Source organism: Hoplias malabaricus, chromosome 12 (genome assembly GCF_029633855.1).
Source record: "Hoplias malabaricus isolate fHopMal1 chromosome 12, fHopMal1.hap1, whole genome shotgun sequence".
Lineage (NCBI taxonomy): Eukaryota > Metazoa > Chordata > Actinopteri > Characiformes > Erythrinidae > Hoplias > Hoplias malabaricus.
The window spans coordinates 12,811,493-12,883,581 of record NC_089811.1 but is presented as its reverse complement, the minus strand read 5'-3'; positions in this window follow the sequence as shown (position 1 = coordinate 12,883,581).

The window sequence follows — 72,089 nt, the reverse complement described above, 5'->3', positions numbered from 1 at the left end:
TGATCCACACATACCAATGCAACACACACTAACACACCACCATCAGTGTCACTGCAGTGCTGCGAAAGATCCACCACCCGAACCAGCTCTGTGGGGGTTTTATGGATTTCAACAGAGCTGAAGAACTAGAGATGCATGAGATGTGTCATATTTTACAATCCATTCATCTCTAAATGAATGACGTACAGCTTTTCAAGCACACGGGTCAACAAATTATCTCCTGCTGTTATGTCACTGTTGTCAAGGAAACAAAAAGGAAGGTTTAAGACAGGACCATGAGAGATGATATAGTTTGTGCTCCCTTTTCGCAAGGAGAGTTTTTTCACTTCATTTATTTTGCTCTTGGTCCATAATAAACTGCTATACAATTTGGACCCAAACTGGAGTCCACCCAGAGTCCCACTGGGATAGAGGGCTGTATTTGTGAGTTACTCAGTACTTATGTGGTTTTATATGTAGCCACCTTTGTACTTTAATTCCTGCTCTTTTTGGGAAGCCACTTTCTGTCCAGTCTTTTTTTTTTTACCCAAAACTCAATACTTTAACTTCACCCTCAACATCTGCCAGTTGAACAGAGACTAGGCACTGGCCATGAAGAATGCAGCTGTTTAGGGAAGAAGGCTTGAAGACGTATTATTATAAAAGTGTCTGGTCTTTTTATATAACAACCCACAATCCACCAGCCCACTTAATCACAGTCTTCAATATGATTAATTCCCAACTTCTTTCACCCCCGAGCTCAGGAATGCAACAGGCCTTGCATGGATGATTTCTTACCTAATTACCTCCATTACCTTAGAGAGTGAGGTGAGGAAAAAAAAATACACTCCTCCTTGTGGGACATTTCAGAAAACGTTCAGAAACGTAACTGCGCCGAAATCCTCTTTATATTAATTAGAGTTGAAAGATTGCACAAGAGGTGTTTTTCTCTGCATTAAAGATGCAGTAAGTCATTTTCTCCATTTTTATATTATGAAACAGTCCAAGAGCAAGAGGCCCTGACATATTAAAGTTTCAGGTACTTAATTTTACCCTCCTGCAATAGTTTGACAATCGACAGAAGCTCTATTCTCTCTATTACAACCCAGTGACGCATCACATTAATTTTGAAGCTGTAATTTTAAGGTAAAAATATAATGTATTGTTCCTTTAAAACGTACTTTTACACTTAATAAATATGACCACCCCCCATATTGGGGACCCAACTTATGCAGCATAGTTCTGATTGGTTCAACAGGCTACAAAGTCATTCATTCCACAAAGCAACTCATGATTGCTATTTTTTGATAACATGAAACAAAAGACTTACTGCACCTTTAAAGGACAGCTCGTTTCTTGGAGAGGCATGACAAGAGTGGAGACAGTATGATCCTGTGAGACGACAGTCTTTAACTGTATTCTGAAATTTGAGGCTATTTATGATGTACACTACTGTCCTGAATAGATTAGCACTAGCATTTTCAGGTGGAAAAATATTAAGGAAAATGTTTCCAAAGTTTCTCTGGCTTTCCGAGGGACTTCGTGTAAAGGTTTCTTGTACAATTATTCGGGTCGTGCCACCATAAATTGTGTGGCGGCGGAATGCTGAATTAATTGGATAAAGATAATGTGCATTTGAACAAATTGCATTACCGTCAGTCTTGATTACAACAGCATAATGGATATTAGAGCTGCAGTGGGATCCCCGGGGGCATTGTTTTTTTTTTAATGTTCCTTGTCAGTTGTCATGACAGCATGACAAGATCAGTCCACCCCCTCACAAGCATACACGAGCAATTCACATACAAACACACACACACACACACACACACACACACACACACACACACACTCATACTCGCCCATATACTATACAGTACTTTGTAAAACTCAGAGACCACTCTCTTTTTTAAATTATTTTTTTTAGTGAACCTCTACACAAAATGTGCATTAAAAGACCCACTTCCACAAAAGGTGGAACAATAATCTTGTTAGCATGTTTATGTGGTGTTGTTTGATATGCTACATGATGTATCATGCACAAAATAAGCAGTCAATGCCCTGAACATTTCAGTTTTGTACCTGCACTTTACAGGTGGATTCAAACATGCATGATTTCTGACACCATAAACCCAAATAAACCATTCCATCAAATTCTGGGCAGGCTCAGTTTTTCAAGTTCACTCTTAGAAGTTTGCATCTCTTGATCCAAGTCCCTTCCTTGAGAAAAGCAGCAGGTTATTTATCTTTTTGGCCAATTTCTTTTTGTCAGTGACATCACCTGACCGTGCCACATTCTTTCAGACCAAGTTTTGGAAGAAGGAACTGAAACACGTGTTATGTCTGGATCTGAAGCAAGACTTGTGCTTGATTTCCAAATCTTCAAAGTTGAAGGTGGCAATTTTGGTCTAGCATGCCTTGCATGGTTGTTAGGTTTGACTTTTTTGCCACTCTTGCATTAGGCATGTAGAGAGGCACTAGAAAACTGAGATCTAGCATGTTACTGTGTGTGTGTGTGTGTGTGTGTGTCTCTGTGTGTGTGTGTATATATATACAACGAGATACCAAAGCTCATAATAAAAGGCATTTTTTTCCAGGGCAGATTCCCATGTGGTGGAAGAAAGTGGCTGTTGATTCTGCTGCCTCCTGCTCTGTAGCTCTATAGCCCCAGTGCTATAGCCCTCTGGGGAAACCTCCAGCAGCTACCCTCACACATGCTGTAATTGCTTGCCACAGGCACAGTTTAACACAACTAGCTGCCAGTGAACGAGTGGGTGGGTGGTATTTGTGTGTGTGTGTGTGTGTAAGGGGGGAAGCCTCAAAGCTCCAGAGTTCACATTAGACCCTGGAGTGTGGCAATTCAGCCTCTCAGAGAGGAGCTGATATGGCCTGACAATCGCTCTCTAGGGACCCAGCTGGATGAGGCGACTATTAGCTGATCCGGAGGCGCAAGGTACACTACACTTCTCACTAATGTTGGGGGTGGTCAAACCCTTGCTGAGTCATGAACTAAGGAGGGGAATAATGGAGATGATACATAATATTTACCTGTTCTCAGAAAGCACAGCGTACACTTACAACATTTAATTTACAATGTAGGCTAATGCAGTGTTACGAGTCTTGGCCATGGAGTATTGGTAATGTGGTCCTGCCTGAGCTGGAAATTGAACCCAAGCCTTCCATGTGGGAGAGAGGAAGTGGTATTAGCTACCACTACAGCGTTAAATGTCGTCCTGTAAAATAACTAGCAACAAAGTGTATTCCAGTATTTTAAGAGGTTTATTTATTTATATATTTAATGTGTTTTATGCATTAATGCTTTTCCTGACAATGCTATTATGCTAGAATGCTATTAAACTACATTCTGTCCAGGGTTTATGGCCTATTAGGTGAGATCAGGATGTGTTAGGGACTTTTAAATGTTCTTCAAGAAGTAGCTTGTGTTTGGAGTGGCCAAGGCAGCCATTTTGATGCAGAGTCAGTGACACTTTCCTAATTGGATTGCCCTGCAGTGCGAACACCAGTCCATCTGCATGGATTATTACCATTGTTTAGATTTACCACCAACATTACCGCATCTTTATTAGTCTTCAATCTCCACTTTCATCTAAGGAGTTTCTAGCTAGATGCTTCCCTCCGTTGCAACCCTTAGTTGCTGGACTGAGTTTGTTACTGGATTGTGTTTTCTGCTGGACAAAGATAGTTGCTTGACTTTTTAGTGCTGGACTGTTTATTTGTTTGTTTGTTATTGGAGTGTGTTATGTTACTTCATTGTATTTACTGATGAACTGTTTGGTTTTGGTTTGTTTTTGTTGTGGGACCATATTGTTTTCTTTACCTTTTTTGTTGCTGGACCATGTGTTAATGAAGTGTGTTTATTTGCTGTCGGATTGTGTTTACATCTGTCTGTTTGTTGTTGGATTGTCTTTTATTTATTTATTTATTTATTTATTTATTTACAACTTTTTTATAATAAGCAATGTTTGATGTTAAACTTTTTTTTTTTTTAGCTGTCAGACTAAAGTTGTTACTTGAATTTTTCTCTTCACTTTGTTGGCTTAATAATGCATGTTTGATTTGGACGTTTTGTTGCTGACCCATATTTTTTTTTCAAGAATTTTCAAAAGTTATCATTTTGCTATTGAACTATGTTGACATGCTGCTGGACTATTGGTGTTTCTGAATCATATTTTTACTGGACTTTGTTGTACTGTATGTCTGGCTGTTTATGACCTTGAGCCCAATTTAAAAATCATACTCGAATACCATGTTTGAGGGAACTATTCCATTTGAATGCATATGGATTTAGAATGTATTTTCAAACAAAAAAATAGTTGATAAAATGTATATAGCAATAGTAGATGACCTTTGATTATATATATATATATATATATATATATATATATATATATATATATATATATATATATATATATATATATATATATAGCACACACAAATGAATCTGTGCACTTTCCTGAATCTGTCGAATTTGCCCTTTCCATTCCATCTCATTTCAAAGTCATAAGTCACATATGACTCACATCCTGGGTTATGAAGCAACAAAAAGGTGTTAAGCTACATGAGATACACGTAATCTGCTTCTCACTGTGTGTAATGTGAATATTCAATGTTGGAATGAAAGTCACCAATGGGTCCTATAAGGGTATGTTTCCACAAGGAATGTAAAGATTTCCTAGTAACATATTTTAACTGTTCATCATTTGAGTGGAATCATCACTTTTCTCAGTGTTCTGGCTCAAACAAGATCTCATTACAGAGAGAGCTGAGACTGTACTGAACAGTGTGATATGAAACATATGGAGATAAAGTGCATTTAAAGATGAGTTTAAGAAATGTGCAGAATTCAAGGAAATACCCTAATAACCCAAGTTCCCAGAGTGTTAAACTTGAAATTCATCCCATGGCTTAAACCACACATCTATAATGTGCTTTTGATGCATTGAGACATGTTTTGGATGACTGAAGCATGACAGAGAAATCAAATAAGGTTCTTTTAATCTGTGCTTCAGTTTACAGAAGCAATAGATATGGGTTTGCCATTTTTGGAAATTCTCAATCTACAAAACACGCTCTTTAAACCCACTGGAATATGAGAGAGCTCTAGTGCACTGGGGCCTGACACTTGCACCCTGGATCAAGCACTTTCCAATAAATAGAGCTCCATGGAGGATTTATACTTCTGTGTCAAACCTACATTGCAGGCAATGCATTGATGTGCACTTCTCCAGAAATGTAACTGTACTTTGTGTTGATGCAAAGTAGTAAAGGAAAATGAACACATCTCCCCCACACACAGAGACCACAGACAGAAGCATATTCATAGTGATAGATTTCCTCAGACATGATGTGGACGTCATGGATTAATCAAAATGTATAACATATGTAAAGTATGGAGGGTTTTTTGTGACACAATTATATAATTAACTGAATAAAGAAAATAATTAAAAGAGAATGAATTAATTAAATGTCTCATTAAATAATTACAATTTTAAATAAAAGCTTAAAAAAATTTGATTTATCTAATCCTTACTTAAATATGCATTTTAAAGATTTTTAAATTGTTATTATTGTTATAATTGTTATTATTTAAATCATTTATTTAATTATTTAACTATTTATTGATTTATTTATTGCACCTTGCAGCCTTGCACCATGAAATAAGTAAATCTCTCAGCATTATCCATCATCCGTCAGTGGACAGGCCTAACTCCGATCCAGTCATATTGATTGGCTAGATTGCACATTAAGGCAAGACAGATCAGGTTCCAACCCCAGCACCCGACAGTTAGTTAGCGCGAGCTAGGTAGAAAATAATCCTATCGTTAGCCATGTAATGGCCGTGTAATTGCAGAGCGAGGCAGACACCAACACAGAAGTATAAACACTGGCAACTGCGTAGGGCTCCTGTGTAACGTGCCATATATAAAAAACTGCTTTTACCTTCGGCTGCTCCTCATTTAAAGAAAACCTAGGTAGTATTTTTCCCTTAACATTACAGCTTCATAGACATTGTGTTGTTTCACTGACCTGTAATAGGGAGAATAGAGCACTGACATTGCTACTCTGGGCTCAGCAATGCAGAAACTGCACTATATAACTTTGGGAGGAAGGTAGGCTGAATTTCTTTGAAATATTTAATATATTCCATTACTCTGGTAAAACTGCAAAAACTAAACTGAACCAGACTGACAGTGTAAACTGATTAAGTTTTGGAATGATGCTGGGGCATTATGGGAAATGTAGTGAATTTGCATGGCCTGTCGTGTAGCTCTGCTTAGAAATCCAGGATCAAATTGACTTTTTATCTTAGTGATTTTAGTGGGGCACATCAACATTTTACTAGGGCACATGCCTCAGTAAATTGGGTCTAATGATGCCCCTGCTGCTGTTTCACATTATCTGAAGTTAATCTCCATGGAAACTACAAAATGACTACAAGTTCTTAACTGGCGACCAATCAATAGGCTCATAACAAATCATCTGATGCTTGTGTTTAGCAACAATATTTTTCATCTAGAGTTCAACACAGGACAATCCAGTCCAGTGCATCTGCATGCCAGACACATACAAGCCCCCCGCCCAAAGCTAGGCTTAAAAATGATGCCAGGTTTGCTGCTAGGACCAATGTGAAGGACCTACTTCAATGGAAATCATCATATTTTACAGGCTTGTGGAGTATCTCTGAAGTGGATCCAGATGTATAATTGTGACATGCAAATGTGATACTGTCCCTTACCTACCAAGCAGTTTGTAAGCTGTTGGACAGTGATCTTTTATTTTTTTTCTTTCTTTTTTTCTCTCTGCCAGGCCCCTGCTGAAGCCATCTTTCAAGGACTCATTTCTTTCAGCTGTTGAGGGACATAGCCACAACTTCTAATTTGGAGTACTTTTATTTTGGTAGGAGCCATGGGCATAAGGTGAATACTGGAAATTAACATTTACTTGTTGGTTCAGTGGTTTGTATGGTATAGAACATTAATTTAGATGAGCTTACATTCCCTAAAAAATTTTTGAGATGCTAATGCAAAGGTGGAAGACAATTTTACAATTTTTCCCAGTTTATTCTTTTTCAAGTTGAACCATTTGAAACCAAGCTGGGAATCTGAGGCACAACACCAGATGTCTCATATATCTCTTCAAAGATCTGTACACTTTAACATAATCAGAGCTCAACAGGCTTGGAGGAGAACGCTAACTGCCAGTTCTGTTATATTATGGTGATTTTCCACCAAATGGTACCTCTCTTCCTTTCATGGTATCTGGTATGTAGTTACTTCTCTCACCTGAAATGTTGATGTCACAAAACACCATCACTAACAGAAATGGCAGTCTTGAGAAATATCAAAAACAGCTTAATGTTAAGTGTTGTTTATTCATTGTGAATTTTTTTTTTGTGACTGAACAGCTTAGCTGTGTATCAGCTCAGAGAGAACAGTATAGATTTTTGCTGGACTGCCTACTGGGCTGGCCTACAAGAGGCATATTCGTTTACTGACTAATGCATTATGTTATAATGTTGAATCATGCATGAGCAAATAGGAATGTTATTTCACATTCTGTTGTTAGTTTAGCCATATTTCACAAAGTGCTTTTCCACCAATGAGGAAATGGGATGAACCATGGTTTTGTCTGTGGGCATGTAAAGATTCAGTAATTCAAGAAAGAGCTCAGAGCTTCACACACAGTGCTTTTCCTTGAAAAGAACTCCCGCTCCTCATTCTAGGAACCTTAGCTCTTTCCAGTGAACCGACCTGCATTTCTAAACGTTTAGAGGGTAACCAGCAATACGTCATCAGCGGGGGACATCTCTATGGCTGAATATAGGGCCAGAGCCACAGATAAACAGTTAGAGGTCATGATAGGGTCATTGTTTATTCTTTGTTTACCATGGAGTCAGACCAGAGTGACATATAATACTGTGTAAAAGTTGCTGAGTTCCGAGCTGTCCTGCTGAGTAACACCAGAAACATACAAATGCAGAGCATGTTCCTGTTTCATTTCCTATTATTCATTTTTATGTAATATAAAATTACCCAGTCCAGCTCCACTGCGCGATAACACTTGTATTTGAAGCTCTGATCTCTTTCTTGAGTTACTGAACCTCGACACACCCACAGACAACGTCATGGTTTGTGCTGAAAGATCAACTCTTCTTTGGTTCCAGCTGGGAATTAACTTTTCTGAAGTTTGTGATGGTGGAAAAGTGCCGAACGGCTCCAACTGGAACTGTTCTGGTTCCTCATTGGTGGAAAAGCACTAACAGCATTATCACCCAGTGGAGCTGGACAAGGTCATTTACAAAGTTTCATATAAATAAATGATAGGAAAAAAAACACAAAAACACATTCCGTTTGTGTGTGTTTCTGGGACTGTGTTTGGCCCTGTGTTAGTTATGTTACTCCACTGTTCACAATCTCAGCAACATTTACACATGTATTATATTTCACAGAGAGAGGCAGACTGCTGAATTTGTCTTATTTAACGTGAGCATGTGTCTTTGTGGTTGGGAGACATTTTTTCTGGCGTTAGTGTGTTTATAAAACTTCATATAGCTGCGTACAGCCACATTAAACTTCACCTGTTTTACTGTTACATTGAATAAATAAGTAATTATAATTCTTAAAATCAACATAATTTTCTCTGTCTTTGTTCTTTGGAGGTGGATCACCTAGTATTTATTTTTAAATAAATTAACAGGAAAAGCACTGGTGTTATATATTATGAAAAAACCAAAGCTTCTCCAGACCTTGCAATCACAAGGATATGTATTTTGGGCTTTCCTGTTTTTTAAATGCCAGAAACACCTCTGTGAAAATGGCTATATGGCTTGCCTAGTTTCTCTTTGCTCTTGTTTTCCTTCCTTGTTTCAACATCCCACTCTCACTGGACCAATCCAAGAAACATTTGTACCTCTTCTAAAGCTTGAAAAAAAAAAAACAATTTCAAGCTGTTTTGTTGTGGATTTATATTTGTTGTGGGTTTGCCTTGTGTTTCCTCTTTTCTTCTGTATCCTTGAGCTCACAGGTGCATCCTACTGTGTCCTGTCCATGTAGTACTGGGTTGTTGTTCATGTATTGTGTATGTCTTGTTTACCCTTGTTGTCTCTGCTTACGTCTCTTTCTAGTTTAGTGTTCTTTGTTGTTTGTTTTATATATTTATTTTTTTGGTTTATTAATCTTTATTTACTCACCTCAGCATATGCTTCTGCCTTCTAGCTCCCCTCATCTCCACATGACAATAGGCCCACAAGCTTGATGACGCATCTTCTAATTGGTGATATTATACTAAGGTGCCCCGTTGTGGACACTAACTAATCTCTATAGTAAAGCTTTGACCAATAGAATGGGATGCCCTGAAGAATGTGTACAATGACCCCAAGTACTGTGCTGTGGCACCATCTAACACCTTTGCAGTACTCTGTATGTTCTGTTATTTAACTGAGATTCCATCCATCCATTATCTGCCGATTATCTGGGTCTGGGTCGCCGGGGAAGAAGTCGGAGCAAAGAAACCCAGACCTCCCTCTCCCCAGCCACCACCTCCAGCTCCTCCGGGGGTATACCGAGGCATTCCCAGACCAGTCGAGACATGTAGTCTCTCCAGCGTGTTCTTGGTCTGCCCCGGGGCCTCCTCCCCGTTGGACATGCCGGAACACCTCACCAGGAAGGTGTCCAGGAGGCATCCGGACCAGATGCCCGAACCACCTCAACTGGCTCCTCTCGACGTGGAGGAGCAGCGGCTCTCTTGCGGATGTCCGAGCTCCTAACCTTGTCTCTAAGGGAGAGTCTAGACACCCTGCATAGAAAACTAATTTTAGCCGCTTGTACCGGCGATCTCGTTCTTTCGTTCACTACCCAAAGCTCGTGACCATAGGTGAGGGTTGGGATGTAGATTGAACGGTAAATCGAGAGCTTTGCTTTTCTGCTCAGCTCTCTCTTCACCACAACCCACCGGTACAGAGCCCGCATTACTGCTGACGCTGCACCGGTCCGCCTGTCAATCTCACGCTCCATCTTTCCCTCACTCGTGAACAAGACCCCGAGGTATTTAAACTCCTCCACTTGAGGCAGGATCTCACTTCCAACCTGGAGAGAGCACTCCACCCTTTTCCGACTGAGTACCATGGACTCGGACTTGGAGGTGCTGATCCTCATCCCTACCGCTTCACACTGGGCTGCAAACTGGCCCAGCAAGAGCTGGAGGTCCCGGATCGATGAAGCCAACAAGACCACATCATCTGCAAAAAGCAGACATGGAATCCTGAGACCACCAAACCGGACACCCTCCGCCACTTGGCTACGCCGAGAAATTCTGTCCATAAAAATTATGAACAGAACCGGTGACAACGGGCAACCCTGACGGAAACCAGTCTGACTTACTGCCAGCCATACGAACCAGACTCCTCCTCTGTTTGTACATGGACTGGATAGCTCGTAACAAAGAGCCCAGTACCCCATACTCCCTGAGCACCCCCCACATAATACCCCGAGGGACACGGTCGAATGCCTTCTCTAGATCCATGAAACACATGTAGACTGGTTGAGCAAACTCCCATGCACCCTCCAGGATCCTAGCGAGGGTAAAGACCTGGTCCTGTGTTCCACGACCGGGGCGGAATCCGCATTGTTCCTCCTGGATCCGAGGTTCAACTATCAGTCGGACTCTCTTCTCCAGTACCCCCGCATAGACCTTACCGGGGAGGCTGAGGAGTGTGATCCCCCTATAGTTGGAACACACCCTCCGATCCCCCTTTTTAAAAAGGGGAACCACCACCCCAGTCTGCCAGTCCAGAGGCACTGCCCCTGATGTCCACGCGATGTTGCAAAGACGTGTCAACAAGGACAGCCCCACAACATCCAGAGCCTTGAGGAACCCAGGGTGAACCTCATCCACCCCCGGGGCCCTACCGCCAAGGAGTTTCCCTACCACCTTGGCCACTTCAGCCCCAGTGATAGACGAGACAGGCACCGACAACCTTGCAGCCACAGCTCCGTTCAGCCGCCTCAACAATGGAGGTCCGGAACATGGCCCACTCAGACTCAATGTCACCAGCCTCCCCCGGGATGCAGTCGAAGCTCTGCCGGATGTGGGAGTTGAAGTTAACTGAGATTTTCCTCACAAATCTGATGGGTCAGTTTGTCATATCACATAACTATTTTATATCCAACACATCATAGTGTATACAGTAGCAACACAATATCTACAGTCAGATTTAAGGTATCCTGTGTTAAAAAAGCTAATAATTTAATGTTCCAGTCACAATGCTATAATATTGTTGAGATTATTATCATACAAACCTCATCTGGTTGACCCCAATAATGGCATTGCCTCACTACACGTGTGATCTTTCTCTCATGCTAAAGATTAATATCTAAATTATCGGACCGTGGCCAGTGGACTACATTTCCCATGCTCCTTAGGGAGGCCTCTCTGACGATGATGGATTGGAGAAGAGGGATGTTGAGTTGAGAGGACTAGACAGGGCTTCAAGGCTCCCTGCAGGTCAGACAGAGGCTAAATGTAATGAATATTCATGAATCTGCTGTCCAGTCCTGCCAAGGCTGGGACTCCAGAGCTTGGAATATGCAAAACATGGAATCCTGAGGAGGCATGAAACTGATAGACGTAGGCACTTCCTCTGAATATTAAGATACTCTATAAAGGTGAGGTGAGGATTTGAAGGCATTTATATCTACACTGGGTGAACTGTTCGGGAATCTGAAAGAGTTTATCATCTCTCAATGTCAGGCAATTATATCCAGTTGGATTAAGGATTGTTTAGCAGGTTCAATTCTTATACATACCCTGTTGGTCCACCTTGTAGATGTAAAGTTGGAGACAATAGATTCTGTTGTGTTGGTCATCCTTAAGTCCTTAATCAGTGGTCACTGGACAGTGTTTGCTGGATTTGTTTGTTGGTGGACTATACTCAGTCCAGCAATTACTCTTACTATCACAACGGAAATGAACACACCACCTACTGTGGGGGAAGAATGAAACCGTGGCCTAACAGGTCTCCCCACTTCCTCCCACAATTTGTGTCTAATGTTGAGCACCATATTATTTACTTTCCTGTTTCCTGCTATGATTTCTTGGGATGTGAACTATAAATCTGATGAATGAATAGTGTGGGAAATGTCATGAAAAAAGTTCATATCTTTCTACAAAACCACCAAGTGTGTTATTGTTGTTGTTATTAATATTATGTTATATATTTTTTAAATGTTACAATTAGATGCTTTGAAACACAAAAAAAAAAAATATTATTTTATAAAAAAATTTTGGATAAAGTTTACAAAGCAATTCATTTTTCTACCTGAATTTGTAAATCATACACAAGGTAACAGTTAGTAGTATTAAAAATTATAACTTTTACTGTCATTTTATGAAAAAAAAGAATAAATAAATAAAAAAGCCCTAAGTATTCATACACTATGTTCACGATTGCTGACCTTAAAAATCAGAATCTTTAATTTGTCTGAACCAAAACTCACATGTACTTTTGGATACAATGCAATTCTGTGCTTTTTCCTTGAAGGCACTCATAATGAATACAGTGATGTATACATTTTTCTCACTTGCCATTTCCAAACTATTTCATTTTTATTTATTTTCTGGTTATATAAATTGACAATTGTGATTTTTGGTACAAACAACAGTTATAATAATGGCAAACGGGGGAGAGAATGTTTGAATTTTGAATTACAGTTCTACATTACAAAAAATGTATTTGTTCATCTTATATATTAGATTAATATTATTAAAGAAACAAGGGCATAAATGCTAATTGATGTAAAGCACAATAACACCCTCTTGTATATTGGTCTTTAAGCCTGTGTCTGAAACTAAATCACAAATACTGTGTGCTAAGTAAATGTTCTGAGTAATGAAGATGCAGAGTCATGTTGGAAGTGAATGCTTGCATAAAATGCTAACTGCCTTTTGCGCCAATGTCACCACGCTGTAATTAATCTTGTGAATATTAGTATATCTGTGTCCTAGCAATGTAATGATATATTGTTGCCTTGGAAGTGTGTCTCTAACTCAATTCATTTACAGTTTTCTTTGTGTCTTCTGTTTGACAGATCCAGAATTTGATAATGTGAGAAATAGCACTCAGTGTGGTGAGGTAGGGTATATTTCAGTTGAAGGACCGCAGGGGAAAGGGCACCTGCATTATCTTAGCTCTAGCTTACAATTACAAATCCAATAGTGGCACTGGCAATGGCATTCTCATAAATGTGATGAATGCACATATTGACACAACACAACATGCCACTGTATCTGTGCCATTAAGTGCCTCTGTAGTCACACTGCTTTGTCCTTGTCACTGATTGGTTGTCGCTACCAAAAGCAATCTGTGCCTTTCATCATTTTGTAGGAGCGCTCTCCAAGGACTTCACAAAGCTAGTCAACTTCGCTCATTAAAGTAGATACTTCACAAGAAATGAAGAATTAATGACTGAGATATAATTATCACAGGTACAGTAGTGGAAAAGGAGAGCAATTACTGTATATTATGTATGCTAACCGATAATTTCATTAAGTGCTTAAATGTGTAGCTGCCATTTCCACATACACTGGGGAGTTTGTCAGGCTTTCAGTGATTAAAACTATCGCTATGTTTTGAAGCAAGGTAATGTCAGACCAGTGGCAGAACTGAGTGCTGTGTGACAACTACATTTGTCAAGGATTATTTCAAAAGCTGGGGAAAATGGCTTTTTAGCGCAGCGATAAAAATAGAATCGTCCATCTTGCTACTGCTTGGTGTTTAAAGGCTTTTTAGTTTCTGAACATTGGTCAAAGGTGTACTGTGTGTTTTGATGCAGTCTTTAGTAGTCAGATGCTGTTTACCTATTGGTACTTTAATGATGGAGGTTTTAATTATATCTCAGCCTAATTATGGTTTGATTATGATTATGCACATATGCTATGTTCATAATTTATGATACATCATACTAAGGCAAATTTTAAAACTAAGACTGAGCATTTATGTATTTGTGGTTTCAAAGTATTTAACCAGCATTGTGTCTTTTATATTTCAATTAAGGTTATTATAACTGAGACGTACGTTATATGCTAATAGGACACTTTGGAACAACTGCGCATGACATTTATCATGAACTGTGCCTTGTGTTGGATAAAAAGTTGAAAAGACCCTCAATAGTAGACTATACTATGAAGAATTCCATTCTGTATTTCTGGGCATAAGTGGGGTGGATTATGTAATTCAACATCAGTAGTTGACCGCTGTAATATTCTCAATGAGATCAATGCAGCAGTATTTTGGAATCTAGTGTAAAACTTTCACAAAAAAGTAGAAAGATGTTACTGTACCAAAGTGGGACAAACTCCCTGTTGATATTACTGAAGTCAGAAAAAAAAATGGATGTGAAGATTATATTGGATTATTTGGACATTAATTTGTTGGGTAGGTGTTCGGTTTTTAATTTTGAGATTATTTATATATTTACACAAATTTTTATTTATTTCTTTTGAGAGTCTTAATCTCAGGATTAAGTCAGGATTCTGCCAGCTGCATTCTGATATGCTGTGTCTACATTCACGAATTTGCATTTCTGTGTATTGCTTTGTACTGGCTCTGGTACTGGTCTGACATGAATCAAAAGACTGCCCCCTTCTACACGTCATGCCACAATAGCAGACTTGAGATTGGTCGTGTCAGTCAAATTTCGTTTCCTGCTGTAGTCGGCACTTCTTGGCCACTTTAGTTGGCAAAGGGTACTAGACTCTCCATAGAGAACCTGATGATGTGAGGCTACATCTATATTTTTAATTAGCTAAAAACAGTCAAACCCTCCACTCCATTTTAATTGTCTCTTTAATATAAAAGTCCTTGTATGAATGAATCTAACCAGTCTATTAAACCTTTTTTGTTTCCTCAGTGTGTGGCAGTGCTATAATTAAGTTTGTTCAGTTTGTACCTCAAGTTTCGCATCCAGGAAAGCACTCGTAAATCCATGTGTTCTTAAAGGCAAAATAGATATTTCTGGAGAACTACTGTTCCCACAGCAAAACTCCCTTATACTTTGCACTCTTTCAGGAGCTCTGTATCTCTGTATCTGTTTGTGGGACAGCTCTAATTATTGGATACCTTTGCTGATCCATGCTACCTTTTTTTAGGAGTATTTGTCCAGAACCCAAATATTATCTGGCCAATATCTTAGTTAGAAACTGGCCAGGGATAAATATGGGTGTAACAATAAATAAAATATAGATTGTAATTTTGCAACTACAGTTGTGGGAAAAAGCAGTGGTCGTAGCATTGGCACTATTATCAGAAGATAACTGGTTGGGTCCCTGATGATGACACAGCTATCCAAGGTTGGAAGTTCAAGACAAGACAGTGGTCCTCATTTTTCTAGTTAAGTATATAGCCTTCCTCTACCCCGATGCTCTCTAAAGCACATATCTAGGCAGTTAGAATTCTCCTCCAAGCGTGTTGAGCTGTCTAGTGGTACAAACATTTTTGTTGATTTAATGTCTCCATGGAAGCTGTTGCTAGCATTCACTATCGCAGGTGGATGGCACTGTGTTTAATTTGGGGAGTGTTAGCTAGCGAGTAAATTTGGTGAGTACTAATTTGGGAAGATAATATGGTAAAAAAAAATATATTAGCAAGACCTTTCAAAGTTCCACATGCAGTTGCATTGCCAGATAGGAATTCATCATCTCCCTGTCTCGTGTCTGGAGTTTTTTCCTGGGTGCGTGGTGGATTGACAGGACAGCTCGCTGTCATATGAGCACCACAACAGAAGGAGTGTCAGTCAAGGCTAGATGCCGCCGTGGCAACTGAAGGTCTCCTGCTGGCAGATGGTCAATAAAGCCATCATATGGCCTGTCATGTTGCACAACAAGAGAGAGAGGAATTTCAATCTGAGCCGAGTGACGGAGAGCAGCTTCTGCAGCGTCTCCACTTGGGATCAAACCCACAAAACCCACCACAATCAGAACTGCTCTAGGCTTCTCTGTGTGGGTTGAAGAGCTGGAGTTTTCTGTGGGAAGTTTCCATACAAGTTTGGTAGCTCTTCCTATGAATCCTATAGTATGAAGTTTTAGAAAAGCATTTATAGTGTGTTATATGACATATACGTATTACAATGCCTGGCACAACACTCAAATACTTAATAAAGCTATAGAGTTTATAAATAGATAAAGCCATGCAACATAATGCATTATAATGTGCTAACATTGTATACTTCTTATCAGCAGATGTTGAAGTGTACTTTGTTATGAACCGTGACATTCTAAATAACTGGTGAGCACCGAATGCTATCAAGTAAGCACCAGATCCTGACAGTATGAAATCATTCGCCTGGAACTGGAAGGTTTGGGGAAAAAAAAAATAGCTGCAAAATTAGAAGCTGAATTCTGTTTCATATCACAGAAGAGTTAGGAGTGAGTGATGATATAGGATTGTGTGCGAATTGCATATGACCCCTATTAATTTGACCTAAACGTACTGAATGTTTTAACCACTACACCATGTGACTCAGTTCTGAGGATGACACTCGAAAACAAGGGGCAGGGATAAAAATAAGAAAAGTGGTTCCTCTTTAACCCATAAGAGCCCAGACTCATGTTACCATAAAGCCAAATTATGTGAAATATAAAACAGACCAAAGGAACAAAAATTGTAATGGAAAGAAAAATTCACAATTTTTGCTATATTCTGCAATTACTCTTGACAATGTAAAATAAACACAACCTTGCACATCCAAATATAATGTGGCCCCACCACGTCGATTCCTGTGGGAGCTTCTGTCCAGGCAGCTATATTTGTAGACTCAGCAATGTGAATGTGAAAGTGGCAATCGCTAATAAAACTGATGAAGTGGTGGTGGTGTGGTGGATGGAGTGGTTCTGCTCATCACATGACACAGAGATTCAACCCCTATGCTGTCAAGGGAAAAAAATGGTATTGTACATGACATTATTGCCAGTAAGTTGCAAACAGTGTAAATATACTGTTAAAGGTGCAAAAGCGGTTATAAGGTCTAGTTGTGTTCCCTAAAGGTACATGACATCCTCTTGTGTAGAAGGAGATATATCTGTAAGCTTTCATTATAGTACTGTGCAAAATAAAATAATTAGTTATAAGTTCTGGAGATAAAACAGGGCGCTTTAATCAATACAACTTAAATATCTAAAATTAATATAGAATACGGTGCAATTATTTTTACTAAATAAAAATACTGAATGTGTTTCTTGAGGGTACCACAACAGTGACAGTTTTTCTGAGACTCACAAATCTGGTTGCAGTCTTGCAATTAGTGACACTGACACTGGAGAATCATAGTTTGTGACTACAATCTCAGTGACTTTGCTTTGATGAGTCTTCTAATGTATGACTACACTTTCCACATTACTTTACATCCTTTACTGGCACAAAAACATGACATCAACACTTTTGTCCAAGTTGCTAAATGTGTGTATTCCACCCTTTAGGCATGATGCCATGTTAATATACGCTACATTCATGTATGACTATGAGTATTTTGCTTATCCATGTTATGAGCTCTTTAACATTTCCAGCTAATTGGATATTCATAACATACTTGCGCATTAAAAGAGGGTTATTAACCAACAGGTGGCTGTGGTTTTTAATCTTAACTGGGTTTCTGCTTCACCTGTAGCTACTAATCTCAGTCCTGGGGCCACACACTCTGCACGGTTTGATGTTTGGGCTAATCGAACACACCTGGTTCAGCTAATGAGAGAATTACTCAGCCCTTCAGCTGTGATGGAGAACCGCTGTGCTGTGAACATGAGGCACATGACCGAGATTTACGCACCATCATTCACTAAGGAAGGGCTTGCATGACTGTTTATTTTCAACTGTAGGAGTGTAACTTCCAACTTACAATGTGCAATGCTACGTGTCGACTAGATGGGTATAAAGTACACGGGATATAAAGCACATACCACCCCCCCCCCCCCCCCCCACCAGCACTGGGCTGTGAAGCAGAACATTATTCCTTGGAGTCATGTAATTCCTTTAGGATGAATTGTAGTGTTTTCACAGCTGAATGCCATTGAATCCTCACAGCTATGTTCCAACATCTGTAAAATTCGCAGAAGTGTAGAAGGAGGAGTTGTTATAGCAGCAAAGGACAAACTCATATTTAATAGCCTTCATTGTTTTTGTTGTTTTTTGTTTGTTTTCTGTAGGGTCTTCCCTTCATCTGTTTTCTTCTCTCCTCATTTCATCTCTTCACATTGTTCACTCTTCTCTTTTTGTCTCATTTTTCTGCTCATCTCCATTCTTTTCTCTCTTCTTAGTCTCTTCTTGTCTCATGTTTCATCACCTCCCATCATCTCTTCTCCTCTATCTCACCATTTGGAGTCTCTTCTCTTTGACTCTTCTCTTGATGTATTGTCTCATCCTGACAAGTCCCTTTTCCTTGTCTCCGAGTCTCTTTTTGTTGACTCTTCTCTCCTTGTCTTGACATGTCTTCTTGTGTATTTTCTCTTTATCTCATATTGTCTCCACACATTTCAACAAGTCTTATTTCTACATCTCTTATGCCCCTTCTCTTCTCTCTTTGTCTTGTCCCATCCTGTCCCATCTCCCTTCGCTTCATTTTTTGTCTACTATTTCTCTTTCTCTCTTATTGTATCATCACATGTCTCCTCTTCTCCGCTCATCTTCTCACATCTCTAATCTTCTCTTTTCTCCTCTCAGGTCACTTTTTCACTTTATTGTATTATCTCTTCATTGTTTCTTCTCTCTTTGTCTCATCACCCCTCTCATCTTCTCCACTTTGTCTCATCATGTCTCATTGTGTTCTCCCCTGGTCTCCTCTCAGGTCCCGTCATTTTATCTTGCCTCCACTATAGTCTATTCTCCACTCCTCAAATACAATGGTGCCATGGACTGAAAGGTGTGAGTCTTTGACATAGATCCTCCCCTAATTTAAAACTAGAAAAAGCAGAAGATGAAGTTACTATCCAGAGTGCAAAAAACTCTTTCAAGGTGAGAGCCTAAGACCCATGATATTATTTGTGATTATATATTAGAATTCATTCCAGGTGAACAAAAAAGGAAATAAGCTAAGGACATCGAGATTAGGAATCTCAGTCATCCTCAGTCCAAAGTGCCGTCTTGTTTTGACGGACCCCCTCCTAGGAAATGGACCCGAGAAATGAAAATGCAGAAATGTAATTTTGCCTGTTCTCTGTTGTCTTCGGGGGCCACTACTGATGGTCAGTTTTTTTTTTCCCCTCCTGGGCAAGGACACAGAGGAGACGTGAGCTCTTGTTTGATGACATCTCTGCCACTGTTTGGCATCTCATCTTTTATTTTTTTCAAAGGCAGTGAGAAAGTAAAATTATTTGGGAGGAAAATGAGAGATTCAAAGTTTTGGTATCTTCAATTGAATTCTGATTTGAAGTGCTCCACTAATCTTGCTCTCTGATGTATTGCACGGTAGGTTCCCATTCTCTGGGAGATTTGTCATAATACAGGGCCTCAGGGTGGATCCATTTCCCTCCTGTCGGGGGCCTTTTGTCTTGATCTTACCTCTTTCTCCTTTTGCACCACGTCGCTTCATTTCCATAATTGCCCACAATGAAAGCATTTTTTTCCTCCCTCAGATGCATGACCAAACGTCTTATTACTCCGCTGCTGTAACAGACTAATCTGGACAGGCAGCCAAAAAAAAAAGAAATATCCACAGTGCCTTCAGACACTATTAGGGGTTTAATTGGTTGGTCACCTGAACGATGTGCAATCCAAGCACTTAGGATTTCCATACAAATGTTTGGACACGCATTGAGGTCTAATCACACAATTGGGATTGGGTGCATTAATAATGGATCTGTGTTTCTTACCCTCTCAATAGGACTATGTAGTCACTCTTACATCCCTTTGGAAGACAAAGTTTGGTATTATACAAAAAAAATAAAAATATCATTATACTTAATTATGCCAAACATAGGAAACCCAAAGCAGAAAGCAGCAGTCCTTAAAAATTGCTAAGATACTTTCATTAGACCTATTAGAGGACAGTGTAAGTGTGGCCTTGATATTTTAATGAACATGCATGACTGATAGCCCGGCCAACAATGTTTAGTTCACATTATCATGGCAACACACAGAGAAGCTTTAACCTGTGGGTATGATTTCACAAATCTTTAGGTTTTACTGAGGGTTTGGTTCCTGTAATGGAGTTACCAACCCATTTATAGATGCACAACTTAACAGTGCATTCAGGGAGATATAGAATGTGCACTTGGTTTACTTGGTGTGAGGCTTGAGTTGAGCATTGGCTTTACTCAGTGTGAAGTTCAGGATAAACACAGTGTTTCTATGTGTGAGGCTTGAATTGAGCACTGGCTTTACTCAGTGTGAGGCTCAGAATGAGTGCTCTGTTTATTTTGTGTGACGTTCAAAACTATGGCTGGATTTACTCTGCGTGATGTTTCTAACTAACTCTGTCAGGGTAACAATTATGTAAGCTTTACCCATTTTAGGGCTGCCAATTCTACTCTAAGAGGGAGCAATAACAATGAAATAAAGCAGACATTTAAGCTAGGAATTGGGTTCCCAGGGGTTTCAAAATATAGTAATATAACACCAGCACCCTAGCAGGCTATGGGTTCAATTCCAAGTTCATTTTTTTGATGTATCAGTATTGGTCAATCACTTATAAAATGTAATGGATATCACCAATGACCCCCCACATAGCAGACCAGGGGTTCGATTCCCAGTTTGGGCAGGAATACGCAAAGTGCCTTATCAACTGAATGACATATAGTCAAAGGCTTTGTGATTTTCATGATTGAAGACACGGATACTTGACCACACACAAACACTTTGTTTCCAGCCGATCACACCATTGTTTTTTTTAATGTAATTTCTGTCCAATGAAAAATATGTTTCTCCAAATATGTAATTTTACAGGAGAAGGGCAATGGAGTCTTCATAACTTTTAATGAATGTCAATGTAAAATCAAATTTGTTCAAATGATTATGATGTTCATAGAATTGTAACAGCATTTTTCATTCATTCCTAAAGTAAATGAATAGTGGGAATATTGTTCTGGGTTTTACTTCCCATCCTAGGTGGGATCCTAGACAATACAGCACCAATACTAACCCTTGGGCCAGGCTCCTAATGCTGTATTTGCTTACATGTAAGACGTGATTCAAAAAGTGTATTTTAAGCAGAAGGCTTTAAAGCTTCCCAGCACTGGTGTGTAGAGCAGTGTTCTCTAGAGTGATGGAGATCTATTTAATACCTTTGGGATGAGTTAGATTGGCTTTTGTGATCCTAAACTAATCATCCAACATTAGCACCAGACTACACTAATGTCCCTATGACTCAATCCAATCAAACCTTCACGGAAATGCTCCATCTAGTGAGAAACCCAGGGTGTGTTCCTGCCTTGGTGGGCGATGGGACCCACCACAGAACTGATAGGTGGAATGCATGGACTGATTGTTTGCAGAGTTTACAGCACATCCTATTCTCAATCACAAGGAAAAAAAAAAATGTAAGGTACCTTTACTGTAAGGTAATGAAAATTCATGCAGAAGTCGCTAAACTGCACTGGAAATAAATTAATCTGAGTGGACAGAAATGTAGCATAATTGAATCTGTGATAACAACAACAACAAAAAATGTACAGTGTTACAAGAATGTGTCTAATTAAAATGAATCTGTATTCCTTCAAAACATAAGATATTTGCATTCTTTTTTTTTAAAGTAACTCCAACCAAGATTTTCTGCTACACCCACACAACACACAATAGTCTTCTTGAATTTACTTTGCAATAATATTGTGAAGTAGGTGAAATCATAGGAAGTAATGAACAAAATTCGGGGATTGCCAACCATCTCAGAATGGACACTGACAGAGGATAGCAATAAAGTTAGTGAAGTTGGTTAGATTCTACTGCCTTTCTAGCTTTATGTTGTAGAAATAAACCCAGACACTTTTTGTGTAATCTGAAGATGAGATAAATTTAGCAAGTTACCACCTTTGTTAATAAACCAGGCAAATATCGCAGCTCATGTTCTTACAGTTACTGCTAATAAGGGGGTGAGAGAATTCAGTGTGAGGTTGCTCAAAACAAATTCTTATGAGCACAGAAAGGATTTAGTTCATTATGGTAAAAGATGCTGCAGATTGGTGAAAAGGGATAAGATCTCAATATAACACTTTTGTCACACTGTTACAGTTTTTAAGGGACATCCTTCTAAAACTTCAGACAATACAGCAAATTTTAATTTAACAGTATTTACATTATTGTTGTCATAATGTAAAATACATGCACGTAGTATGCATATTACTCAAATCCACAAGGAAATATTTAAAGAGAGCCACATAAATAATTTTGATTACCCTCCCAGATAATGAAAAACTCAGTTCTGGCCTAATTTTCTATTTTACATAAAAATTTTCATTCATTCATTATCTGCATTATCTAACCGCTTATCCAATTTAGGGTCGCGGGGGGTCCAGAGCCTACCTGGAATCATCGGGCGCAAGGCAGGAATACACCCTGGAGGGGACGCCAGTCCTTCACAGGGCAACACAGACACACACACATTCACTCACACCTACGGACACTTTCGAGTCGCCAATCCACCTGCAACGTGTGTTTTTGGACTGTGGGAGGAAACCGGAGCACCCGGAGGAAACCCACGCGGACACGGGGAGAACACACCAACTCCTCACAGACAGTCACCCAGAACCCACAACCTCCAGGCCCCTGGAGCTGTGTGACTGCGACACTACCTGCTGCGCCACCGTGCCGCCACATAAAAATTTTGCATTAAAATAAGTAGAAAGAGTAATAAGAAAATAAATAAGATAAAAAAACACTCCCATCCAGGTTTTGAATTGTAAACATATTGCACTCACCTCATTAGAAGGCTTGTAACAGTGGGAAAACTAGAATTCTTGTTCCCAACAAAAGAAGCCTGATTTATGGTATCAGATCCAATTAAAACAAATAATCACAAGCAGGATAAACAACTTCATTTGGAGGAAGAAAACACCTTGTGAACAGTGTTCTCACACATGTGTAAAAACATTTCACACAAATAAAAACCCACCTGCTCCAAGGAAACTATTATTGTCGCATGCCAAGCTCATCGCCCTCTGCTTCCCTGCACATGAGGCAAGTTTCAGTACTCGACTTCTGACAGGGGTTTGCTTTCCCTGATCATGTGTCATGCAATAAATGCACCTATGTTTATGGCCAGTGAACATGAGACTAATCCCAAACAAAGAACAAGAGACTATTACATATGTAATTAATATATATTTTAATATGAATGTACCATATTATATTCATGTTTAAATTTTCATGTTAATTTCCAATTCATTTAGTGTAATGCGCCTGATATTATTAAGCAAAAATATATTGCAAAACAAATTGGGATGGTTTTATCACCCAGCACTAGAAAAGAAGAGGAAAAATATTTTATTGTTTGTGCATTCATTATGGAAATCTAGGCAATAAAGTGCCATGATAGCTCACACTGCCACGGTGCAAGCATTGTTTCATTTTGATGGGGAAAATAAGTGGCATAGCTGTGTGTGTATTTGCTTAATGTTAGCATGTACCAGGTTATAGCTAGATTAAAATAACATTAGAAGGGGCTTATAACTAGATTAAAATAACATTATCTCAGAGTTTGCTCTTTTTTCTGTATGTGGAAAAAAATAATTTGCCTGGACTGAAGTACTTAAATTAGGTTGCTTCTGCTTGAATTTATTTATTGAACCAATAAAGCCAAACTGATTTATATTGCACCTTTCATGCACTGTGGTAATTCAAAGTGCTTTACAAATGACAAAATGCGTATGTGAGAGAATTGAAATAAAAACAAAAAATATGATTAAAACAAATGGACAAACATGATTAAAACTGATTCAAACTAAGTAAAAATATTAAAAAAAAAAATCAATTGAGCTCTTTTGCCTCACAAGGGCTTTTGCAAGGATAATTACAACTTTGTGAGAATCAAAAGTTTAAATTAAATTAAAAACTAAGAAATGAAACTAAAAAAGGAAAGATTTAATAGTGAAGTACAGTCAAATTTGGTAAAAACATAAAAGGATATTAAAATATACATAAAAGTGCAGTTAGGGTAGATTGCAAGTTTAAGAGCTTAATCATAAGCACATGAGAATAGAAAAATTTTGAACCTGAATTCAGATCTTCTGGTGATCTGTTCCAGTTATATGTAGCAAAATGTCTAAATGCTGCTTCGCCTTGTTTAATTTGGACTCTGGGCTCAACTAGCTGTTCTGAGTCTATGGATATAAGAGATCTACTTGGTTTATATCTTTTACTCATGACTAAGATTTTTTTTTCCAGGCCGAGACCACAAAATCATGTATAAAATAGTAGCAGCACCTTAAACTGCATTCTGTAACTAACTGGAAGCCAGTGTAAACATTTAAAACTGGTGTAATGTGCTCTGTTCTCTTAGTTCTTAGATAAAAACTCTAGCAAAATCTTGTTTGACCTACATAATAATCTGATGCAAAACGTTGTTACCTTATTATTGTTATTAATATTATTATTAACTTTAAGTAGAGCAAGCGCTATATTTTAGCAGCCTTTATATTTGGAAAAATTTGCACTTTTTAACCTGTTAAATTGCTTCTATTACAATTTCAAGTAGATCATATCTAACTGGGACCATGGTGTATTACTTAATGAATAGTTCTAGGACATCATTCAGCCATCCATTTTCTGGTCAGGGGCTAGAAGAACATAAGCAGAGGATATTTTTAGAAGTTTAAAAAGGCTACAGGGTTTTTAGTAGAAGTCAGAAACACATTCTCTGGACAGATGAATGGAGCAGGAGACAGAAGATCAGTACAAGAATCAAACGTCCTCCCACTCACTTTTACAACAGCAACCGCAGCAGTGGTCATAAAACTGTGACTGTCTGGCTGCTTAGCCCTCGTCAGCCATTGTCCGTTCCCATGATGGAGATTCTGGGATTCTGCAGGGGAAGAAAATGACTGCAGTGTTCTAACTGAGGGTGCCTACAGCTGCAGATTTCACTGTTTAGTGGCCAAAAGTGGACAAGACAGAATCACTGCTCATATCCCTTAAGAACTCTGAAACAGGAGCTCAGGAAAACAATGGCTCAGATATTAACAAAGGCTGCTGAGAGCTTGGTTAGGAGCTCACGCTGAGCTGCTCTATGCATGGAGTTTGATGTTAGCAGTGTTAATGAACTTGTAATTTGTTTTATTAATTTATTTTTTAATCTTTGACATATTAATTTTTCTCAGTTAGTTTCAGCCAAGAAAATTGAAATAGGTGGTGAAGTGACAAAGCTGAGAAAAAATTTAAAGTTTAGAGCTGTGAAACAGTGCGGGTCAGTTGCTTCTACTTCTTCTTCTTCTTCCACAGCAGGTGGTGTCGCAGTCACACAGCTCCAGGGACCTGGAGGTTGTGGGTTCGATTCCCGCTCCGAGTGACTGTCTGTGAGGAGTTTGGTGTGTTCTCCCCGTGTCTGCGTGGGTTTCCTCCCATGGTCCAAAAACACACGTTGATAGGTGGATTGGCGACTCAAAAGTGTCCATAGGTGTGAGTGAATGTGTGAGTGTGTGTGTGTAATGCCCTGTGAAGGATTGGCGCCCCCTCCAGGATGTATTCCCGCCTTTTCAACAGGGATTAAATTTGGTGGGTAGGTTTGACATTGTGAGACCTACGATTGATTTAAGTTTCAAGCTTGGCTGCACATGTACATTCATATTTTTCATGGACTTTATTGTGGTACCAGACTGACTATATAAAGATGTCAAATTGTGCGTTCTTTTCTTTCTAACTCATGCTGTTGTGTTGGTACACACAAGAAAGCCTGCTTTGGCAAAGAGTTTGAAAGAAAATTGTGCATTCTTTCCTTTCTAACTCATACTGTTCTGTTGGTTTGCACCAGAAAGTCTGCCTCAGGAAAGAGTTTGAAAGCAATTCAAGCTGTTGGAAGTGTTCGAGAGGGGTCACATTGTGGATCTTATCAAACTATTGCCATACCTGTCATGCAGATATTAGCACGCAGTTTGCGGCAGTGGATAGAAAATGGCAGACACCAGCAGCATGAAGGATCTGGAAGACCTACATGAACCTTGAGAAGGAGAATAGACAGGTTACCCGACGTATGCAGAGTGACCCAACAGCCATGGTTGTGGACATTCAGTAAGCAGTGATGCCCTCAATGAATCATCCTGATAATGCTAGCGCCATTGGCAGATGGCTGCTCAATGCAGACCAATAAGACAACTGCCCTTAACATCACATCAATGTGACCCAAGACTGTGTAGTGCCAGATTGTCATGGAGTTGTTCAGAATGGCCGCATTTCATCTTTAGCTTTGTCTTGGTGAGACGACCAAAATTGATGGTGTGTTGTCACTCATCACACACCCAAAAGGCCTGGTGTCCTGTTGTGGAGTGCAATTTCAGATGATACCAGATCATATCTGGTGTTCATTACAGGCATGGGATGGATTATCACAGGACATGATTTGGAACCTCGTCAGCTCCATATCAAGATGGGCAATACACACACACACACACACACACATATATATATATATATATATATATATATATATATATATATATATATATATATATATATATATATATATATCCGTGAATGTATTTAATTGCAATTTTCACAGCACAGAGATATACGATAAGATAATATAATATATATAAGATATACTTACATACATACTTATTGGCTTGCATACTTACAAAATTGCTCTTAAACTCTCAGCTTTTTTTCTGCCCCCAAAATCAATAATATTTATGACATGAAGAGTTTCCACTTCTACTTCTCTTGCAAGGCTTTGCACTAGATGCTCGAATATTGCTGTGAGGATCTGGTGGCATTCAACCACTAGAGCTTTAGTAAGGTCAAGTTTGAATAATGGTTGATTAGTTCTTGATCAAAGTTCCACTACAGCATAATATACAGTATCAATGCCTGGGGGCTTTTTACCCCTCTGGTCAATAATTGGCATTTGTTATGGTGATAAGTCTTATGTGTGGGAATTTATGAAATCAATTCCACTTAAAATCCTATAACCAAAATAAAATATGGTACAATTATGCTCCCCAAATTAAGGAATTTAGACATAACATTCAGGGTCTCACAACCATGAGAGTTTATCCGAGAGTGTTTGAAAAACAATGAAATCATAACCATAAACAAGTTCTGGCAGAAACAAAACAGGATATTATATTTAATAAGACTTTTTTTATATACTTGCCTTTTGAAAGTCTTATTTGTCACAGGCTTAACCACAGCAAGGTACAACAGCACATTTACTGTAATAACTCTCCACTTTGTGAGGGCTAGTGCGTAAAATCCCTCCCATGTATCGTTTGAATGAATGTTATTTTGCCTCTGCTGTGGATTGAGGGGTGTCAGTTACGTGGGTTATATTTGAACATGGATGTGGACTCGGTGGAAAAGGTGTTTAATTTCAGAGCCAGTACCACTTTACACGTTTGCCCTTGCATGTGAAGGGCTCGCTTATTGAAAGATCATCATGACAGTCATTACGTTACTGAACAGCTTCCTGGAGTGTGCCGGGGCCGGGAGGAAGCCTGAATTACTTTTACACAGAACTCTGTAAACACTAACACCTCCCTGAATCTGTAATTTAATGCCATTAACGCTTCCAACACTCCTGCCCTGTGTTTATGGCACTAAGAATTGAAAGCACTTATTGTTATAATGGTTCCAGGCCTTTGGGCTGAGGTTGATGTGTACAAGCTGTTATTGCCACAGTAATATTAGTTCTTTCATTCCTTTGTTTCTTTCTTCATTCCTTCCTTCCTTAATTCATTAAGTCCTTGGTTCATTCATTTATTTAATCATCTTCTGTAGCAGCGAGAACAGTTGTGATGTGTCTTTATGTATGTTCTGTCTGCTCAGACTTAAAAAAAAAACAAAAACAAATGTCAGAATCATCAAAATATATCTAAACCTACTGCTAAACCTAACCATAAACCTCACTGTAGGTTCCAAAATGTTGGAAATGGCAGTGTTTGGATACTGTGAATCCCTTCCAAAAACAGATTACAGCACTGTTTTTGTATCTGTTCTTCAGGTACATAACAGATTTTGAATGGATTTCGTGAAATAGTCCAGAAGTGGACAGGAGTTTGTTTAGTGAATGTAAAATATTAATTCATTCATTAATTATCCGTAACCGCTTATCCAATTCAGGGTCGCGGTGGGTCCAGAGCCTACATGGAATCATTGGGCAAGTTATAATGAGTAATAATGTAGCCATTTTCAGAGGAAACCAACAAAGACACAGAAAGAACACACCACACTCCTTTAGGACCCCAAAGACCCTGGAGCTTTATGATAGCAACATTAAATTTGAAGTCAAATTAGTCGATGCACTCTCACATCAGTAATACAACTGAATTTCTCTGCAATTAACTGCTTGCAATTCATTCAAATTCTTTACTGTTAGTTAGATATTAGATTGTGCGCCATTATTTTCAGAGGCTACCACTTCCAGTAATACTTCAAGAGTTACATAGTGCAGTTTCTGCAGTGCTGAGCCTGTAGTAGCAATGACAGATATACTATTCTTCCTATTACAGTTCAGTGGAGCATCACAATGATTTTGAAGCTGTACTTTTAAGTTATGAATAATACACTTTTCTTTAATATAAAGCAACTGTGTTCTTGAAAAAGGCTATACAAATAAAATGTATTATTATTATTATTAATAAAATTGACATGGTAGACAAATTCTCTTAAAACTGGGCTATACGTGGGCACTGTGGCAATTGGGTGACTTTACTTAACATTTGTCCAATTACAAGATGAAAAGGAGCGTATGAAATAAACACAATTTGAAAATCCACAATTGTAATAGAACAAATGTACAGTTGTTCCCTTTTTAAACGTACTGAAAATGTACCCCTGGGGCTACCACCACAGTGACAGCTTTTCTGAGCACAGTACACATACTCAGTAATGGGTTAACACAAATACCCTGTAAAGGGCCAGTACTGATACAAATAATAACACAGTACTGATACCCAGTTATAAGGCAATGTTTATATCCAGCCGTATAAATATACTGACAACAAGTAATAAGACAGTACAGATATCTAACAATAAGACAGTGCTGATATACAGGAATGGGAAAAAATGGATACCCAATAATAGGACAATAGGGATACCCAGTAATGGGATGATACTGATACCCAGCATCAGGACAGTACTAATACTCTGTATCAGGCTGACACTATTACCCAATAGTGGGCCAATAGGGATACGAAGTAATGGGCCAGTACTACCAGTGAATATCAGTACCAGATTAATGCCATTTGTATTTACTACAGTGTTCCAAGAAAGAAACAATAAGGAATCACTGGCCATGCTGTGTAAAACTTAATTCCTTTAGACCCCCAAGTAGTGCTATACCTTGCATGGATGAGCAATTTGTTAATGGATTGTGAAAACACTAGATTAGCTCTTTGACTGGCAGTATTGGATCTTCTCAACGGAATTAACTGCTGTGTCTGTCTAGATAAAGACTGAGTAGCTGGGTGGCCCTCTTGGTGAATGCAGATTTTGGGCCCCTTTCAAGACTTTATCAGTGCTGTTCCATCCAATCACTTGTGACTGGTTGAAACAACAGTTTGTGCTAATACTGAGTGAAGGTTAATGGACAGAAGCTAGCGCAATATCAAATTTGGCAGCCGCCCTATTATAATTTAAGACCTATTGGACCATGTATAGTTTCAGGTGCAACTCCACTGGAATCCAATAGAAAAAGGGAGGGTTGGTCCAAGCTTGAAGTGCAAATTTTGTCTTTTTACTACTAATTTTACTACTAATGCAGAATTAGCTGTGTATTCATATCCTTTAATTCAGTTCATACCTGCCCAATTCCAAAAGTTACATTTTGCAGTGCTGAGCCCAGAGTACCAATGACAGAGGCTCTGTTCGTCTTGTTACAGGTCAGTGGATCACCTCAATGATTTTGAAGAAGTAATTTCCAGGGAATATTTTACCTAGCGTTGCTTAAATGTTTCTCAAATCAAGAAGAAACGATCTTGAGTGGCCCATTCACCAGAAGATCACGGATGAAGTTTATATTTTTTGAGGGGAGAATAATGACACTTTATTTCTTTATGACCACAGTTGATTGTTTAGACCTTTATAATGAATTCCTGTATATAGCTATACACAAATACTCTGCAGAGTGTAGATGAAGAGAAAACTATATGTTGCAATTTTATGGGTACTGGTTCTGATACTACATGAGGTAACCAGAAAAATAAAACTGTTCTGTATTTCATGTCAGTATTATACTAGATTCCTGATTATATTGTATCTTGTATTGTAGTGTGCCAGGTGGTCTCACAAAAACATATTTATGATACTACACTAAGTATATAAATCCAGCCAGAAACTGAGCAAATATTTTCAATGAGAACCATATTTATTTGTGGTTTTTGGCTGAAATTATGCACTTTATTTTAGTAATAAATATTTATTTTTGTAAGATGATTGTCTGATATTTTTTTTTTCTTTTTTTTCTTTTTAGTATGCAGGCACTAATAATCTTATTTACATTTACATTTATGCATTTGGCAGACGCTTTTATCCAAAGCGACTTACCAAAGAGGATCTAACATTCAAACTACAGCACAATTTATACAAAATACCTTACATTGGATGCAATATGCCAGGAAGTAATAAGTGCATTAAAGAAAGACTTTCAGTGCAAAAGATACTCTCGGAAGAGCTGGGTTTTCAAGAATTTCTTGAATGCGGAGAGGGTTTCTGTTGCTCTGATAGTGCTTGGAAGCTCGTTCCACCAGCGTGGTACCAGAGATGAGAATAGCCTCGACTGACCTGTACGGGGGGTTGGCCGTGTTAGTTGGCGCTCCTTTGAGGAACGGAGAGGGCACCCTTCATTTGCATCCTTTGTTTGTTTGTTTTATTTTAGCTTCATGCACCAGCAGTACTTCACAGTCAATATAATTATATATATACAATTATTTTGTTTGTTTGTTTGTTTACTCATCTTTGTAGCTCTATATTTATCCGTTGAACCAGTCACTTTACCTATGATCACAACCATTGCCCCCTCTTAGATTTGGCAAGAGCTGTCCCTGTTGAATGATGTGAAAGATCTTGGCAGTTTGCATTCAGTTTGCATTAAGCTGTTTGGTGACATTGCATTAGCAGGAGTTAGAAAAGAACTGATGAGCTGACCTTTGGTCACTGGTGGCATTGTTTTAACAAATAATTGCAATTACAATTTTGTGTGTATGTGTGCAAAGAAACACAACATGGCTCCAGAAAATAGACAGAGATATTAATTTGTGGCTGTGTTCTCTCTCTCTCTCGCTCCTCTGTCTCTCTCTCTCTCTCTCTCTCTCTCTCTCTCTATCTCTCTCTCTCTTTCTCTCTCTCTCACACTCTCACACTCTCTCTCTCTATGCCTCTTTTTTAAAGGCATTTTTTTTCTCCTGAAATTGTTTCCACAGGGAGCTTCCCTCGAGTGTTTATGATGAATTAGCTCAACATGTTTCGCTTCACTAAAGGCTGCAGTTGGCAAGATCCATGTTACAAATGAGGTTAATTTGCTGTTTTCACTGGACACAACTTCCACCTTAAATAACCACTAGGATTCATTCCTTTTTTGTTTTTTGTTTTTATTTATACATTTCTGGGAATGGATCAATACCTGAAAGCCCCCTTGTGAACCAAATGGGGTTTGTGGAAAGAAACGGCTTTGAACCATTATCAGGACTGTTCTTGGTCTCTGTTATTACCAGCGTGAGTAATCTGGAGGATCGGGGTATTCCCGTTGGGCCACTAATGTTTTGAGTTGATTACTGTGAGCTAACAACATTACGTTTATAAATTTGTATCCCACACATGTACCATAAATATGTGAACACATTTCCAAACTGTAAAAATGTCACCATTGAGTCTATTACAGAAATTTATGTGATCAAATTTTTTACCCAACTCTCACACACCCACACACCTTACTCAAATTGGCCAGTCCTGGTTTGTTAAACAGAATTTGGCAGCTGTTTCATTTTGTGTTTTACTCTACATAAAAAAATGTGGGGATAATAAATCCCAAATCCCCCAACTCCCGAACCAAAGACACAACTCGCATTCCCTAGAGAGACTGATAAACATGGGCATACAACAACTTGCTTCATTTATTGTGTGCACTATTTGTGTAGATATATATTAAAAAAAAAAAAAAAGTAAAAATGTCTTTGAGTGGTGGATGGGAAAACATGGTCAGTATGGTCTCTACATCTCTAAATATTTGAATAGGCAGAATAGCACATACTCCAGGCTACAATACACCTTAAATGATTCCTGATGTGCAGCAATAGCAGGCTCCAGTGTAGCTGCTGTGTTACTCAGAAAGAAAACATAGAACGTATTTAGAGTAAAGCAATAATTAATTATGTGGCCCTTCATGTTATGCATCTAACATTATGTCTTGTTTGCCATGGTTTGACTGTTTAATCCGTCCCTCCAAGGTAGAGCCACATGGGCATGTTGCTGATTTCCTGTATACTAGCTGTGTTTATTTCTGTGCTGTGTTTTCATTGGCTATTGAAGGGACTCTTTCAGATCTGAGCTGGTGAAGAGCTTACACTACACGTCCAAAGCTGTGTTGGAAAAATTCAAACATATGATATGTTGTGAGATATGGTCTGAAATATGATCTGGAGACAAGAGTCTGAGACCCTTGAATACCCCATGGTTTTCCCATCAGCTGACTACCCAAACAATATTTCTTAAATAAGTGCTACAACAAAAACAAACCCACAGAGAACAATGTGCTGTTTGAGGATGTCTTATATGGTCTAGCCACTATATCTTGTTTCCTAATATAGTGTTCTTGTTAGATATAGCTGCTAAAGGAGTCCACTATTGTGTAGTTAAAGAAGCAGTTTAAAAGAAAGGGCCTTAAGTATTGTCTGAATTTTAATGCATACTAATAGTCATTTTAAAAAAGTTTTATACAGAAAACCTATAGAACATACAACTTGACTGGGGGTTTTAACACTAATACTGTTAAGTGTAAAGCTCTTTTATAATCCCCTTTGTTAATAGGCACTTGAAACATCCCCTGTTAGTATGCACCAAACAAAGGGGTGGAGTCTCTTAAATGTAGGAGGAGCTTGTTCTGCAGATTCCATTAAGGCTGCTCCATTCCATTCTGCAGCAGCATCAAACTACAGACAGGTAAATAAGTAGAAGACCATAATCGTAATTGCTTCTTGGATCCAGACAAATGCACAGTTGTGCAATAAGAGCAGCTGCTTATTTAACGGTGCGTTATTGTCAGCAGTGGTGTAAACAGCATTAATTTTTATGAGACAAGTGCCCTGTTGTGTCTGGGATGAGCATAATGGTGTCAGAGGAATAATTCCGACTGCATTCCGATTTTTTTTTTTATTTTTTTTTGGGCTGAAGAACATGAAAGAGCAACCCAGCAGAACACCGGAGCAGAGTCCAGGCCAAAGAACAGGAAAGGATTAACTATTCATAGAAGGAATGCTTCAGTGGTTCATTAAATTAAGCAATGTTCAGCGTTCCAGAGTGTTCCGATAACTTTTAGCGCTCCAGTTCAATACCCAAATCTGTTGTCATTAAAATGAGTCACATTAATTACTTCGAGGAAAAGGAAGGAGGGGAGTGGTAGGATGCCCCTTGCTTCTTCTTGGTTTCCTCTTGGTTTTTGTATGCAATACGATGGACTTTGGCTTAATTACTTTGGCTAAGCAAAACCTTAACTGTACATTCAAGGCTCTGTGAGTTTCTTCGACTTTTTTTTTTTTTTTTTTTTTTTTTTTTTTTTTAGGAGAGCAAAAGTGCATAAAAGAGACTTGGAAAAAGTCTAATGCCTCACACTAATTAGCTTTTGAGTTTCTGAAGGACTTGGAATGGGTTGTTCATTCGCTTGTGGCCCACTCTCGCCTCTGGAGACATGCCAATGGCACAGAGGATAGACAAAAGTCTGGAATTGTTTAAAAACTGCAAGTTTAATAGAATAGGGAGGATTTGGAGACAAGCAAGGGATTGTGTTTGATTATACATTCTTAAGAAACCACTACTTTTTGCACACTCCCTAACTGCTTAACCCAATACGTGTATATAATCACCAAATAGTTGTGGCTAAATCTGCTAATTAGTCAATCCCTATTAATATCTTTGATATCTGACAAAATGTTGGATGAGCAGGTGTACACAAATCGTATGGACCTATGACTGAAATAACTTTAGTGTTCATGGCTGTAGGAATGACTTTGGCGTCCAGAAATAAATTGGCATCCAAGCCCTAGCCGTGAAAACCAGTCACACAGTGTCAACGTGACAGGTTTTTCTCATTAATTAAGCACTAAGTGCTCAGAGAATGCCAGAAATGTCACAAGGAAATCAAAGTTAAATTAAGGTGCTTATTTTCCCAACTCTTGCCTCTGCATAGATACTGGAGGCTGACATGCCATCAGAAAAATAAAAATTGAATAGATTAACCAATGTCCACCTTTTTAATTAATTAGAGGCTATTTTCATCAACTTAAAATAAAGTGCTTGTTCAAAAAACTAATCAGAACTCATTTTTCTGTGACTAGATCTTGCTTGTGTTTCTGCAGAAGAACAAGAAGTCAGATTTGGCCTTTGGTCTTAGTCAAACTGCTTTAGAAAGTTTACAAAGAGACTGGATGTGTGTAGCTTTGTGTGTAGCTTAGCATCCTACTTTGATGGACAAGAGCCATTAGACACAGCCGTTATGGTCTTTGTTTGATATGTGCAGGCAAGCAAATTGTGATCATGTGCTGTAACAAAAACACACCCACAGAGAAGTGCAGTTCTCAGCAAACGTGCAAGGATATCAGGTTTTGTGTTGTCTACTAACTATCTTTTGCAACTATTATCTGATGCAAATTGTCAATCAGATTTTGAAAGATGCCCACTTTTGGCATATGGCCTAGTGACCTTAGGCTTAGTCTCACAAGTAGATAGAGCGTCTGCTACTTTCAGTGTGTTGAGAATGTCAGGATTCTGCCAGTTGCCTTCTGATTGGCTATCTGCCGCCTCCTACACATCATGTGAAAATAGCAGGCTTTTGGTTGGTCCTTTAGTGTGCCAGACAAATATCTTTCCCTGTAGTAGCAGGCAGTGATAAAAGTTACCAGACTTTCCTTAGAGAGCCACGTAATGCAAGACTACCTTAGACTTATGTGCTGCTGTTCCAGAACATGTCACACTATATGAAATGTTTGTCTAGGGGCATTATATAAGCTGTGTGTTTGCAGCTGAGCACCGGTCAACCATTGGTCCACCATAACCATTACAATTTAGTTACAATTAATGGTTATCTCAGTTAGCTCTATATGGTCCACACCTGTACTTGTATAAAATGTTTACAATTGGCTTGTTCCACCCTATGGCAAAGTTTGAAGGTTATCATGAAAACCTCTGAAGGTTATCATGCCCCAGATGTCTGGCCCTTTGCATTAGACCTCTCCTTTAAAAGGAGAATGTCTTGCCGCCCCTTCACTTCCAATCTCCTAGCTTTCGTCCGGCTAGGCCTGCTCTTCTGTTTCTGACCGCAGAGTTCAATTAGCAGAGACACTCTTTTTCACAATCACTCACCGGCCCTGTCAGGCCCCTGAAAGGGGTGACTCTTAATGACTTGGAGAGGGCAGAGAGGGGATCAATAAGTCACTGGACACCTCACTCCAAGCTGCTTGTCAGGTCCGCCATCCTCCATTCCCACCTCCAAGCGTGGCTCTGGAGCCTGGACCAAGTTGGACCAAGGACCTGCATCCTAAGTGTTATGGATAAAATAGCTTGCTCTCTTTGTACTCAACTGCACTGTGGTCTGCAAGTACTGTACCAGTCAAATATTTGGACATGCCTACTCAGGGAATGTTTCCTTTGTTTTGGGCCATTTTCCATATATTGTGAATGTACGGTACCAGTCAAAAATTTGGACACATCTCATTAAATGTTTTTTCTTTGTTTTTTATTATTATTATTATTATTATTATTTTCTACATTGTGAATGAATATGGAACACATGGAGTTATGTAGTAAACAAAAAATATGTTTTATACTTTCTTCAAGGTAGCTTTGCTCTTGGCGTTCTCTCAATCAGCTTCATGAGGTTGTCACCTGGAATGGTTTTCATTGAACAGCTGCGGCCTCGTCAAGAGTTAATTTGTAGAACTGCTCTCCTCCTTAATGTATTTGAGACCATAACTTGGGTTGTGCAGAGGTAGGCCTGGTACAAGGTTCTATACAGTGAATAGCCCTATACCACCAATGACTAATGAGAAGATGAGTCCAAACTTTTGACTAGTACTGTATACGAAGGCAGGCATTTTGTTGGCTGTGACCAGTCAAAAACCTGGGTGAAAACTATCCACAATGGTGTTAATTAATGTTTGTCTGACCTTTCATTTGGACTCAGCCCTTGAGGAGGGTGGCCTTTATCCGTGGTTGATTGGTCAACCTTTGATTCCTGAGCCAAAAATGGAGCTGCCTTTTAAAACATTTCTCTCCGCTAATGATGTGGTTTCTCAGTGCTGTGTCACATTCACTTTCATATTGAAGAACATGATCTACCTTTCAAGAAAAACATTATTTAATACAAAGCAAGCACACACAAGGTATTCATAATATTCATACATTTTTCTTCACATAATTTATAGTTTAATTATTCACTATAATAAATTTTACATTCACTGAGATCCCATTGATTTTAGGCAAGTTTTCACTAAATTAGGATGACCATGCCTCCTCTTTTCACCAGACATGTCCTCTTTATGGGACCTGAAACATGTGTCCAGTATTTCTAAATTGTTTGGGATTTTGTCATGTACAGTATTTTCCCCAATTTGTGATAGAGCATGTTCATTGAGTGATGCCATGAAAGAACCAACTTTGGTTCCTTATAAAATAAAACAACTATTTTTGTTTAAGAAACGTGTGAGTGTATGGAACCTTTCAAATGTTTAAAAATCCATTCCTCAATCTTTAAATTATTTACCCATTTAAACATTTTTAGAAAAATGGTACTGCTATGGCATAACTTAAATAACTTTTTGTAAGACTGTTGTTTAAGATTGTCATCCCTAAATCCTTCATTAAAATGTGCCCTTTGATGACAACTGGTGATGTGGAAGGGAGCAAAAAATGCAGTGGTAAAAGCAGCATTGCCCGTCACAAAAGCTGGAAGGAAGTGCAATCTGAATGTGGCCGTGTAGATAACCAGGAGCATATTAGAGCTAAGGGATGTGTTTGGCCAAGTACAATGCAGAAGAGCAGGCCTTGGGTCAGGTTATTCGTGGACAGCTTTTAGTTAAGGCCACATCAGAGAGGAGGCAATGTGCACAACAGCAGCGTCACAGGCAAAACAAGGCCAATGTCTTCGCCTGGAGAATTTAGAGAAGCGGAAGATTTGCTAGCAAGAGTTGTGGGTGATGGAGGCAAGTCGTATTAAGATTTTGCTGGGAGCAACTTATGTTGTCCTTCCAGGACCGCAAAATGTTGGACAGTGGGTAGGTGAAGATGCTAGTTGTGGATTATTTAAAGGGGTTGGCATGCTGAAGCATATTCTATCAACTTGTATTGTTAGTTTGTCACAGGGTCAGTATTGTGCATGAGGGGGGAGGTTTTCAAGAACTGTGCACAGGCTATAAATATTGATAGATGGGGTTAAGCATGAGATTGGAAATTGCTGGTGGACGTAGGAAAAAAAACTGCAGGTCCCAAAGTGCATTGTGTTAACTACACTGAGGCTATGAGACATGATGCTCTACTCTGAAAGTAAATGGATAGTTTATTTCATAGAGTTAACTGCTCCATTTGAGGATGCAGTAGATGAAGCATTCAAGAGGAATAAGCTGAAGTATACGCAGACTTGGCAGCTGAGGTGAGGGAACGCAGGTGGCAGGCACATGTAAAACCTGTGGAGATAGATGTTAGGGGATTTGTAGCCAAGTCGGCCACATCCCCTGCTTGTGCAGTTTGGCATTAGCGGCTGGAAACTAAGGACAGTTGTGCAGGAGTTATCAAAAAAAGCTGAACTAGTCAGTGATTGTGGATAAGGAGAGCACAGATTACTTTTGGGAAATGCACTGTAGAGATGCTGTTATGATTGTTGGTGATGTTGCACGTAAAGTTCACATGGAACTGGTGACAATGAGCATGCATTAATTGTGCCAGTGGAGCTAGGTACAGCCTTAGTCACCAGGGAGGCCACTGTGGATTTACGGTTGTTGATGGTAAAAGATAAGGTAGGACTGTATAGCTGGCTTGGAGGTGGGTGGGTCTGGGACACCAGACTTCACTGTTGAGCCTTCTGGAGGTGTTGTGGGCACAATTTAGCAAAACACCAACGAGAGGAGGTGCCTACTCGATGACCCCTGTGAAGAGGTAGTGATACAATGGGTGGTTTGTGTATTCATGGGCTGGGTTCAATGAGTAACCGTAGTTGTTAAGGACAGTTGTTTGCTGATTGGATCTTAAACGGCCACAGCAACCTTAGTGTTGAGGTGTAGGATTCAACAGGAATTTTGTGGCCGCACGTAGGAAAAGTGTGGCGCGCCCTATGTGAAGCTCTAATGGATTGACACAAGATATTTTACATCTTATCTATGTATGTATCTTATGTTTGATTATAATTAAAAATACACAGTATATGGATACCAATAATTTACACAATATATAAATGTTTGGGATAGTCTTTTGGTAAAATATTTACAAAATCAACCTTCAGATCAGTCTGTACTATTAAATCAGTAATAAGCTAAGCACAGTGTATCCAACAAAGACAGCACAGAGCTTATTTGCTTTGCTTCTTTTTAAAAAAAAAAATAATTAAGTTAAATTAACTACAAATTAGTTAAATTAAGATGAGTGTTTTTCCCAATATACCCTGCAGTACACCACCCACAATATTAGTCCTGATGCCCTGATGGCATTCTTGCACACAAGGAGACACAGGCCCTTTCAGCCAGAGACAACAGTTCTTGCTGCCCAGTATTTGGTGTACTGGGCAGTGTCCCCAATGCAATGTCACAGGGCTATCCACTAAAATTCGGTAACTAGTCACCTAATACATTTTATCCAGGTGTCTGCAATCTCTGTCTGTCCAGGATAGCATCACATTTTTTCCCCACTGAGGCTGTGCATGCAGAGGCATTGTCGGATTTTTGTGCATCCAACAATAAAGACGGCATTGACTTTCTTCTCCATAGTGATAGAAAACACTATAAAATACGGTCATCTCCAACTCCACATGCTGGTCCTTTTTCCTGACCATTATGAACATACACTGTGTCCAAGAATTTGTAGACATCTGATGTTTCAGTAGCTTTAACAGGTAGTTTGTAATTTGAATAACTAATTAATATAGGGAGTGTCAAAGCTTTGGACAGTAATAATAGCAATACTCTGATATTCAGTGCAAATGGAATGCAGTTGTTTACTAATGTGCTACACATCAAATGAAACTTCATTTAGCCCAAGACCATAGAAACAGTTGGAGTGGAGTTAAGGTGCTGTTGCATTGTGCTGCTTTGCTGGAAAACAGATTAGATGTGAGGCTACAGACACTCACCCACGCATACAGAGAGAGAGAGGCACACACACACAGATACTCACAACTCTAGAGCTGGGAATTGTAAGGCTCAGCCTCATAAGGTCATATGTGTCAATCAAAATATGGTAACCCTGTTGCTGGGGATTTGCCTCCATGTACAAAACATATGGCTAGAATATTCTAGTGTTTACCACTTCACTCGGAGATACTACTCTGGCACTTGTCGGCACCCACACTCCCACATACACACACCACAATATATCATATCACACCTTCATTTCTCCCTTTTCATATATGTTAAAACCACCCTTCATGTCTACCTTTCAGCTGCCATTAAAGGCAACGTCTATAATTCAGGTGAACTGCTGATCTATCTTGTTTGTTTAAGTCCAGAAGCTCTGCATCTTTTAAGATGGAATAGTTTGTTTGAGGCAAAGACAAAAACAAAAAACTGTATGTTGCTGAGGTTTAACTTGCCTGTATGTTGTCTTTCACTCTTTGGATTACCAAAGGAACTAATTAACTCCAGTTGTGTAGTTTTGTAGCACTTTCAGTCTGTGTTTACTTGCTCTCTCCCCAATTTTTAGAGCCAGTTCCACCTAAAGTAATATGAAACACCAAAATATAAGACAATATTACCCACCTATGGAGCAGGAATAGAGCAATCTACTAATCTCTTTTCATGATTTTGAATGTTTTGATGTTTAATTATTTTATTTTCATAAAATCCTCCAGATTCTGTTTATCAGAAGCCTAGCATGTCATATTTTTTTGTTTATTACCCACTTACTGACACTGGGGACGCTTTGGAAACACATCAGATAATTTTCAGAATGCAAACAGACTGGAGAGCAGCAAATTGTAAGGAAACATTCTCAATTTTATACATTCATTTATTGTTATTAAAATCATGAACATGAACATCACTTTGAAATAATTTATACCTTTGGACAGCTTTGCCCAGTCACTTTGGAAAGTTTCACACACTCACTCAGTCAGAGACCCAAGGGGTGATTGAACCCAGAACACCAGGACCCTGGTGCTGTTTGACAATGGCAATGGTGTCCCCTTCTTGTATATCTAAGTGTTCAAATAGAATGAGAGTCTAGTTACAGTGTTCCTCTCTTTCAAGAATAGAGGTTTAAGTGTTGTTTGTCTAAAGAGCTCAGTTGTGCTTGTCTACTCGGTCTTGCATGACTGCTAAGAGTCCCATTTTCTCTATAATCTCTCTATAATAAAAACCCTACCTAAATTCCTCTCAGAAATCCTCCTGATTAGCAAATAACCTTTTCATAATGGCCATTTTGACAATAAATTAAATCGTAAAGGGCTTTGATTTTGAGAATAGGAGTATATAATTAAAAGCTAATTTAATTTAATTGAAAAGTGGAGCACTGCAGAATGGCTCAAGGTATATTTTGTAAGATGTTGTCTGTAGTAAATTGCACACATTCTGAACAGATTTACACCACATTACACAAATCTGAGCACTTTATTCTTTCACGTGAAATATGATGCAACCAAGAGTCAAGGCAGTTGTTCATTTCATGTGGACCAGGCCACCTCACATGATGCAGGAATACAGAAATACAGATAATTAGCTCCCTGAGGATTAAAGGACATGAGGAATATCCTTTTATAAGGGCAGAACCTTAGTGGACACCTGCTCATCCAGTATCTCTTCTAAAATCAAAGAGATTATTCTCCCTATTGCATCAGCAATGGCATTTGCTCTTCTAGGAGGGGGTAAAAAGCTAGATGTGCTAGATTTTGGACCTTCTGCTGTGAGGATCTGATTGTATACAGCACTAATACTAGCGAGGTCAGGTACTGATGTTGGATGGAGTTTTTGCTTTAGAAATCCAATGCAAGTCTTCCAAAATGCATTGCATGAAGCTCTACCAGAACACAGAACTCAGTTCAACTGCTCCACAGCCTAGCTTTGGGGGGACTTGGTTGGGGTCTAGTGGTCATGCTTATGTCATCACCCATCTTTTATAACTTCAAAAAGTCAGGACATTGGGTTTATGTCTCATCCAAATGACAGCACCATTTGGTCAGTGTCCCTGTCACTGCTCAAATGCATTGGGATCTACAGACCACCAGGACAGTGCCTCCTGTTTGCCCCAACAACACCACTTCCAGCAGCCAAATAACCTTTCCTTGGAAGTTTCCTTGAAGACAATGTATACAATTCAAGGGAATTGCTGATCCCTCTGGTTTGTTTACATTCAGAAGCTCTGCATCTTTTAAAGTCGAATGGTTTGTCTGAGGAAAAAAAACATACGTCATTTGTATGTGGAGCAAAAATAGAGCAATATCCTTAATTATATTCATTCAGACTTTAATTATTATCTTCACTGCCTGTACCACTCCAGATGCTGTTTTTCTGCCATTTCTCAGAAGCCTAGTGTATTGGATTAAGACAGTTTGTTTTACTGACCATTTACTGACTGGAGTTTCATAAACACATTATATCAATTTCCAGCATGCAGACAGACAGAAGAGCAGCAAATGGTGAGGAAACACCTTTAGTACAAGTTATTTAGTTTTCAATGTCAAAATATGCAGTGTTAATATTTGCATCAACTCATTCTCAGAAGTACCTTCTAAGTGATCCCAAACGGCCATCTATGCTCTCCCATCCAAGTACTGGCCAAGCCTCCGCCTGCTTAGCTTCCATAGATTGCATGTTCTGGTTTTCAAGTGCTTTGTGGTTTTCATCTGTTGGTTTTGGCAGTATTCCTCCAGCTGATGTACTGATGATGGGAAGAACAAGGTCCATCTCTGGAGATCCTACTTCTCCCAAACCATTCAGACCACCATGGATAAATCAAGCCCCTCCCACAGTTATGTCATGCTCCAATAGCCAGTTCTACTCTATTGGAAAACAAATGTGTTGACTTTAAGCATGCCCTAGATATTGAAACCCTTACCCAGATATTTAAACCCGATTTCACTATATTCTCAGTTTTCCCACTTCTCAAATACCTCAGCCGGCTTCTTCTAGGAAGCTGGAGACCACACGCAGGCTGTAAATGTTGACGTTGCTGTCAGCCCCTTCTTTAGCCGAGTTATCTGATCTCCCCACACTTCACACAAAAGAGAAGACGGACAGGCCATCAGCGCTAGCCACTGATGGATTAGATTGGAAATCTGATAAGGCTGTTCTCCTGCTCGAGAGGCATTCGCTCTGAATCCGTTTCTCAATCCTGGTATAAAAGAAAAAAAGTCTTTGAGTGTTGGAAGTTAGAAACATTGCTAGATGACAGAGTAGTGAGATTTGAGTCATGCTAGACCCTAGACTAGTCCCTGTTGTGCATGATATCACCACATGGATATCTCGCTACATGCAACACAGGTTCTCACTCTTCACATCAAGCTGTGTTCACTCTAGGAACCTAGTGTAACTGTAATGTCGTTAACCCTTGGGATCTTGGGATATTACTGTAGTCTTCCAAAATGTTGAAAACTTAGCTATAATGATGTCCTGTTTCACAAATGGAGAAGGTTTTGGTGGGCTAGCAGATGTTGCATGGTTTTTAAGCATCCCATATTTTGGCCTCAATATAGAAACTGGGAGCCAAGAATTCATCGGATCTGGAAATTCATGTTTGTATATCTAAGTGTTAAATTAGAATGTGAGACAGTTGGTGATCAAGGACTGGTTATGGTGGTCAAAGTAAATGAGGGAGAAGCAGAAATGTCACCACCCAGAGCAGAGAGAGAAAGAGCCACCTGGCAGTGAAAGCCTGAGCAGCCGGCCAGTGACTCCGAGCCTGACAAACACCCGGCTGTGTTTTTAAATAACTCTCAATCGTTTCAGAGGCATATTGTCATATTTCTACTCATATTGCTGAGATTATGTTATTTAGTGAGTGTTAGAGGAAAATATTGCAAATGGTGCTTAGCTTGGAAATACAGTACTCCAGAATTATATTTGGGAGTGGTTGCAGAGTAAGAAGGGCATTTGCCCTATGTATGCAAGTTAGCTCAATTTAATTATAATTAGATGTTAATTATTAACATTTTTGATAATACAGTGTTGCTAATAATCATCAACATGACCATGTCCTGACTTGTTGCATCTCAGATTTCAAGAGAAATGATGCATTAGTATCTGAGTATTAATGCTGGACACTAACATGGACAGGGAATGTAATGTACCTTTAGGGAACACAACTAGTGACCAAAAATTTACCTCTATCTCAGAATGTTTACATGTGAAGCAGAAGTGTTAAATCTGTGTCAAATCTGTGTAGATATTCTACTTTACATATAAACAGAAATATATAGAAAATACATGTTTTTTTATTGGACAGCTACGATATATGAAATTTTCAAAATGTACGTACAACCATGGACAAAATTTAAGGCGTACTTAGGTGTATATATATATATATATATATATATATTCTTAACCATTTTGTAAAAATTATTAACCATCAACACTGTATTTGCCTTGTGAGGATAATTAATTTGGCCCACCAAAGTAACCTCTCTGTAACTCCAAAACATAGTTTTATGGCTTTATATATATATATATATATATATTTCATCCTCTTACATTTGTAGTTGTTAAGTATTTATATTTAGCAACGAAATGGAGTCTTAAACCTTTTTTATTATTATTATTTTTTTTTATCTTTTTTAGTCTTCTGCCCAGCACAGACTTTCTTTAAAAATTTACACTTCTTTAAATTCTTTAAACTGCCCTTCACTAAAAGTTTCTGTTGGGAATGAGAAGTGGTTCTTATGAAATCACATCAAAGAATCCATTGTTATCACCTTCTTTTTTAAGAGTGTTATTCCTCTTAAACCAAATGCTTCAGGGTCATCAGCTTATCTCCTTTGCAGAGAGTTCTACTGATAAAACATGTGACCTTACATTGCATAATGTATCCTTATGATACTGTAGAGGCATTAAAAAGGCTCACTTTGTCTCTTATTCATATAAGTGATGGAATACTTGAGGTAATGTTTGATTCTCAATAGCATCAAGGTTGTGATTGTGTGGAGATAACACCTGACCTATATTGAGTTGCTTTTCTACAGTCTTGCAATGTAAATAACACAGTGCATTGTAGAATTTAGATTTTTGGCAATATATTTATACTTGATAAATGTTTGATTGGGAACCCCAAATGGCACAGAGTCGGCCTCTGTCAGCTGGAGATCACGGGTTTGGTTCACATCACTGGCTGGGAGTCTCAGACAATACAATTGGCTTTGCTTTTTCTAGAACGGTAGTATATCCCTGCATTTTCCCATTATCACAATCCTGATGTTGGCTTGCACAGAAGGTCTGGAAAGTTAATGTTCTCCTCCAGAAATGTTGAGGAGTGCTTGCTCTTTGTCAGGATCGCGGGTGCGGACTGACGGAGGCGGACGCACTTGCTAAAACACAGTATAATTTTTAAAAAAAAACAAAAAAACAAAATATAACAAAACAGAGACAAACATACTAGTAAGTAAACTAATGTGGAGTGATGGATAGACGTGACAAAACGACGGTAAAGAGCAACATGACAACAGAGGAACAGCAGAAAAAGACAGACTTGGTAATAAGCATGAAAAAAGTGGAAACAAACAGAAGGAAACGGGTAATAGCAGAAACAGACAGACTAGACCAGGCAACATGACATGGGAAACGAGTAACAGCAGAGACAGACAGACTAATCCTAAACACGGAGAGCTAAAGCAAACGGGACAGTCTAGAGAGCTAAACAACATGACATGGGACACGAAACGAATGACCGACAATAGGAAGTGAGACAAGGGAACTTAAATACATTACATAGACAAGAGACACCTGAGACAGACAACTGATGAGGACACTGATGAGGAGGAGGAACAAAGGCGGGACAAGGGTAGAGACACAAAAAATAACAAACAGAGCCATGTGCTAAGAGAGCACATGGCGGGGAAAACAGACACGACAGGACAAGGGCATGAGACTCTTACTCTTCCAGGTTGGTAGAGTTGTGTGTGTTGGGAGAAAGATGGGTGAAGCAGTTGATGATCACAAGCAACCCATCCCTAATCCTTTACTTTTACCTTGGCATTAATCCACAAACTAAGTACAGAACAGTTTGTCTTTGCCTAATTCCTATAAACTTAACCCAATACCTAACCCTAAATCTAACCCTGTCAGTGATCAGCTGAGCCTATTTGAATGGAGAATATTAAAAGCATGAAATCCTATGATTTCTAACCTGATGGGAGGGGCTTCTTCCAGATGGAAAATGCCCCCATCCACAAGTCATGAGGGGTCACTGAATGGTCTCAAAAGTATGAATATTTTCTATGACCTTTGCAGTCACCAGGTTTAGCAGATGGTACTGTGGCTCTCATTTTAAGGACCTTGCCAAGGGCAGGACATAAGGTCATTTCCCGGTCATATGCTAATGTTATTTATTGTGTCTCACACATAAACCTGTTTGGCCTCAATGTGAATTAATGCATATTTGACTAAAATACTATTCCTTGATGTGTACATTCATGGATGTATACACAAATGTATGATGTCTGTAGAGTGTGAAAAAAACAGCCTACATGTAAGCTCCAAAAAGTTAGAAATGGTAGGATTATCAAGTTAATCTCAGAAGATGTTGTCTTAACATTCGCTAGTTCTCCAGGCTGCTTGTGTGCTGAAAACTAGTTTAATGTGTTTATGAAGCCTCAGTGTCTGTAAACTACAAGGAAAAAAAACTGTCTCTGACTGGAATGCTTGGTTTTCTCTCCCTTTCTGCTCATGGGAGAAAAAATGCATCTGTTGTTATTTTAGACAACAAACTCCAAACACTCAAAAAGCATGAGCCAATATGAGGATGTTGTTCTATTTCTGCTCCATAGGTGGAAAATATTGACTTATTTTTGCTGTTTTGGATCACTTAAGGTGGAAATGTATCCAAATTCAGGAGATGACGAACTGCATTACCGAAAGTGCTAAAAACTAACCATCTCAAGTTACAAAGGAGTTTCTGTGGTAATTCAAGCAGTGAATAAAAACTTACAGACAAGTTAAACTTGAGCAACGTTCAAACAAACAAGTCATTTTTCCTTTTCAAACATACCATTCCACCTTAAAAGAGATGGAAATACTGAAGATAAACAACCCAGAGATAATTGCGTTATTATATTACACATTATAATTGCATCCCCACAAACAAAGCTCCAAAGGTAAGAAACAGCTGTTAGTTAGTTTATTTGTTTATTTATTTATTGTGTGTATTTGTGTGCGTTTATTACTAACATGGAATTATAAACTTAACCTTAACGCTAAACTTAATCCTAAACCTTATCCTAACCATAGACCAAAAACATTAGAAACAGCAATGGGTTGTCATTTATAATGCTATCACTAAGAGAAAACAGCACTGTTTTTGTAGTTCCTCTTTGGATAAATTACAGAGTTAGACTCTATTAAGTGACAGTGACACCAGTGGATGGGGGCTCACGGAGAAAAAGTAAAATAACTAGAATTATACTGAATCAAACAATATGAGACTAATTGGAATGTCTGGGGTGCTCTTTTTGGAGATATTGTTCATTTGCTGCAATAACCGCCTCTATTTTTATAAGTGCACTAGCCCTTAGAGGTACCACTTTTCAACAAGACAATGTTTATAAAAAATTATGAGTAATTTACAATCTGTTTATTAATTATCTTTAATTAAGCTGTGTAAACACATTAAAAGCCATTATTAATCATTTATAACACATAGATAGAAAGGGTCACAGTGACGTGATTTGCCAAATAGTGATCCCACATCCATATACACTGTTAAACCACAGATCTTGCAAAATACTGACCATACTTTTTGATTAAATTGACTACATTTATATTCTTAGGGCTGGGCTTATTCTTTACTTTGACATTTCTCTGACAGAAAACTGTTGCCTTTTCTATCTCTCTTTTAGAAATTATTATTAATGATTTTAAGATGTTTACAACCTGATTAATGAACATGTAATAAGCAGATTTTAAACCATTAATAACCATTTTTAAACCATTTATAAACATTTATAAGTGTAGTCTAGTTTTAAAGTGGTACTCAATTGAAATATTACTGTGTGATTTTGATGGTATTCAGTCTTGAACATCAATGAGGTCAGATACTAAGGATGGACAGTTAGTTCTAGATCTCAATCACCACTCCATATCATCCTATTGGTACAAGATCTATTGATGCTCCATAGCTCAGTCTTTGTTGGTTTGGCTGGCACTTGGCATTGGGCATTGCCATGCATTATTTTTATGGACACTGTTTAAACTGCATACTCATATATAAGCAGAAAACCTGCATCAGCAATAAAGTCTGTCCACATTAAGTACGTATAGTGTTGTGTAGACTTTTAGTGACCTTATTGGATCCAAAGAAAGAATGCCAGATAGACTGCACAAAGTCTATCTGAAGATGTGATGGTTCATAGGTGACCCGATATCAGCATAGAGTCAGCACTCCTGCTATTAGCATCCCACTACTTTTGGGAGGTCAGTCCACACTCTGTGACTTGTAAAACTGTCCCTGAATTGCAGGAAGGATCCAGAGACACATGTTAAGGCCAAGCCTGGCCGTGTGTACCTCCCCCCAGGCAAGAACAACAAGCTGTTAAGCAACTCCACACTTGTGTGTGGAATACGAAATGTCTTTTTGTCCGCCCTCAGGCCTGGACCGGTCATCCGAGGAGAGAACTGGTGTGAGAGAGGCTGACCTGGAAGCCAATAAAGTACCAGATGCTTGGATGTCATGAGCAGCTTCTTTTTTTGTGTGTGTGTGTGTGTGTTTCACAAGGTATGGGAATGAATATTAACTTCTGAAGCCTTGTTTACACCATTTATTTTTTTGTTGCGGGATTCTTGATTCAACTTGCAGGCTTGGCTAGGCATTTCTCCCCCCAATTAAAAGCATAGGCCCAGTTCCGGTTTGTGAGATGCTGATAAAAACAGAAAGCATTGATTAATAAATTCCATTTAATTATGAAAACATATTTGATGGTTTTCCCTATGAACTTTGCGGGGTTATTTTGTGTAAATTTACACCCATTCTAAATTTGATGCCTGCAACACGTTTCAAAGAGAGGACAGGAGACTGGTTTACCACTGGGTTACATCACCTTTGCTTTTATCAACCCTTCATAGTAATTAATAATAACTCGGGGACTGTAGACACCAATTTTCCAGGTTTGAAAGCTAATATTTATTTATTTTTTTTTTTTTTTATTTATTTGTCTTTCTTCCGTTAAACAAGTGTTCAGCTGTAACAATTTGATCTTAACACTTAACAGTTTGATTGTTAATTGGCACATTTCTCAGTGCTAGTCTTTTCCTGGAAGTCTCTTCTATGCTCAAGCATGGTTACATCACTTAATTTCATATGGTTACAGCATTTCACTTTGTTTCTAGGCTAAAATTGCCACTTTCCAATCTTTTTTTTCTTTCTTTCTTAATTTGGAATACTTTGCAGCTCTCAGTTTCAGAATAGGTGTGTACTTGTTATCTAACTGATAAAATCAAGCTGTTTTTGCACTGTTTCTGTTTAAAAACAGGTCAAATTTTACTTTATTTGCATTTTAAATACTGTCCTAACCAAAATAATGTTAAATAAATCTGGTTTTGCAGATCGTAGATTGTTTGTCCTTGCAGGAGGAGATGAGGTTAGCCAGTGGTCTGACTACCAGAGCATATTCCAAAAACTTATGTCTCACAAAATAAGTACCTATATAGTCAACAGAGCAGTGCAGATAACCATACCATGTATGCAGAATATTTCATAACCTATGAACTAATGAACTAATTATTTATGATCACTAAATTGGGTTTTAAATAAACACAGAATGGTGGTGTGGGTTAAGTGTTTTGCATGTTTCAAAATAAAGTTTACACACTGAACAAATACTGGCTATGGTGTTTGAGCCAAATGTGTTCTAATTCATCTCGAGGGCACATTTCATGTTGAAAGCGTGAGACACAAATGAGAAAGAATACCACGCTGAGGTCACTGCACATCTCAGGAGGTCTTCATTGATTCAAATAGTCCCATTTAAATGATAAAGTGCTCTCAGCATTGTGTGGTTCTTTGGGGATGTTGGGAAATGAGCTTGGTCACTAAATCCCATTTAAATGCTTTCGAATAACGAGCTTGGGGCAGTAGTACAAGAGTTTCCTATCTGTATTCTTAACTCTAGCTCGAGGTAAATGGTCAGTTGTTATATCTGCTAAGCAACTGACTATGTGCACATTTGTAAGACAAATGCATCATAAGTACAAAATAATGATGGCACAGTTTCACCAAATCCAAATAATCTCTGTTATGTACCAAACGAAGGATGGCAGAAACTGAGAGAGAGCATTGGCTAGGAGTCCTATTGCTTCAAACCTTACAGAGCTTCAGATTAGGCTTAGGGTCAAGTTTGTGATAGGGCCAGTGCTGGAGTTTGTTATATTGCACTTTTCCACTGCATGGAACCTACACGACTCAATTTGTGTCTTTTGCTTTTCCACTGGCCAAATCTGGTACCTGGGCCCTGGAACCAGGTGCTTTTTTTTTTAAACACAAACTCTCTGCTTGTTTATTCTCTGAAGTTACAGTAGCTTTTTTTATTTTTATCTGACTCACAATGTTAGCTTGTAACATTAACCAAAAGTGTTGAAGAGGTTCAAACACTCCTTGGGCCGGCGGCCGACAAAAATCTCCAGCGAATGTCGAATATGAAACAAGGAAATCTGATCTGTGAGAAACAGGGACGCAGAGGTGTGTTCTGTCCAAAGAACAGACACAACATACAAATAGACAATAAGTAACAGTGCATAACTTTACTGCCAGCATTGTAGTGGTTTTCAAAGCACGTGTTTCCCGTTAGAGACAGGGGTTTGTGACGTCATTGCCTCCATGTCTTGGGTGCTAGTGGAAAAGTGAACAGCTAAAAGTGAATCTAGACACACTGAGGTGAGTTGAATCTAGGCTAGTTGAACAGATCTAATGCCGTGGAAAAGCACTATTAGAGTTAATATTTATGTTTAGGAGTTCGTGTTAAAGTCTGTTGGGGTTATGGTTTGGTTTAGGGTTAGGCTTCATATTTGCTGAGGTTAGGGTTTGGGTTGGGGTTAGGCTTAGCTCAGGGACTGGCCAAATCAGGGATTCTGACCAAACAAATACAGACCTTTATTTTATTGAACAATGGCTGCCAAATCCTGCTCTTGGATCAATAATCAACTATTGTGATATTTTTAAAGTATATTTAATGATTACATACATCCAAAAGCAGTAGAGGTTGAAGATTCTTCCGAAATCTTACTGAAAGGGGTGTCTCGGCATGATTCTTGCCTGAGGCTGTTTCACAGTTTTGAGACTGAAACTCTCACCGAGTCGGTTAAAATATATTCAGAACAAGCATGACCTAAAATAGTGACGTCCACAGGAAAACAAGCAGGGCTCACTCTTACAATAACAGCATGTTTTTGTTATCTCTATGTCTCACGTGTAGTGGGGTTCCTTTCTGAAAGTCTGTATTCTAAGCGGACTCTCCCTAGTTGATGGCCTGCTATTCTGTCCAAGGTTTGTTCCTGCCTAGTGCCCAGTCTATGGCCAGGTAGGCTCCAGATCCCATTACACAGATCAGAATGAAGTGGTTCCAAATGATGAATTAAATATAATAAGATATTCCATAGTTACCATGCTCAATGCCAAGGCCCAATCCCTTTTTTTTTACACATACCTCTTGTTTTCAAGTATCATCTTGCCCTTTGGAATTGAGTTACAAAGTCTAGGGGTAAAAATCTTCCCCTTGGAAATGGGACAACCCTTCAAGAGCCTTATTAATCTGCAGTGATATCAGAGGAGCAGAACTGGTCTTTAGTTAAATTTAGTGAGTCACACCTTCGGAATCATTTAATATCACCAACTCCTAAATCTTCTGTGACATGAAGCTGAATGTAGCTTCTTATTCCTCAGCATGTTTGTTCTAAACTTTCAGTTCCACCTTAAATATTGCAGTAGTGTCAGGGGCTAGAATGTAATTACTTTACAATTTAAGGTGGAACTTGAAATTTACTTGCTAACTACCAAGACATCAGCATTCCACTAGCATAGTTTTTTGCTTGTTATGAAGTAAAGGGTCAAATACATTAAAACTACATGAAACTAATATAACACAATGGTTATTGTAGTTTTTGAAGGAGAAAACACTTACATCTGTGGTTTTGTCTGGTCCATTTGGAGTATGCTTCTGAATAATCCTTGTAGCCCTAACATTTTTCCCAAACCCTCTATCCCAGCAAGAATTGAGGCACCCTGCCCCTATGCAAAACAAGGGGCTAAGGTTAAATGGTAGGGGCAAGAGGGGAATTTGGATCCATCCCAAGTGTTGATTAGTCGGGTGTAAAGCTGCCCCGCTTTGAACTGTGAAGGTCTCTAGAGTAACTAAAGTATGAGTTGGAGTGGTATTTGTGATCCAGTACTAATCTCTTCAGTACACAAAAGCAGACATGCAGTCAAATCCTCACAGCAATGCTGCAGTGTTACAAGATTAAAGGAAACCTTTTGTAGCAGAGTGAAGACGCTGTAACAAGTATACATAATGATTCATTTAACATGGATACTGCATGTACTAGAGTTCCATTAAAAGAAGTTCACACATTAAACTAGAAGGAATAGTAGCCTTCAACTAAATCTGTTTCACTGCTTTATAATCCATATCAAACCACAATCTATAGGCCTGTATCAGCCTTAAAAGCAGCAGTCTAGTCATTATCATTCTCATTATGCTTCTTGATGGAAGCAGAGGAAAACCAAGCTGGGAATCATCAGCACTTGCCCCATTCTCCAGAGTCCATTTAAGTGGGAGAAGGTAAAGCTTCTGCTGTTTACTCAGTGCACATGTGACGGAACAACTCCGTCTGGGAGACAGATGTAAGGCCCCCCCAACCCCAAGAGCCTGGAATCTGGTGAGCGTCTCCATCAGGTCCTTCTGGAAAAACATTGCCCCCCTCTCTCCTTCCCATATTGGAAATATCCCTGGAGGAATGGAAGAAGTAAATCTCCAGTGATCTCCAAGGAACCCAAGGCACTGGCATTGTGTGTTGTTTTTCACATTTTTTCTTGTTTTTCTCACCGTGTTTTTCTTCCCCTGCCTTGTTTTTTCACTGCCGGATACCACTCAGATGTTGTTGGTCAATCCACATCTGTGCGACACAGTAAATAGCAGTAAACACGCATCAGTGCCAAGAGCCTCGTCGCTAATCCAATTAATCCAATTACGCAAATTTACGGTACAGATTCACTCTTATTTGCAGCAAACTCTGAGGGGGGAAAAAGAACGAAGCGACACAAGCTCAGCACCCTACTGACAAGGCAGCAAAGGGCATAGTAGGGGAGAGCGTAAATTTATATTCATTTGTCTGAGTAATTTAAATAAATATATAAGAAAAACAAATCTATATTTATGCAAGAAACTACACAGCTATTCTTCTATTGAAAACACAAGCCATGGGGTGATTTGTGTTACCACAACCTTCTATTCAGAGCGCCATGGTTCAAGCTCCAACCCACTGTACCATTAATGGTGTATTTCCAGACTGATGCATTGTATATAATTCACTAAAAGAGCATTCCCAATATTTGGAAATTTTAATTAATTGTATGAGAATATGGCAACCATTATGAAATACTACCCTAGGAACTTAATTTCCTTTAAAGTGACCATATTCCTAACTCTAAAAGTGACCTTAAACTTAATCAAAAATTTTACTATAAAGTCTGAAAATCTTTTGTGTGTAATGCCATCACTAACAGAAAGCTAGAAAACGGCTGTTTTTTGTAGCTTTTCTTTGTGTACATAAGAGACTTTGATTTATGATCACATGGGTTGGGTCCCAATTGTGTAGTATGCACTAATACTAATACAGTTTATTCATTCATTCATTATCTGTAACCGCTTATCCAGTTCAGGGTCACGGTGGGTCCAGAGCCTACCTGGAATCATTGGGCGCAAGGCGGGAATACACCCTGGAGGGGGCTAATACAGTTTATACTATGTACTATATACTATGATTTTTAAAAGTGTGAGTTTGGCAGGTTTGTACACAAAATAGTAATGTTCCACAGCTTTTCCTACTAATAAAACATGATGAAATGTTGCAAGGACAAAGCATGCCATACCTGCCATAGTGTGACACCATGCGTGTTTCGCCATTTCCGGGTCCAATCGCACCTAAGATTCCTTGCGATACATTCATAAGACATGTGGTTACTGTCTGATTAAAGCTGAATATCTCAATCAATTCTGTTATCTCTGTTCATGACAGAAATTAAAGGTAAACAGAAGCAAATGTGTGTCTTTGGCTGCACAATTTGTACATTCACAGCTCATTCTAATGTGTTTAAGTTGCTGTTTGGACTGACTGGGCTGCTCCATCTCTGGGAGCACAGGAGCTGCAGAGAGAGCCGTGTCTACAGCTCATGGTCAGAACAGGTGTTTTGTGGAGTTGTGCTACACTCTCAGTAAAAAAGGTACATTATTGGTCACTAAAGGTACAAACTGTGTAAATGTACCTTTAAAGGTACAACAGTGTTTAAAAGTCCAGTTTGTCCCTTAAATGTACATTACATTCTCTTCTTCAGAAGGAGAGATAAATACAGAACTGTGTCATATAAAAAAAACATAATAGAAGTCCTGGAGATGAAACAGAGCGTATGAAATCAATTTAATATTAAAATCTACAGTTATAATAAAATAAGGTACAATTATGTTCCCTAATTAAATTTACAGATATGTACCCTTGAAGGTACCACCACAGAGACAATTTTTCTGACAGTGTACCAGCGATCTACTATAAGAAGTAGTCAATAGATTTGGTGCTAGCCTGTTTCATTTTTTTTTTTTTTTTTTATAACTCAGCAGAATGTCTGAAAATTCGCTAAATCTAATGGCAAAATCATTAAAGTTGGCCATACTAAGCAGCAGTTTCGACCCGGATGTGATATTTAACAAGTGGATTCACCATTTTTTTTTTTTTTTTCAAAGGCTGAGAAACAAGTATTTTCCTCCACACTACATAATGCACAGTGTAGATCATAAAATAACAGCAAGGCTTGGTTGTGGTAGTAATAGATTTATTATCAGTGAAGTACACTGTATGAAGTAGGGCATTATTTGGAACAGAGACAAAAGCTCATACCTTTCTGTTTCCCATAGGACTGTGGGACAGTAGTGTCCATAATTACCATATAAAAAAAATCAACTTGTTCTAAATGTGCATAGTGGATATATTATTATACCCAGATCTGACAACTATAATACACTGTTTACGTCATGTTCAAAAACTAGTTAAAATAATTATTAAATTCCAGTTGGGATGCAGCTTTCATATTTCAGGTAATGCTAATGTAAACAGTAATTCCAAAACAAGAGAAGGAGGTTCAAATTCTGATTTACCTTTTTTTTCTGCATGAAGAGACAGAGACAGCATTTAAGATAAGATAACATTTTATTGATCACAAAGGCAATTGCAGAAACCTTGCTCAAGTAAGCACTGATAAATCTGCACCTTTCATATACTGTAGTTTAAATCTGGCAGGATCTCTTTAACCACCTTCAGATAGCAGCTTGTATCTCAGCAGTCAACATTTCTCAAGCTTATTACATTGGTTTCCATTGTTAATGACACATGCTATTGTTAATACGTTATACGTCTATTGTTATCACCATGTCACACATTCTCAGTCTCTCAGAGATTTGTTTGCTATGGGTTGCCTTTTGTTTGTTTGTTCAATAGTTTGTTTGTTGTATACTATGTTGTTAGGCATGTGGTGTTTGGTTCTGTACTGAACATGTACTCCCTATTTTTCTAGTCATTATTCCCTACGACATTTAAGAATCTGTGGATTTTTATATCCAAGGAATGACTAGGTCCAGAAGCTTTTGAACACCACTTATAATAAGTGAATTCAGCTTTTTAAAAGCAACCACCTTGGTGGACATGTACATTCTAAGTACAATATTCATAGAAAAACCTTAGAATAGAATAGAACGGGATGGTCTGGAGCAGCCATATATGACAGTAGGACTATCATGCTCATTGACAACCATTGACAAGAGGGGTATTAAGAGTCACAGCATGCTGGATGGGCAGGTGTCGCAAATGGAATCACACCACAAGTCCATAAATGAAGACAGTACTTGAGGTTTGGTGTGAGTTCTAAGCTCTTTGTGTTGGTTTGAGGGCAATTTCAAGAGCATAACAAAGTGATATTGATTCCTCTTACAGTTGTTCCCCCTGAATGCTTTGCCACTGTCCTTAAAAATAATGCAGTGTTTTCAAAATACTGCATGAGAAATCCACTTATCTTGTGTAGTCACAGCAGTACACACATTTCATTTTCTTGTGCTCATGCAGATTTCTGATGTTGCACCACTTGATAGAACATAATAGGTATAGTTGTCCTCAGTTAGTGATCTCAGTGATGGATTGAGTAAATCTTGGTGACATTGATTTTTCTGTTGACTTGTATTCCTCGCATTTGCACTGATCACAGTGGTAACTGTCTAAATCCTTCAATGCATAAGAGTACAGAGAATAGGCAAAATGGTCTACTACATCATATATAATTGTTATCAATCTGGGTTTGAAAGGTGAGGTGATTTGCTCATTGTTGAATCTTGAGACACCATTTTCTTACACTTTACAGTGACCAGTCACACCAGATTTGAGGAATAGTTAACAGCTGCAATTCGTCAAAGAACAGTCCTCAAGACATGTATACAACCAGAGATGAGGAGCTAGCAGATCAGAGATGAGATCAGCAGCCTGCAATTACAAGAAGGTGAGGGTGGCATCAAGGAAAGGAAGGAGTCAGAAGAGACAAAAGCACATCATTGTACCAAAAGATATTATATTTGGACACTTTGACCAATTGCTACAGAAAGTTTTTTCATATATGGATTCAATTAAGGTTAAGGCCCATATAGGATTCTTAATTAATTAATTAATTTCAAAGGATTTCCATCCATCCATCCATTATCTGTAACCGCTTATCCAATTTAGGGTCGCGGGGGGTCCAGAGCCTACCTGGAATCATCGGGCGCAAGGCGGGAATACACCCTGGAGGGGACGCCAGTCCCTCACAGGGCAACACAGACACACACACACCTACGGACACTTTTTGAGTCGCCAATCCACCTGCAACGTGTGTTTTTGGACTGTGGGAGGAAACCGGAGCACCCGGAGGAAACCCACGCGGACACGGGGAGAACACACCAACTCCTCACAGACAGTCACCCGAAGCTGGAATCGAACCCACAACCTCCAGGCCCCTGGAGCTGTGTGACTGCGACACTACCTGCTGCACCACCGTGCCGCCCTCAAAGGATTTCCTCAGACATCAATTTGGATAAGATGGGAAATATATAGGTGGAAGAACTTGAGGGGGATAATACAGACACCACCGAAAAACAACTTGCTGAAGAGTGGGGACCCTGGTGGCAAAAGAAGAGGCAGCTTTGTATTTGTTTTTCCAATGGCACCACGTTTAAACTTCTACTGTCCCAAATAGTGCCCTTCTCCATACATAGTTTTATAACATGTGAAATTCACTAATACTAGGGCATGCAACTTTGCCCAAAATGTTAGACAAGGATAGCTGAATCTTAAAGCCCAGAATAAATGTTTTATCATTAGACATAAAATGCCATTTTGAATACAGTAAGTTATTTTATGACGTTGTGCACTATATAAAGTGGAGGAAAGTATTTGAGATTCAGCCATAATTTTTTCACAGTGTAATTGCAGAGTGATGCAAACACACCAACACAAAAATACAAATGCTAACAATGTCATAGGGCACATGCACAGGCTGTGGCATAGACTCTGCACTGATTCAATTCAGAAGAAGGCAGCCTTTAATGTAAGAGGGTAGGGGTTAGAGTTAGGATTGGAGTTATGCCTAATGTTAAGGTTAGTATAAACATAGTGTTGATATTTCTTTTTAATTATTGTCAAGTGTAGGGGTGGGATTCAGGCTCCATGTTGCATTTAGTAGTATGGCAGTGACGTGTAATGACACAAAACATGACACATATTCTTTGTGTGTATTACGCACTTTGCGGTTGTGCTAGTTTGCCTAACACTGGCAGAGGCGGGGCGGAGGGTTTAGTCTAATATGAGCCAGCCCCATGTCCTCGTTCTTGCGATTGCAACACAAAATTTGTTTAATGTAACTGGTCATGCACTCCACTTGCTATTGAATTACAATGTATTTACTGTACCTCATTTTGATGTCCTTGGATACTCGTATCTGTTTTCCATCTTAAATAAATACACTATGACCAAGAGTTTGTAACACCATGAATTTGGCTTCTTTAAGGTGTACCCATCATTAAGACAAGTTCAACCACATTTCCATATAAGAGCGTGAAATGAAATATGAGTCTGCCCAAGATGTACATTTAAATATTGGAAGCAATGGATGCTGGACATCACAGCAGAGGCATATACAGAGTGGTTGCATCATGCAAAACGATGTGTCCCAGTGTGTGTAGCCAGGCAGAACATTAGTCTTGAAGTAGACAAAATGCATTGGCCAGAGCAGCATGAAAAATAGGTTAAAATTTTACTTTCATTTCCAGTAATTTTATAATCCTTGTACTTTTACATGCATCAGTGCATTACGATGAACATGCACTGTATGTACAATATCTGTAATGCTTTTTAACAGTGCCTTAATATATTATAAATATAATTCCAAATAAAATGACATATTTTGATTCAAAAGAGAATTGTCATAAGCATATAATACATGACAAGTAACAAGTTGCCTTTGACCCTATATTAAATGCCAGTTTTGCAAAAACTTTTTTGTTAACTCTATATTCAACTAGTTATGTACAATTTCCCCAAAAGCAGTGATTTTAGTCAGTGAAGATGTGTTAGTATAAAATACTCATTCAGTTTTTCTCATAAAACTGGGGGGAATATTTGACATCAGAGGATCTTTGTGATATTTTGGGGCATTTTCAAGAGCATTAAGTGTTGAAATGGAACAATAGAATTGAGACCATTATCTCTGGTTTCCATTGTTGTATATTAACCTGTTTAACTTGGTAACATATCTCAATTTCTTTTTATACTAAACTCTAAGGTCATCATGATCAAGGGAGGAATAAGCACCACATCAAGCTGTATGAAAATGTGTAGCAAATAGATTCAAAATTGGGCCATGCAAAGAACACACTTGCCACTGGGGATCAGAGGATCTGTGTGTTGGTTTGAGGGCAGTTTCAAGAGCATAGCTAAGCGATATTGATTGCTTTTTAGCATAATGGATCAATAGTGGATCATAAGTCTTGGAAGACCCTCATGAGACCCTGATCCCTGACATTGGGATGACTACACAAAGATGACTAAAACCATGCTAGTGCTTGAATTAAAATGTATATTTCTCTAAAGCTTTCTATCTCATAACCTAACATCAGGTCTTGGGATATGCTTTCCACTGCCAATCTTTCTTCAGTTAAAGAGCATTTTAAAAGATAACTACAGAGCCATCAAAGAGGCATGTGATGCAGGGTGCAATCAGAAACCCAAATGGCTCATCCATACAGGTCTTGAAGGAGACCAGGAGGCGGAAACAGCTAATTTGTCCAACATGAGCCTGCCATGATGTGCGTCATTATGCTTACAATCATCTGGTAATGATGACATTAAAGCTACATGGGAGAGTCCATTATCAGGGACGAGCATCCTCATAGAGAGCGCAGAAGGGTATTATTACTGGCCATTTGTGGCTCACAGTAATTCCACAGACGCCTGTTTGGATCTACATAATAATGAGGCATAATATGGCAAACGTGTGCCATCAGAGACTTGAGTGTGATCTATTCAAATTTTACAGTTAGTTAGCATATTCAGATCCTTCCATCTACACAGTGAAGGAGCAGGACCTTAGGAGATGACTCTTTCGATTGGCTGAGCTTTGACTTACATAGACTACAGATATTGGTATTGAAGGAGTGATTGAACAGTTGCTGCACAATGTATTTAAAATCAGTATTTTTAAATACTGACCACAAATTATTTGGACTTTTAGCTGGTCTGTAATTGTTTTGCCAGAGCCACATTATTAGTAAAACTAATTAGTTTAAAAAAAAGCACAGCAGACACCAGATTAAAGGAATGTGTTAATACACTACGTACCCCTCATTCCCTGATACACCCCAGGCCCCACACCCCTTCTCTCAGACTCTCAAGTGCAAAGGTGTTCTATTGGGTTGAGGTCAGGACTCAGGTCTTTATGGACCTTGCTTTGTGCACTGGTGCACAGTTATGTTGGAACAGAATGGGGCCACCTTCAAACTGTTCCCACAAAGTTGGTATCATGAAATTTTCATTTTACATGACCTACCACTTTGTGGCTATGTTGTTATCATTCCCAATTGCTTCTGCTGTTTCATAATACTACTGAGAGTTTACTGTGTAATATTTAGTAGCAAGGAAATGTAATGACTGGACTTTTTTTGCACAAGTGGAATAATTCTAGTCATGTTGGACCATTTCTATTAATCCATTCTTTTAATCAAATTATTTCATTCTCAGAAAAACTGTCAAAATGTTGGTATGTTTCATTTGGCAAACATTATTGTACAATATGTTATTACAGTTGTAGGTTGTGATATTTAATTTATTTCCTGAATCCATTTTCAATTCTAGTTTTTTTTTCTAGTAAAATGGCTTTTTATGAAAACATAAGCATATTCACAAAGAAAATAATTGAATGTACCTTCAAATTACACAACAGAACCTTAACAGAACCTGTTGTACATTTAAGGGGACATTAAACTGTTTTAACTGATTTGAAAGAAAGCATTTCAAAAAAGTAGTTTGAATCCTCAGGAGCTTTCCACCTCTTTAGCAACTTTCTTTCTGTTTATTAATGTATTGTTTCATTATTTGTCTCCTTTGGGAAGTGAGCTTGAACGGCTCCAGCTGTGGAGGGAACAGCTCCATGACAACACGGAATGCCTCCCAACATCTGGAGGACTGCGTCCCTCTCCACTCAAACAGCAGGCCACCACATGTTCCTCCATCGAGAAAACAGCAGCTCCAGAGCAGGACAAATGTGTGCGGAGCATCAGGAATACCGAGGGGTTTCATGTTATAAACTGTCCAGGAAGTTGCGGAAGTTTTGAGTTTTGGGAAGTAAGGAGGTCAGATATGGATTTCTAGAATTTATAATCGTTTGTATTATCCTTAATATTGTACTTATGCACACTAATATTCCATATGCAAAGCATATTCTCTGACCATATGAACATTTTGCTGTAAATTGAAGGTTTTTTTGGTCAATATGTGTTATTATTGTTTGTTAATATGTAGAATTATACTATGTTATAGACTATTATATTATATTATCATTATAACAACAGTAGCTCATCTGTTGCTGCACAGTGTGTGTTGGTCGTCATCTAGTCCTTCATCAGTGGACACAGGAAGCTGTTATGTGGAAGTCTTGGTTGGTGGACTATTCTACACTGAGGGGTTTAGAAACTCGAGCAGCATTGCTGTGTCTGATTCACTTGTACCTGCTCAACATACACTAATGCACCACCACCTCCTCAGTGTCACTGCAGCACTCAGAATTATCCACCACCCAATCATACATGCTCTGTGGATGTCCTAACCATTGAAGAACAGGGAGAATGGGGGCAAAAACTTTATACAGGGCAACAGGTTGACCACAGTCTGTAACTGCAAAACTACAAAGTGCTCCTGTATGGTCAGTGGGACTGAGAGAATGGACAGTGAGTGTAGAAACAAGGAGGTGGTCATAATGTTATAGTTAATCTGTGTATATTACAAATATATTACTAAAGATCCCTTGAACAGCCTCTCTTCTTTAAGGGTGTAGTGTGGTACCAACATACACTTCCACACTGAGTCAGTTCAAAGTGTTGTTTTGATTTCAAATAAACATAAAGTACTTCTAAGCAATAATCCTTTTTCTTCTCTATTGCACTATAGGGACGAACGCATCTAACAGAGGGTTACTTCAAGCTGTCATGTAAAGTGCGAGAGCCAGAAGTGCCTGGACGAGGAGAGGAATAACTGATGCCACTTCTGAGCTGATTAAACATTCTCCCTGCACCTGGATTCCAGCACGAGAGTGAATCTTTGGCTAATAGAGGAAAATAGAGGCAAGATTCAAGGTAAATGTTAAAAAGCCACTTACCTCCCACTCCCCTCTCCACCCTCCACCCCTACCAGCCTGCCGGGGTGCTCCATTGAAATTCACAACGGCGAATGTCATGCTCCTGAGTGGGGGAAATGTCAGAGAGGCCGTGGGCGAGGGATAGAGGGAGGGGAGGACAGAAGGGATGGTCAAAAAAACAAATGCTCCCTAAGAAGAGCATCTGATTAAAAGGAGGTATGAAATGGCCTTTTTAATACATCGATAACATACACTACACAAGCTTAAGTCTACTTCTGTTGCAATCAATGGAGACTCACTTACTATAAATCTTGTATTCATAAGGCTTTATACATGCTTTTTAAGGTGGAATTAGTTATATGGAACATCGCCTAATGCTAGGCACATCTTAAGACACCATAGATCAAGGGTGTATGACTTCATAACATTTTCACTTTTCTAGCATCACATAAACCTCCTGTTTAGCATCAGCGCTGGCCTTGTGAGCCCTCTCCAGAGTGTGATGGCAGCAGCTGCAAAAATAATGGTACTGTTCAGTACCACAGACAGCTCCCTCTCTCCCCAGCTGACCGGACAGCTCCAGTTGAGCAGCTAGCCCTGTTCTGTCCAGCAGAAAACAATGATATCTAATCCAGAGACAAGGGCACATCTCCCAGGGCACCCAGGAAGAGGTTACATTACTCAGACTCAATACTTCATCATCTCTTTCATCAATACTGAGGGAACCCTGAGCTCTAGTGGGCCACAAATAGCTTTCCAATACAGCACTGAGCCAAACTCTGAGATAGCCCTTGGTTTATTTACTTTCCAGTCAAAAATGTATTGATGTAAACCTGCAGAAAACACACAGTGACATGTTTATCTTTGTGCAGCTTATGGACTTTCCTAGAGTCTTGTTTTCCATATGGAACTTGGTGGACTGCTATTTCCATATCCTGCAAGATCAGTCCTAGAAGTTGCATTTTCTTCTTTTCACTATCCCAAAGGGATTCCAAACACATTCAGTGATAATGGACGTTGGGATTATGCTGAGAACACTCACAATTTCAATTTACTAGTGACTAGTTTCAGTTTCCCCAAGGGGATTAATAAAGTATCACTTATCGTCATTCATGTTCTCTGTCTACACTCTTAAAAGCGAGAGAGTTATTCTAGGGTTCTATAGTTAATGAGATGGTTCTAGTTAGAACCATTGGTATCAATTTAGAATAAGACTGCACCTATAAAAGTTTATAAATGTTTTACAATCTGTTTATTAATTGATATTAAACATTAAACATAATTAATAATCAGTTATAACAAAGTTACAAAGGGTATATGACATTATTTGCCAAATAGTGAACCCACATTCATCTCCACTGCAAAACCTTAGATCTCATCAAATACTGACCACACTTTGTCTTCTCTATCAGTCAACTTTAACCCTGTCAGCTTTTCATTTTCACACTTCCTATCTCTGTGATAAAAATTATTATTAATGACTTGTAAGGTGATTACAACCTAATTAATAACTATGTAATAAACAGAGAGAGTGGTACCAAACCATGTGTTCTACATAGAAATACTTCCATTCTTAAGTGGTTCTTTCCCTGATGAAATGGTTTAATATGGTCCTGTATAATGAAATGGCTTCTACTAGTGTTACAAGTCTGGCTTGTACAAAAAAAAACATTTTAAGTACTGTATAGGACCATATACACCACATTCTCAATGAATCCAAAGAGCCATTTCACCATGCAGCTGGTTTTATAAAGGTTTCATGTTTCTAGACTGATAGTCTTTACTAAAAACCCCTGAAGAACCGTCTTTATTTAGAGTGTAAGTGGATTGTTTTTGATATGATAGGGACATGTTTTGGTTTTGGTTTATTAGGTTTTGCTTTGTTACATTTTCTACATTTAGTGTTTTTATAATTTGTTGAACTCCAGGTTTGGAGTCCATATCTAATCTCTAATCATAAGTAAACAGTAAGGAATTTCAAGAAATGTGAGATAATTATCAACTTGCCAAAACTTTTAAAATGTTCTTAATGAGTTAACTGTTGTATTTGTTGTTGTTTTTGAATGTCAGACTTATTTAAAAAAACAAAATAAGTACAATATTAAACAGACCTTAAAAGCATATTGTGAGGGACACAAGTGTATTAACATATTACCATAGTTTACCAAATAGCTGCCTTATGTTTACAAAGCAGTCAACACTTTCTGAAGCTTATAATCTTAAGACTTTTTATTCAGTAAGAGCTATGAATAATTCAATGGAACTTGTATGTAAATTTTGTAGGTGTGAGAGTTAGAAAGGGAAGTATGAGCCCACGTACAGACCCTTAGGTTTTACCATTTCCACTCATCCACTGCTAAATGCTGGGGGATTTCATACCCCACTTACTTACTTTGTACTCTCTGGCGACATGTTGCCACAGACTCTGTGATATAGAGCCGTACTTTTCTCTCAGTGTGCAGCAGCCCTTAGAAGCATGCAGTGGCAGTTTTAAAAGACTAGAAACTCTGACCAAAACATAAGACACAAACTCCACACTGCCTTCTGGTGGACATCTCATGGTTCTCAAATATGAGAATGTGTAGGATTAGGGAGGGGGAAACTTTCATATAAAAATTATCATTTGTTCTCAGAACAGAGTAAGATTATATTAGTGTTATCAAACAAAACAGCACTCATTGCTAGGAGAAAGAAAAAAAGGCACACTATCAAATCCGTGGATAATGTCACACCAAAAATGAGCACCAAACCATAGCATTTAGGGTCTTGTCAAGCCTGTAACAAACAACAAACGTTTTGAACTTTCTGGGTTGATAACTTTTGAACCACAAATGATATTGCAAATCTTGTGGCAATCGATTTCTGAGACAATTCTGGTCTTGTTTGATATGTTACATGACCACCTTCCCATTGGGGAAAAACTTGCCCTTGATCCAATATGGTGGCTTTCAAGATGGCGGACATGTTCTGCACTAAAAGATAAGCCCCCTCACCTATTACTTGCTGGGGTATACAGATGTGTCCATATGGCCATATTTAGGGGTAAAATCCTAATATAGCATACTGTATACACCATATACCTGAGTATACACACTCCTCCTGGTCTTGACACTTTTTCTGGCTTGAGATCAATAGATTAACCCTGTCAGCAACCTGCAAATTGTTTTCCTTTTTTCTTTTTTCTTTAGTTATTTATGGTGCAGTCTATTACACGCCTTCAGCGGCAGGCTGTCACCCAAGTGCTAGCCGCTTCAGTGCGGTTCGCATCAGCGATGTTTCACCAGTGGTTCTGGGGGTCCGATCAATGGGGCCCACTCTGGTGTTCTCTGACCTTTTCTATTAAAGGAGACTGAGGTGTGGAGCGAGAGAGTGGCTCTGTGAAATAGGTCAACACTCTTCAGAGCTGTGAAATCTCACTTCAGAGCCTTTCTGATCGCTGTGTCAACATGTTCCCTCTGGCGTCCCCAGGCCTTGAGCTCAGGGATGGAGGTGGAGCAGGTGGGTGGCGAGGTGGGGGGAGGGGGTGGTAACAGTAAATGAAGGAGTAGCAGAAATGTCTGCTCCCAGAGGAGAGAGAGAGAGAGTGAGAGACAGCAACAATCAATGGTGTTCAAACACAGTTGTGAGTGAGCGAGACGTCAACAAGGCCAGCTGCTCATGAATCATTTATCCCGCTCTGAGCTTTGAAGCGAGGGATCGGTCTCATCTGTCCTGGTGACGGGCAGGCCGCCGTGTTCGTGGAACTTGGCCTTTAACACTGATCCGTGACCATCTTGTGCTTCATTGCTTAACTCAGTGCTGAGAATCTGTCATCTGGAAACGCTAGAAGTATGCTAGAAGTATTGTAGACAATAGCCCAATTTGGTCGGGATTAGTTTTACATGGGGAGTTTGGGTAATGTACTTTTAACAACAGACGTCAGCCATTTTTTAATGTGGATGTTCATTGGATGAAAAATATTGGGAAGTGGCTACTCGATTCATGTACCACATGCCATCACACAGTGTGGATCAGACACAGCAGAGCTACTGGAGTTTTTGAACTGTCACTACTGTTCTGAGAACAGCCCACCCACCAAAAATATCCAGCCCTCAACAACCTTATCTTCTAGTGCTTCAAAAACATACAACTCCGAAGAGCCATTTCACCATGCAGCTGCTTTTATAAAGATTTCTTGGTTCTAACCCTAACTAACCCTTCATAGAATTATTAGAACTGATACATTTCTCTCCTTTAAGTAATCTTTTAGGTCGCTGTAGCCATTTATGATCCATTCAGAAACCAGTTACCACTAAAAACTAAGGTTATTCAATGGGCACGTGTGTAAAAACAATTTTGTAGCTGTAGAAATGTTTTACATATAAGTGATTACAACATTTGTAGGAATAATTTAGTGACGTCAGTACGAGCTCAAATCTCAAAACACATGTATGAATTTTGTCCCTGTTTTAACACCTGAGCTGACTAGCCAATCAGCTGACTAGTCAATTACGGGGCAAAATATTCTATCACCTTCTGTTTATTTGAGTGAATACAACCCATGGTTTTAGCTTTGGGTTGTTTATTTAAGCACCTTCCCTTTCCCTTTCTGAATTTCTTGTGGCATTGCATTTGGTGTCTACATGCTGTAGAGTTCATTTGTAATCATAGAATAGTAGCATTGCTAGCAGTGCAAGAATACAAGCAGAGGTGTGGTAGACCATGCTAGGTATGATAAATATAGCTGTCATGTGTTCTGTAGTGGTTTCTGCAATCTCCATCCATGACAATTTTGGTTTTAATATTGCTGTGCTGGGAACTTGTCACTGTAAAATGTTAGCATTGCTATCTAGTGCATGGGTGCAAGTAAGGACCCAGGAGATTTCTTTAATATGGAAATAATGAGGCATTCCATGTTGTTGAGAGACTTCACCCAGGAAATCTTGCCTTTAACACACCTTCTCTGGATAGGAATTGGTCATCAGAATATTCTGACCTTGCAACCAGTGCATGGAAGTTCATGGTCAAGGCTTAGTAGCGTGTGTTGCTTAGTTTGACTGTGAGTTTTACCATCCCAATCAATGTCTACACCTTCAGAAAAAAAGGTACGGTAAAGGTACATTATTGGTCACTAAAGGTACAAATAGTGTATATGTACATTTAAAGGCACAACAGTGTTTAAAAGTCCATTTGTGTTCAATTTGTACATTACATTCTCTTCTTGGAGAATGGTAAATATTTGTTGTCATTATAAAAACATAACATAATATAAGTCCTGGAAATGAAATGGGGTCTATGAAATCAACACCATTATAAAATCCGTAAAATTATGTTCCCTAATTAAAGGTACAAATATGTATCCTTGATGGTACCACCGCAGTGATACATTTTCTGATAGTGTAGTTTGGATTTCAAATGACTCTGCTGGGAATTTATCATTGGAAAATGCTAGAATTTCTAGCAATGATGAAGCTTTTAGGGGCCTAGTAGACCAGGTTAGTTATGATAAAATGGCGTCTTGAAACATGATGTCATATATTGTGAAGTGTGTGGTTTTTTTTTTTGGTTTTTTTTAACCAATATATTAATTTACATTAATATCAGTACAGAGAATTTAACATAGCCAGTTAGCTTTCAGAAATTGACATGTGAGAGAGCTCTCTCTCAGTAAAAACTGAATAAATGTGGCTGTACTGAGCTCTAGTTTACTCTCACTGTCCAGGCCAACTGACAGTACAGTCCACTGGGAAATCTCCAGATATTCCCACTGGAAGTCTTCCACTCGACAGTCTGAGTCTGCAACCTCCACTTTATCCAAAATATTTATCTCATACTTCCACTCAGTGACTACTAAATGAACTCTGTTTACCTTAAAGACATGCTATGTGCAGAAGGTGGTCAATTACAAAGTGTAGTCCAGTGGAAAGAGGCAACTGTTAGGCCTAGGCCTATAGTTTGGGCCATGAATGTCTAAACTCTGTCAAAACCAGGGAAAGAATCCCTCTACAATGATGCTAATAGTGTGCCTGTGGGTTTATTTTAGTATGTTAGCATCAAGCCATTATCTGTTCTAGGTTAAACACATATCTTCATCTTAAAAATGTTAACCTATTAATTTATTAAATACTAACAGTTTTATAGTGATTGAGATTAAGTAAAGAGCCTAAGTTAGAATCTAGTTATCTGAAATCCTGTTGTTCTACCATTTCATACTGATTATCAGTGACCTCTCTGGGATGAGAATGATTCTTTTTTCCTCTCAAAGTTGGTTTTAATCACTGCACATCAAATTCAGATTAATTGCTTCCACTGTCACTGGAATATCTGGCATGCATTTGGTGGTGCTAATTCCTTCACTGAGAGCTATGGTGAAAATATTTGTTGACAACCTATTTTTCACAATGAAAACACAACTGGGACAACTACATAGAAACAGTCTCTCTAAGATAAGATCTATGACGAAATGTTCTGCACTTTCGCCAATTAATAAAATGTAAACAATAATGTGAAAGACTGATAAACGGCAATCACTAGGAAGTAAAAGCAAGAAAATGCTTTATCTGTTTGCTTTTGTCAGGGCAACAACAGAGAAATGATTCTTCAGGAGTTGAATCCTTGCCTATGTTTGGTAAAGCAGAGCTGGTATCAACGGTTTGCCAATGGTCAATAGTGTTGAAACTCTTGGAGTTGCAAGCACCTTCTGTAGCACACTATGGACTTACAATATTATTGTAAAATGCAAAATGTTTTTAAACAAAAACGTGGTCATTTCCCTTGCATGTTTTTGGATGTTAATGTATTCTTACATGCAGAGTAACTTTTAAACTATCGTTTATGAAAATTAGGCATAAAGAATAGCTCTGAAACAGTAAAACCTTGGCTAAATGAGACTAAAACTAATACATATTGTAGATAAAACCTAAGATCAAAAATAAATCATCTGCCAAAATTAACACTGGTGGGTGCAGTAGTGCATTTGATAGAACAGGCCTTCAGTTCAACCCCCTGAAGGCCTAACTAATATGAAAGCTGGCTTGGCAGTGTTTACCTAGATTCTACAGATTATTTCACAAACAAATCAAGTGCTGCAGATTGACACAATCTGTCTATTAAATTGCAATAAATAAAAGAGCCCAGGGGTCACCAGATGGATTTTATCCCTTTGTTGGCTGACCAGTTGATACAGAGATGACGTCCACATTGTAGTAGCATGGTGATGTGTGTGTGCATGAGTGTATAAGGCCATCTGGTTACCTGGCTACTCCTTATTGGCCACAGAGCATTTATCAGGCATTAAAATGTCCCTCCAAGGCCTGGACTCCCCAGACGTAGCGGTTTCTCTTTGCCCAGGTAACTGAGAAGAAGAGCGTGGAGTATATCATGTTCCCACCAGCCAAGCGTCGCCATTTAGTGGCTCCAAAAGTAGACACGTTTTTCCGCCTGCCTGATTCCATTGCGCTCTATACACAATAAAGGAAAGCTGAAACCAGGCTTGATGTGAGCCTTAATTACAGATTAGAGGAGCAACAAAGACTGCCCTTCATTGTAGGAGGAAGACCATAGTGTTATTCATCCGGGAAAAGAGAGAGAGAAAAAGAGAGAGAGGGAGGTGGGTGGTTAAAATGAGCAAGAGACGAGTTCCTTCCTCTGATTTGGGACTTGAAAGAAGGTTTCAGAATCAAAGAAAAAAGATCAGTGCCTCAGATTTGCTTCGATAACATCTGCAAAGTGATGAAATTCAGCAAGAAGATGGTAAGATATGCCGCAACTCAGGTGGCGACAATTAGTAACACTTCCAATGAGTTGTGTTCATGAGGCTTTTAGGAACACATTTCTGAAGCATTATGAATGCTGGAGGTGTTGTTGTGTAAAACATAGCTTAGGATGCCTTGAACTACTGCAGTTATGTTATAATTCTTACATCCATAACACTTTATAAAACAATATTTTATTAAATCTACAGTGATTTATTAGCTGCTCATTGTATAGTAGGGTGGTGCTGAAGGTAGTGTCACTGCCATACAGCTCCAGGGTCCTGGTGCCCTGGGTTCTATGTTCACCTCAGGTCAATGTTTGTGAGGAGTTGGCTGTATTGGCTGAGCGATTTGTTCACAAGTGTGTGTGTATGTGTAAGTGACTGGGTGAGTGTGTGAATTTGCCCACAGCTGTGTGAGTGTGTGTGGGAGTAAATGGGTGAGTGGGTGATGCCCTGTGTTGGACTGGTGGCCTATCCCAGCTGTATTCCTGCCTTGCTCTCAATGATTTTGGGTAGGTTTCAGGCCCACCACCATCATGATCAGGGTGAAGTGATTACAGAAGATGAATGAAGGCCATTTTATTAGGTGTAAATGTAAGTTTGAAAGTGTTATTTTGTAATGTATTATTGTAATTCATTCATTCATTCATTCATTCATTCATTCATTATCTGTAAACGCTTATCCAGTTTGGTGGGTCCAAAGCCTGGAGGAGGCGACAGTCCTTCACAGGGCAACACACACACACACACACACACAAATTCACTCTCACACTCACACCTACGGACAATTTTGAGTCACCAATCCACCTACCAACGTGTGTTTTTGGACTGTGGGAGGAAACCGGAGCACCCGGAGGAAACCCACGCGGACATGGGGAGAACACTATTGTAATTCAGCATTCAAATATTCTAACACCTTTTTCACATTTTTGTTAACTGTTGCATAGTATTAAAAATGAGAAATGGCATGAAGAAAAACAACAACAACAACAACAACAACAACAAAAGTGAATATGGTAATGTAATATGTCATGATCAAACATCAGTATCACCATCTTTAAATTGTCTAACCCAAACTCACATGTACATTTGAATACAATATTATCCCCAAGAATACACATTTGCAGCACTTATTCCTTGATGGAGCTCATAACAAATTAATTAATAAATTCATTCATTCATTCATTCATTATCTGTAACCACTTATCCAGTTCAGGGTCGCAGTGAGTCCGTAGCCTACCCAAAATCATTGAGAGCAAGGCATAACAAATTCAGATAAATATATTTATAAATTATATTAAATATAAACATATATTTATAAATATATATTAAATATAAACAGTTCCCTTAAAATAAGAATATTTGAATAATTTGGAATTATAATTATTCATTACACAAAACATTGTTTAAATTGGTGTACATCTATTGGGCATTAAAAGCTATATGGACAGATATTATCGTCACACATATTCTAATGCATTACCTGAAAACTGACTTCATGAAGTCTCAGAATCTTGGGTGATTACAGAAATCATATGTTTCCTGGATATTTAAATGTTTCATGTGAAATATTGATGAAGCAGTAGGTGTGGAATGCATTGTATTATTTGAAATGGCTCTCATATTCCCAGGATGGTCATTTGCTCTGTACACCTTGAAATTGCAGTAGTTTACACTCTACCTTCTTCCATTCAGTTGACTGTATGCTCTCAAATGCTTCAGTGAGGCACTCAAGCACAACACACATAATCTCAGCAGCACTCAAGCAGCTCCACTCCACTGAGGGAAGTGTGTTTTTATTGATCTGTTTTTTTTTTTTTTTTAAATAAGAAATCTGAAATATCTTCCAGAAAAAGCACATTCCTCATCTGAGTTTTTTTTTTTCAAATTTAAAAATAGTTGATGAAACATCCTTTATGATTGTTATATATCTTATTATTTGAAAGTCAATATACAGGACTGGTGCCCCCTCCAGGGTGTGTTCCCACCTTGTGTCCAATGATTCTGGGTAGGCTCCAGACCCACTGCGACCCTGAACTGGATAAGTGGTTACAGATAATGAATGAATGAAGGAATGAATGAATGTTCTTTTTTTATTAATGACAAACTTGAATCCACTCACAGGACACTACACAGATTACACATAACCTCCTTATTTCTACACTCATGGTCCGTTTTATCAACTCCACTGACCATACAAGAGCACTCAGAGATTGTATGTCCATCTGTTGCTCTGCATGCTTTGTTGGATGTATTAAGTGTACAAATAATTTCCAAAGCATTTTTTTTGTGTAACATATAATTGTAATTTAATATTCAAACATTCTTTTTGCCCTCTTTTGTTATTTTATTGTAACTATTGCGTAGTATTAAAAATGACTATTTCGTTTCATTGTAATCACCATCTTTAAATCGTCTAAACCAAAACTCACACATACTTTTGGATTGCAGCATTATCCCTAAGAACAGAACAAGTTGACATACGTTTTGCAGCACTTT